Below are 72,089 nucleotides of genomic sequence, written 5' to 3'. Positions count from 1 at the left end.
ATTTGTTCTAAGCCTATTCTTTCCTTTCGCCGCTGCGCCCCCACCAGGGAGGAGAGCCTGCCGCACCTCAAGAAGGAGGGCAGAGGGAGGGATATAGACATTTGTCCCAAATTCCAGTGGATACTGTCAACATGTTCCCGCGTCCCTCCCACTGGAGATGCATCCCCATCTCGCACGGCTTCATTCCCAAACCCTCGCCGGCATCCGCCCCCCACCCCCCCACACTGGGACCACTTTCTTCCCAGTTCCCCTGTCAGCTCTGCCCTCCAAGGCCTGGACGGGGCGTGTCACTCCCCAGGACTTCTACCTCGGCCTCTTCCTCCCGGACGGCTTTCGTGCCCATCCCCTTACACGCAGCCAGATAAAGTCCCCTCCGTCACCTGTCCCCTCACTAGCCCACTTCTCCCCTGTCTGACTTCCAGCGCGGGCCAAGGTTCGGGTGGAGAACAGGGGATAAGCGAGAGGGACGGGAGGGCGCGGATGACCCTGACCAGGGCCCTTAGAGGACAAGGAGGGGTTGCCGGCTAGAGGCGGAGAGTCATGGAGAGTCATGGAGAGAATTAAAGGCCTTGAGGAGACGCTGCTGGGGGAGACAGAGGCGTAGGATAGAAACCGAAAAGCAGGGGAAATGGCGAAGAAGATGGGGCTTGGCAAGAGGGAGAACTTGGGGAGAACAGGAAAGACGATGGGGATTCGGTCTATGAAAATAAAAAGCTGGAGAGAGGGACAGGGCTGGTCCCCGGGGTGAGCGGCGTGGAGGGGGGGACGCGCCCCCAGCCACGCGGGTCCGGCGGCCCCGCGCCCCTTACCCAGGACGCCCCGCAGTCGGCGCTTGTTCTCCTCGGCGAGAGCCTGGAAAGGGTTCCCGGTCCCCCCGGCCTTTCCACAGGCGAAGCTGAAGAAGTCGGCGCAGGGGGCCGCGCTGGCGTTCCTGGACGCCAGGGACTGGGCCAGGAGGCCCCTGCACACCGGCGAGTCGCAGAGGCCTGCGGGCAGAGAGCGGGCTGGAAAAGAGGGGCGAGGGCGCCCCCCAGGGGCCAGGCAGAGGAACGCCCGGCGGGGAAGGCCGAGGCCCGGCCGGAGGAGGGCGACGGCACTGGTCTGGCGCGCGTCCGGGGGAGAGCCCGGGAGGAAGGACGGGGAAGGGGACAGAGCATGGGGTCAGGGCGAGTGGCGAATTAGGTCGGTGGGCACGGAGCCTGGAGGCGAGGGACACACGGGGCCTGCGCCTGCGGGAGGGCTGTGTCCCAGGAGCCTGCTTACCAGGCCCACAGCTCCGGAGGAGGTAGACCAGAAGCACGGGGCAACCAAGGAGCAGGCCCAGAAGCAGCACGGCCGCCAGCAGCTGCTGGGCCACCACCCGGCACCTGCTCCCCGCGGCGGGCTGCCCCTCTTCCGGGGGTCTCCCTGCGCCGGGGAACTGGGAGGTGAGGGGATTGGGAGAAAGGAGTGCGGGAAAGGGAAAGGGAGGGGAGAGGAGAGAGAACAGACAAGTCAGTGCCAGGGCCCCTTGGACAGAGGCCATGCTCCTCATCCCTCCTAACCCAGCCCTACTTGGACCCTCGGAGATGCGCAGACGAGGGATGCTGACTGTCCCGGGTGAGGACACGCAGGCTGTGAGGGGCGGGAGGCTGGAGCTGGAAGGCGCTCATGACTCTGCTCAGGCAGGTAGAGGTCGTCACTCACCTCCTGGCTTGAGAGAGTCTCCATTGCGCCGGCCCGGCCCGGTCCCCCGTGGTTCTCCCGTCTTGTCTCCACCCTCTCAAACTGAGTGAGCAGAAGGGAGGAGAGAGGAGCTGGCTCTGGAAAGGGGTACGTTACAGAGAATTACAGCGAGCCATTTTGACACACACGTCTAGTCTCATGCCAGGGCAGTGTCTCCGGACGAGCTTCAGGGAGAGCCTGTCCCCTGGGTGCAGCACGACATCCCTCCCTCTCTCATCACCTCCCTTTCCTTTCTCATTTCTACTCTCCAAGCCTCTCACACCCTCCTCTGTAGTGGGGGGCAGGGCATTCTCACACAGCAGCCACCCTACTCCCCACCCAAGGCATCTGACTCCAACAAGAAATGGTTTTCTCCAGGGGACTTGCCGTCTGTCCGTCAGCCTGCGCTCTCTGGCCCCCAGAATCCTTCCTGGTTCTGGTCTAGGTGCTGAGTCTGCCGACAGGGATTCAGGAAATAGCTTTCCTCCTATCCCCACCCAGCTCTTCCGTCCTGGAGAAGGGGCACTTCTGCCACTGGACGCCCTGTCTCCACACACGTGCTCTTGGCCTCTGGGCGGAGCCTGTTTATCAGTCAGGGGACACCCAGGCCTCTCCTTTATCTTGGCTTCTCAGGGGAGGCAGAGGGAGAGCCTTCCTTCCCCAAGCAATCCCTCTGTGGTTGGCTCCTCTGGCCTTCGCTGTGCCTCTGCTCGTGGAGTGTCTTTATTTCTGGAATAGTCTTCTCTCCTTTTTCCTATGATCGAAATCTCTTGGGTCCTTCAATTCTCAGATCAAACGCCATCTTCCCCAGGATGTCTCACAACTCCGTGCCCATTCACCCTGCTCCGAAGCAGGCCTGAGAGCTTCTCAGGGTGAATCTTAGCCCTGCTGGTTGCAGGCGGAACAGTACATGAAAAAGACCAACCAACTAGGAGACCCTAATCTGTTCATTATTAGTTCCGAGGGAATAATGAGCCACTTGAAAACTCTCAGGCAAGTAAGCAAGCTGGGTTATCATGAAAACAAGAACAATTGCCTTTTCCTACCTCACAGGGTCTCATACCTTCTACCAAGGACTGAGGCATCACTGAGCCTCTCCTTCCTTCATTCTGCATTCTGTCACGCAGGGGGCTTGCACTGCCTTTGCCTTACAGATTGCAAACTCTTTGGTGACAGGGAGAGTATCCCTTTTTCCTTCACATCCACCTCAGACGCTTCGTAAATATTAGTAGGGATGAAGGGCCTGCCAATCCAGAAAAGTCCTTTCGTACATCATACTGGGCCCTCACCTGGGGTCTCGGTGCACATGTTCCTGAGAGAAAGTATTTCACCTGTGTCTTGTTTCCTATCCCAGGCAAAATGGGGCTTATTGGAATAGTCACAGTAATGTGCCTTGGCGACATTTCCGGGTCCCATCAGCACTGTGGTGCATATGCTGGGATAGGCGTGAGAACAGCTCGACGGTTGGAAGAGAATAAATGTGCTACGTCGATGGGGGCCAGATCGCAGAGAACCGAAAGAGTCAGGAAGAAAAGTCCAGACTTCACACATCAGAGAAGAAGGGATTGAAGGCTTTTGAGGAAGGGTTTGACATGATTAAAAAAATATATCTAGAAAAGTCTGGTGTGTTACTGGGGACATGGATTGATTAGACAGCAGACAAGAGACACGGTAGCTAGTTTTGGGATTCCGGAATGGAGCGAGGGCCTGGCCTAGGGTGAGAGCAGAAGGGAAGGAAATACTTGGAAAGAAAAATTCTAAGGAAGAAAATAAAGTCATGGGAATGAATGGAATGGGGAGGTGGATGTAACAGAGTCACAGACGAGCTTCGGGTTTTATTTCTGGATAATTAGGAGAATAGTGATGCCAGTGATAGAAAAAGTAAAGTTTGGGTTAAGGGTTGGAATAGGGATCTTCTTGAGAGCAAAATGATTCAGGATTTTAGAGGTTCGGGGTCTTTTCCAGGAAGTCCAAGACCCTGACTAGCCTCCTTCGCACATAATTCCTTCTCTACTCCTCTACCAGCGAAATCCTCCGGGCTGACGTTTCTCTAGGAAAATAACAAGAGGGACAATTCTGATTAGATAAGAGCAAGCGGAGGTACAGTGTGCCATGTGACATTAGCCCCGTAAACAGCTACTGTGCCTTTGGCGTGGGAGAAGCTGCCAGTCCACCCCTCCCTACCCTGCTGCCTCCTGAAGGCAAAGTAACCTCTGTTCTGGGAGCTGCCTCGGCAGTACGGCTCCCCTTATCTCCCAAGTCCTACCCTCAGCGAGTCATCGCCACCCCGGCTGTGCCCAGTCATACCAGGCACCTCCAGCGCAGCAAAGACGCTCCCGTTAACAGCCACGGGCTCACGGAACAGGCACACATTTATTTTTGCAGACACTGCCTCCTGGTTGCTTTAATTCTTCTTTCCGGGCTATTCTAATTCCAGGATCCTTCATTTGAAATCATAATAATATTAAAATGAACATAATAACAATAGTATCTACTTTTTACTGAGCACTTTCTACAAGCCAGTGAGAACAATAAATGCTTTGCTTATATATAGTTTTCCATTCAGTCTTCATAGTAATTCTAAGAGTTATTATTTCCCCCTTTTTACAGTTGAGAAAACATAGAAGTACAATAACCATGCCCAAAGTTATCAAGTCAATAGTTATCAGAGCTGGGAGTCAAACCAAAGCCTTAACCATTGACCATCTATCTCCGTCATTAAGATTCTGTTTTGGGAAGTCTCTTCCTGGTCAGAATCTTCTTTCATCTAAACTCTTTAAACTGTCCTTCACTGGTTGACCATGTTATGTGACTGCCTTGGTGGCTGCAGTTCTCCAAACTCTTAAACATCCAATTTCACCTTTTGAAGATTGTGGCCTTTGTTGTCTGTCCATCTACAATGGTTAAGGTAGCAAAGTCAAGGATGGGACATTTATCTACATATTGCGGCACTCTCTGGCAATTCACTCCTAGGATCACTGATTTTAGCGACGGCAGCTAAGGAGCAACAAACCCCGTTCTGAATGGACCAGAGTGAGCCTTGCTGTCCCAGGTAATGCTGGGGAGTTTGACAAGAGCAGGTAGAGATGGATCACTAGGGCAGATCTGAGGACATATCAATTGCTTTTTCAAAGGAAGCCATATTAAGAGTTGGGGATCACCTTTGCACAGGAAGAATTATGGTTTTTGAAAGAAAATTAGTAAGTAAAAGAATTGTGTTTAATATTTTTTTTATCACATAAACCTTTTATAAATATAAGATGCAAACAAGAATATGTAATCTCTGTTTAATTAAATTAGTAAGGCCATCAAAAAATATTAAATGGATAATAATTGGATTGGCAAAAACTTGAAGGTAATGCCCCAAAGACTGAAGTTTAAATGTGTTCACGTTGACACATCTCGGAAGAAGAATCGCTGCCCTTTATTTTTCGTGATGTTTTTTCCATGCTGCTACTCCCTTCTCCCCGATCTAACAGGCATCCAGGGCGACACTCTGGACACAGGAAACTTCCATCGACACAGGTGTCAATTCGATGTATGTATCCTCAAAAGGAATTTGCATAAGGTCTTGCTAAGCCTACGGTCTTAGTCAACCACTGCCATAATAATGCTTTATAATAAACTGCTCAAAACTCAGTGGTTACAGAATAAGTATTTATTCTCATGTCCAAAGATCTGTCTGTTGACTGCTGTCCAGCTGACGCAGACTGTGTTCATTTGTGCTTCAGGATGCATTTGGATGGCTTGAATCTAGTGCATAGGTTTATGCAGGTCTGCTCTATATGTGTTTGTTCAGGGACTCAGGCTGGAGGAGCAGAGGCTAAGAAAATCACATTTTCCCATAAAGGGCCACCTGAGAGCAAGATTCGAGCCAAATGGTGAAAGCAATTTTTTAAGACTCAAGTTTTCATTTTTATCATGTTTAGTAATGTTCCATTGGCCAAAGTAAGTCACATGGCCAAGCTCAACATCAAAGGACAAGAAGTGTTTGCTCATAGTGGGAGGGGAAGGGTAGTGAATAGTTAGTTGCTAAATAATAAACCCAAACCAGTCACACCCACTTTATTGAAAACCTCATACACTCTCTAGCTAGAGTGAGAGTTTGGTCCACCTGTGTGGCGGCAGACATACTGGCATCCTATATGAGACCAGCAGAAGTAGACATAAGAAAGAAATGGCAGAAACCCAACCGGGTCAGCCTTCTTCATGAGGAACGCCCACAAATAGTTACGTGACATAAACGGTGGCCCTTGTTTCATGTGCCCTCAGGCATTGCAGGGCATCTCAGGCTACGTGACAATGTGGTATTCCCTTATCTATGAACCTTAAACCAGCATTTCCACTCATGTAAATGGTCATAATGCCACCCTACTTTTGCAGGAAAAGTAGTTCCAAAACCCTAATCGTTTTAACATTGACTTTGACCACTTAATTTCATTCTGGTTATGCTCGGACTCTTGGCTCTACCCACTCTCTCTGGCCTCTTCTTTCTCCTTCAGAGTTGGTACCTGAGCTTGCATACACGGATTTAGGCTTATATACACTCTAAGGGTTTTTCCTTAAATTCATACCTTGGGTCTTTAAATCCTGGTAGACTCAGGTAACTGAGCCTATATTCCAGCTCCATAATGATAGATCTTTATTCTCAATCTCCAACACTAGCTGGCTAATACCCTAGGGGGACCATAAATAGAGATTACAGGAGGTAGATATCATTTTGGTATATGAACAGAAAAATTTAAAACTCAGAGCTGAGTTTAGATACTAAGTCATCGGCAAGATGTATGGAGTTCAAGAACTAGATATAAAATGAAGATATCAGGGGTTGGCAAGAAAACAAGGCCCAGGAAGAAGATACCTAATAATAGAGCTTGGAGAAATTTGCATAGTTGGTTATTAACTGTATCCGGTTTCTTAGGAGTCCAAAGATTTATACCTTTGGCTGGCCTATTGCCCTGATTCTTAAGTTAGGGCATCTGCTAGCATTTATCAGTTACTGATTGGCTGTGTTGTCACACAACAGGGCAAGCTCACTCTAAATCGAAATTGAGAATCAGAGTCATATCTCCTACCTGGGAAGCTATTCTCTTTACTTCTTCTCTTCCTGCCCAAATTCAATTCTTTAATTCCCTTACTGCTACTCAAACACACACACACACACACACACACACACACACACACACACACACACACACACAGCCTCATCTAGAAAATATTGCTTCCTTAGTTGTAATTTTCTCTCTCCTTTATTTTGAAATGTCTGCCTTTTCCTGGGACTGTTAAGACAGTTTCGGCTTTTGCTCCCTGTCCCCTTCGCAACGGCAGGGCAGTCAGGGGTGTTCACATCTCATGGGCCACATGTCCCCTGAGGTCAAACCTCTCCAGCCCTCTGCGTTGGTCTTGATTCCACCACTCCTCACCTTAGTAAAGACACTCAGTGTATTTCACAGATAGAAATCTGTGCTCTAGTGTAAGGCGGGGATTTTAGATCTAGACAGCCTGGACGTGATTTGAATCTGGGTTCTACCAGTTACTAATCATACGATCTTGGGAAAGTCTGTTAATCAATTTGTACCCTCGATTTCTTCATCTGTAAAAACGAATAATCATACCTTCTTTGACAGATTAGCGTATGGACTAAATAAGGTAATGCATGTTTCCTATATCACCTTGCATATGGTAGGCCAACGACAAATGACAGGTATCATCACTTGCATGCGTTTATTTATGCTGTTCTAGAGATTCCAAGAGCAACACAATAGAATCGGATCATCCATGAAGTAAAGGATAAGAGATTGTGAACCTGGTTTTCCCACTTTCTTGGTTTGCTTCGCATCTCAGTGGGATACGAGAGAAGGTTAAGAATTTGCAAAAAGGTTGAAGACATGGAGAACAGGAACTCCTTTAAAGAGAGTTTAGGGGTACTGTGGTTTCCTTTCTCGCACTGTGAACTGCATTTACTACTCACTTTGAGCCAAGCGAGGAGAGTAATTTGGGAAGCCTATGTATCAGGAAGTAGTACATGACTTATGTCTGAAAATTATAAAGACAAGAGACTCCGGCTTGGCGCCTGCCCGGAGGTAGTGCAGCATTGGACTCAAGATGCACCACGATAGGTGTGCCCCTTCCATGCATTTCCTGTAGTCTATGGATCCTGTGGAGGGAGCTACCATGAGCCGACTTGAAACATACATGCTGCAGGGCTTCCCGCCAGAGAGAGGTGACCCAGAAGGAAGAGGCTGAGCACACACCCTTGGAAGAAAAAACTAAGGCCAAATTCAAAATGGTAAGCCAGGTGAAGAAATAGCCAGTTGTAAGTTAGAAAGGAGATGAGTAAAGAAAGAGAGAAGATTCTGACCATGACCTGCATGAGACAGACGCAAACTGAGGAAGAAAAGAAATCTTGAAAAAGTCAATGACCCAAAGCGTTGGTGGTAGACTGCCCTTCTACCACGCGCGACTGACTGGAGGACCTGTTTTTATCTAAAGTAACTGGAAATGCTCGTGGATAGACTCGCCCAAGATCTCACTCAGAGATGGTGAACGAGCTGATAGAGCAGGTTTTGCAGGGAAAGTTGTAAGAAAGAATAAAGACAAATCTGCACCTTGCTGAGTCTAGCTCCATTATTAAACCTTTATGACCAGGGACAAGGAACTTCACCTGTTTCATCATATGAAAAATGAAAGGCTAATACTTAAACATGATTTCAATTAAATCTAGCTTATTAATACAAATGTTATAAAACGGTGAGCGCTGGATGGTCCTCTTTAATGTTCAGCAGGTAATCTACATTACGTAAAGGACTGGCGAACCATGATTTTCCCACTTGGAACAACAAGAAACAAAGAATGGGACAAGTTGTGTGGCTTCCTCTGTGGAGCTTTAAAAAACACAAGAAATATAATCGACTTGTTTGGAAGTGTACCTACCAGTCATTTATTGCTCCATAATAAACAACCCCCAAATTTAGTGTCTTAAAAAATAATTTTTTGGCTCTCCATTCTATGGCTGGACAAATTAAACACACCTTAAGTGTCAGCTGGGCTCATTGACGTGCTTGGTTTCAAATGGCATGCCAACTCAGGGCTGCCTCCTCCAGCGTGGTCTCACCTGTTTGGTGGCTGGCTGGAACTGTGGGCCAAGGTGCCTCAGATCTCCTCCATGGGGGCCCCTCCAGAGGCTAGCTCAGGCTTGTTCCCATGGCAGCTTCATTCCAAGAGAGCAAGAGTGGAAGACACAAGGCTCTAAAGATGTGGGCCTGAGATATGTACAACACTTCTGCTATATTCTGCTGGTCAGTGCGAGTCTCGCGGCCAGCCCAGATTCAAGGAATAGAAAAATAAACTCCACCACTTGAGGAGTGGAACCGCCAAGGATTTGCAGCTATGTTCATTCGACATGCCTCAGGGAGAAGGACGACCTTCCCTGAGAGGCAACCTGTCATGAAGAGATCACTGAACTAGGAATCAGAAAAAATGGTTTTCAATCTCACGACCTTAATAAACTAGCTGTGTGATTTTTTTTTTTTAATCTAAGTGTTCATATCTGTAAAATCTAGTACTCAAAGCCTCTGATTCTAAGCTTTTGATTTAGTCTCCATTTTTTCCTTCTCTGGGGCCTTAGAAGTTTCTATACATTTAAGGCCAAAACGTCAACATCAACTTATGGGAACTGCTTCTCTCTCCCCGTTGAAGACAACTATAGACTAGAGACAGAACGACCCAAGCTTACCACCCCCACTCCTGAAAGTTCTAGCAAAAGCGATAGAAGTAGAGGTGTCAGGTAGTAGCTACTTGGAATCTCTTAGGAGATAGTTGGCATTTTCCCACTGCCTCTCCATTTTTCTTATCCCTTGCTCCACTCCGCTGCCCGGAAGGCGTGCGCTTCTTGGTTGATAAGGATGAGGTTCGCACTGGAGGGATGGCAAACTGGTGATCTGGAAGGAATCCAGGGTCTGTGTGGCTGTGGACTTTATGGAAACGAGTGGCCATGCCAGCTCTGAACTGCATCCCTACAGATTTCTTTTCTATGAGAAAATTACTGTTTTCTTTAGGCTACATTAGTTTTTGGTTTTTGTTCTTTTTTTTTTTCTGTCTTTCAGAGTTGATTCCAGCCTTACTAAATGAAGAGATATCATTGTCCAAAAAAAAAATGAGGTTAACATCTACTCGCCCAGGGTTGTTAGATACAGATGACCGCGTTGCGAGCTGCACAACGCTAGGGACTGCCAATTACATGGACCAGGATGTGAACGACTTTCTATACGTTGCGACATATGGCAACCCTACACCTAATAACTAGCATGATGTGAAAAGAAGTAGATCTCACACTGCTATGTTGTTCTATAATGCTTGCTCGTTCACCCAGAGACCTGGATATCCTTGTTCGAACTGTCCAACTTGGCATTATTTTTTGAGAGAGTGTTTAACAATTAGAGTTCTCCCAGGAAGATAGAAACGACTCTAGGTATTTCTAACAGAGGACGTTTAATACATGTAATCGGATATACAGATAGAAGAATTGAGAAGCCATATGGGTGGGGGGACAATGAGGCAATCCCCAAATCATCAGCAGCAAAAAGCTACTAACTACAACCCTTTAGGCTGCAGAGGAGCGGGTGTTGCCGGAGCCCTGGAGCTGGGGCCGCCCAGCAGAAGATGGAATCACACTGGGCCTGACCAGCAAACCGGGGCAGCAGGAGGAAGAGCTGTCCGGTAGGAGCTGCAGCCACAGAGGAGGCACAGCTGCCACTGGAGGTGGCACTTGAAGCAGAGACAGAAGGAGAAACGCCCCGGCTTCCCTTCCATTTCCACCCTCTTCCCTTTGGCTGAATCTTCATACAAGTCAGAAGGGAAGGGGCCTTGAAAAACTAGTTCCTTACGACACAGAGTATGACAAAAGAAATCAAGTAATTGATCTGCAAACAGACAAATGACTATAAGAGTATTTGGCTCATTTATAAAGCTCTGGGCACATGCACTGCGGCTTCAAGGCCCAGATGATTCAGGGTGCCTAAAAGCTAGGAAGAGCACACTTATCTTCTCTTATATGGAACTCATCAATATCTGGAGAATAAGATGTTTTCCATCACCTAGAAACAGTATCCTCAGAATGGACATAGATATTCTCACGATAGGCTGGAATCTACAGATTCAATACAATCTCTATCAAAACGCCAACGGCATTTTTTATAGATAAAATAATCCTAAAATTCATATGGAATGACAAAAGACCCAGAATATCCAAACAAATCTTGAGAAAGAATAACTAAACTATAGGCCTCATACTTCCTGATTTCAAAAATCATTACAAAGCTACAGTAAACAAAACAGTAGGTACTCCATCAATGAACAAGTAAAATTTGGAATTAAAAATACAATAACATTTACACTAGCAACCAAAAAATTAGACACTTAGGTATATCTATCAGAATATGTATAAGACCTATATGGAGAAAACCACAAAACTCTGATGAATGAAATAATGGATAGGAAAACTCAATATTGTCAAGATGTCGGTTTTTTCCAACTGCTCTATAGATTTAATGCAATTCTAATCAGAACCCCAGCAAGTTATATTTTATGCATACTGACAATCCGATTTTAAAGTTGATGTGGAGAAGCAAAAGATTGAGAAGAGCCAATACCATATTGAAGGACAACAAAACCAGGAGGACTGACATTATTCAACTGACTCTAATGCTACATGAATCAATACCGTGTGGTGCTGATTAAGGAAGAGATGAAGAGATCAATGGACAAGAACAGAGAGGCCAGAAATAGACTCCCATAAATACAGTCAATTGATCTTTGACGAAAAAAGGCAAGGCAGTATAAGGGAGCAAAGATAGTTTCATCAACAAACGATGCTGGAACCACTAGACATTCATATGAAAAAAAAAGAAAAAGAAAAAAAAGAAAAGAATCTAGATACAGACCTTTATACCCTTCACAAAAGTTAACCCAAAATGGATTACAGATGTAAATACAAAACTCAAAGCTGTAAAACTCCTAGAAAGTAACATAGGAGAAAACCTAGAGGACCTTGAGTATGTTGATGACTTTTTAGATAAAACACCAACGACACAATCTATGAAAGAAATAATTGATAATCTGGACTTCATTAAAACTAAAACATCTACTCTGTGAAGTACAATGTCAAGAGAATGGGAAGAAAAGCCAGAGACTGGGAGAAAATATTTGCAAAAGACACATCTGATAAAAGACTGTTATCCAAAATACACAAAAACTCTTTAAAACTCAGCAACAAGAGAACAAACAACCCAATTAAAAAATGGCTCAAAAATCTTAACAGATATCATATCAAGGAAGATTATACAGATGGCAAATAAGCATAGGAAAAGATGCTCCACATCATATGTTATTAGGACAATGCAAATTAAAACAGTGAGACACCACTACACACCTATTAGAATGGCCAAAATCCAGAACACTGACCACACCAAATGCGGGTGAGGACGTGAAGTGACAGAAACTCTCTCACTCACTACTGAGGGGAATGCGACACGGTGCAGCCACCGTGGAAAACAGTTTGGTAGTTTCTAACAACGTTAAACATATTCTTACTATATGACCCAGTAATCATACACCTTAGTATTTACCCAAAGGAGTTGAAAACTTATGTCCACACAAAAACCTGTACACAGATGTTGATAACAGCTTTATTCACAATGACCAAAACATAGAAGCAACCCAGATGTCTTTCAGTAGGAGAATGGATAAACCGTGGCACATCCAGACAACGGGACATTATCCAGTGCCATAAAAAAGTGAGCTATCAAGCCATGGAAAGACATAGAGGAACCTTAAATGAATATTACTAAGTACAAGAAGCCAATCTGTAAAGACTACTTTCTGTATGATTCCATTAACATGACATTCTGGAAAAAGCAAAACTCTGGAGATAGTAAAAAGATCAGTGGTTGCCAGGGGTTGTGGGGGAGGGGAGAGAGGGATTAATAAGTGAAGCACAGAGGAATTTTAGGGCAGTGAAACTGTATGATGCGAATATGATGGATACATGTCATTATACATTTGTCCAAGCCCACAGAATGTAGAACAACAAGAGTGAATCCTGATGTAAACTACTACTTTGGGAGATTATGATGTGTCAGTGTAGGTTCATCTATTGTAACAAATGTACCATTCTGGTGGCGGATGTTGAAAGTACAGAAGGCTACATATGCATGTGTAGGAGTGGAAAGTATGAGAAATCTCTGTACCATCATCTTAATTTTGCTGTAAACCTAAAACTACTCTAAAAATAAAAAAGCCTTTAAAGAAAACTAAACAGCATGGTACTGGCATAAAGACAGACACAGAGACCAATGGAACAGAACAGAGAGCCCAGAAACAAACAAACATATATAGTCAACCGTCATAAATAAGGGGGCCAAGAATACACAATGGGAAAAGAATAGTCTCTTCAACAAATGGTGTTGGAGAATTGGATATCCACATGCAAAAGAATAAAATTGTACCTCTATCTCGCACCATGCACAAAAATCAACTCAAAATGGATTAAAAACTTAAATATAAGACCTGAAACTGTGGAACCCTCAGAAGAAAACATAGGGGAAAAGCTTCCTGACATGGATATTAAAAATAATTTTTTGGATGTTTCACCAAAAGCGTAGGCAACAAAAGCAAAAATAAACAAGTAGGACTACATCAAACTAAAATGCTTCTGCACAGCAAAAGAAACGATTAACTAAGTGAAAAGGAAATCTATAGAATGAGAGAAAATATTTGCAAACAATACATCGGATAAAGGGTTAAATCCAAAATACATAAGGAACTCATACGACTCAGTACGATAGATAGATTAGATGCCAGATAGATAGATAGATAGATAGATAGATAGATAGATAGATAGATAGATAGATAGATAGATAGATAGATAGATGATAGAATAATCTGATTAAAAAATGGGCAGAGGAACTGAATAGACATTTTTTTCCAAAGACATACAAAAGGGCCACAATTACATGAAAACATGCTCTACATCACTAATCATCAGGGAAATGCAAATCAAAACCACAATGAGATATCTCCTCACACCTGTTAGAAGGGCTGCTATCAAAGACAAGAGGTAACTGCTGGTGAGGATGTGCAGAAAAGGAAAACCCTCATACACTGCTGGTGGGAATGTAAAGTGGTATAGTCACTATGGAAAACAGCATGGAGGTTCCTCAAAAAAATTAAAAATAGAACTACCATATGACCCAGCAATCCCACCTCACTTCTGGATATTTATACGAAGGAAATGAAATCAGGATTTCGAAGTGATATCTGCACCCATGTTCATTGTGTGGTGTTATTCACAATAGCCAAGTTTGGAAACAGTGGATAAATGGATAAAGAAAATGTGATATATACATAATATTACTCATGAAGGTATTACGCTATGTAAAATAAGTCATACAGAAAAATACAAACACTGTAGGATATCACTATACGTAGATTCTTATAAAAACTGAACTCGCAGAAACAGAATAGCATGGTGGTTTGCCAAGGATGGGGGCGGGGTTGGAGAAATGGGAGATGTTGGTCAAGCTACACACTTCCAATTATAAACTGAATAAATCTGGGGGATCTAATAAAGAGCATAGTGACTACAGTTCACAATACCATATTATACTTGAAAGTTGCTTTGAGGGTAAATCTGAAACATTCTCACTACAAAAAAAAAAAAATACTAGGTAAATGAGGTAATGGGTGTATTAACCAAACTTATTGAAGTAATCATTTTGCTTTTATATATGGGATTCAAATAATCACATTGAATACCTTAAACTTAGACAATGTTATATCTCAATAAAGCTGGGGTAAAAAAAAAGAAATCAGCCTCACCGGTATGTGTGGCCGTCATCCAACCTTCTGTGTGCCCGACGGCATGAAGGTGGAGGAAAGGCAAATATGCTGTCTTTGCTTGAGCGGGACATCCATCCTCTCCTGCCCTTGGACATCGGTGCTCCTAGTTCTTAGGCCTGCAGACCAAAAGCGCAGTCCGTAAAAGGGAGAATGAATAAATTAGACTTCATCAAAATTAAAAATTTTGTACTGTGCAACGAGGATGAAAAGAGAGACTACAGACTGGGAAAAATGCTTGCAAACCGCATATCCAACAAAGAACTAGCATCTCAAATACGTACTTAAGAAAACCTCAAAAGTCAGCATTAAACCAAGAATCCAATTATCAAGTAGACACGGAGACATTTCTCAGAAGAGGCTAGAAAGATGACAAATCTACCTAACCCCAGATTCTCCTAAGGATAGTCCCGGGTTGTTTTCACTTCTTAATCGAATAAAATAAGATTTGTCATATGACAAGAAAATGTGTGTATTTTGCCTCTGTCCCTGCTCTGGATCTGCTTGTGTGGCTGTCAGGGTAAGGGGTCTCCAGGGCAATTCTCTTTTGGGGACCTGGATTCTCCCAAGAAAATCCTATTTTGGAATGAAATTTTCTTACTTTGCTTTCCAGATTGTCCTCTAAATTTTCTAAAGCCTGTGGTCTGTAAATATAGAACTGGCGGATGTAACTTGATTTTAGTACAGCAGTTTGGGTTTGGGTGCCAATGCTATGTTTGAAATGTAAGAGTGTTGTTATTGGATTTGTACTATCTATATTTAAAAGACTGGTGGGTTTCTTGAGCTTGGAATGCTTAACCACTCTTGATAAGGGTCAGAACCGCACCTGTGGTTCTCCAGAAGGGATGATCCAGGGTCTGTCTGTCCGTGAGAGTCCGAAGCTTCAGGACATGCAGCCCTGTCTGGGCTACTACTCCTGAACTTATAAAGCCCACTTAAAAGTGCTGCCTCCACTGACTAACCGTGAATACAGCCAACTACCCTGAGGGCTCGCGGACTGTCAAGACACCCCCTCCCCCCAACTTCTCTCTCAACGCTTCCACATACACCGCACCTGGACTAGTAAGAAGCCGTAAAATAACTCTTTAATCCTTTCTTTGATTTAAGTTTCTCCCCTGTGACTAGAGGTGGATTAGAGCTGGCATGCTCTGTTAATACTTTGAGATTCACTGTAAGAAATAAAGAGTCCGTTCTAGCTCTGCCCTAGAACTAGAAAGATTGTCCAAGTAAAGTGATCTTCAGTGCCCATTCTCTTATTTATGGGTGGTGGGTAGCACTTCAAGTCCTTGTCTATATCGCTAGCAGGTGGTCATTAGTATTACTGTTCTCCACAGAGGTCAGAGCTTCCCGGTTCTGTGTGAGAACTTGAAACCCTAGCATATATTGAAACGATTGTGCTCATTGTCACTGCCTCTGACCATGACGTATGGGGGCCTCCCATAGCCTCAGACAATTCATTACCTTTTCCAGGCCTCCAGTCCACCTTCCTGCCTAGGTATTTTTGGGAATTGCTGTTTCGAAGTAGATTTTTCAAAAAGGCAATAGGAAATAGGGTGCATAGGGGTGCTTAGGGGTACGACAGGACAAGAGCACCCAGAAGGGAGAGATGGGTGGACGATAAAGAAGCATACAAATAAATACTCTAATCTGAAGCAGCGAAAACTGCCGTGAGGAGAAATAAAGTAGGAACAGGGAGAGAGATGAGGGTGGTGGTAATGAAGCCCCATTTCTGAGCATGCAATCTGGCATTCGGGCAGGAGCAAAGGAGTTAGCCATGTGATCCGAGGGAAGGCTTTGCGCTTTCCTTTATGGGTGGTGGGAAGTCACTGGACACTTTCTGAGGGATCACCCAGTGTCCTGGGGGAGGGGGTAATGAGTAGAAGTAGAAAGGCTGGTTAGGAGGCCATAAGAATCATCGCGAAATCCAGGCAAGAGAAGAGGAAGATATTTAAAGTGATGGCAGCGGAGGTGGTAAGAAGCAGCTGAAATGTAGATAAGTTCTAGATAGTGCCAATAGGACTAGCTGATGTATTCTGTGTGAGGGCGGATGAGGGAGAGGGATATCAAGCAGGGTGTCTGGGTTTGAGACTGGAAGTGCTGGAGGAATTGTGGTACCATTTCCTAAGGGAAAGAACGCTGAGGGGGAACGGGCTGTGAGTGGGTACAGGTAGAGAGAGGGCTCTGATTGAGGTGTTTATAGGATGCTTACTAGACAGTGAGGTAGAGATGTTGAGTAGGAAATTAAATATAAACATCTGGAGCTCAAGGGAAAGGTCAAGAATACAGATAACAAATTGGAAGTTTGAATTTAAGTCTATCATCTTTAAAGTCAAGGGACCAGAGGAGATCACCTAGGGATGAATCTAATCCACCAATTAAAAGAGTTATCATGGGAGATGCACCCACACATCTCTTTATGCATTATTACATGTCTTTTTACCTGTATTTATCAATTTTCTTCTCTTCAAATAACCAGCTCTTGATTTTATGTATAATTTCTACCACTTATTTTCCATGTTATTAACGTATGCTTTTATATTATTTTCCTATTTTGCTTTAGACTAATACTTTGTTCTATTCTAGAAATTTACAGTATAATTGTTTTTTCATTAATATCCCTTTTTTAAATTTCTTCTTATTAAAGACCTGTGAGTACATTTTCTTCTAAACACTGTTTTGGCCATATCCCAACACATTTTGATACGCAGAGCTTTAAAACAGATTTGTATTAAATTCTTAATTTCTTTCCTAAGCCAATTTTTACTAATAAAAACATATTTTAATATCCCTAAAAATGAAGGAATTTGTAAACGAAGGAATTCCTGCTATCAGGAAATTTTCCTGTCTAATTTTACAATGTGTTAAAATTGCCTGAATAATTGAATTGTCCAAGTCTTTGATATTTTCATTAGTTTTATCTTGTTGGTAAAAACCCCAAAGAATCACCACTCTTTTGGAGGTAATCCTGGCCAACAAGAATTATACTACAGTCTTAATACTATGAATATGAGAAGTTTGCGATGAGTGATGTTGCTCCTTAAAGATTATTTGTGGCGGCTGAGTGAGCCTCTTGGGTCATCACTTTCCTACCGTGACCTCTACGCTGACTGATGCCATAGACCTTCTGTGTCCTTTCTGGTTGTAATCTCCACTAGGCCTGGGTCTCAGCTTCACCCCAATCATCGCTGTTCCCTGGGAGGCTTGATTCTCCCCGCTGAAACCTCGGCACTAGATGAATAGATGAGCCAACGACAGTTATGTATCCCCAGATACTGCCTGATGCTAATGCTTCTTGCATTTGAAGCCCTATTTGGGACCTTTTCAAAGTGCTGAATTCTGCCAAAAAGAAGTCCATGTTTGCCCCTGGGATCTACCTACCTGGGGAAGTCACCATGTTGTTCAGGCTAACTCTGACTTCCTTGTCCTGCCACATCTGAAACGGTAGGGTTCTAGCACGCCCGCTGCCTGAACCTGCCGAGGTAGCTCGCGTTCTGATACCGAGCAGCTCTCACCACAAATGCATCATTTGTCGCTCTCTCCGGGATGCTCTGGGTCATCGGAGGACCAGATGCCAAGACCAGATTAACTGTGCAACTGTTTATTAGGGAAATGCCTGGGAGAGAATATGGGGAGGGAACCAGAGCAGCCTGGGAGAGTCGTCAAGCACAAAGCCAGTCTGACCTGGAGGGCAGGAAAGAGGGAGCCCTCAAGATGACGTTTCAGTCAGAGGAATCCCTTGTCTCCAGGAATGGGTGACCCTCAGATCCCACGGAAGCAGGCTGTGGGTGGCACAGCCTCTCATGCAATGGGCTGCACAGCCCGGCAGCGGGAGCTCTCCTCAGGGCGGCCATGCACTCGGAGGTCTGCACGGAGACTGCTGATGGCTGCCACATTCTATTCCATTTAAACATGTTTTCATTGATAAGTTTTAGTGCTATATTATTTGGTCAAATATAAAACTGTTAAAATATTCTCTTTTTATTGTGCCTTTTCATTATCTTTTGTAGTGACTATTGCGATTAATAATTTATGCACTGACATCTATCATAGTGAATATCATTTATACTTTCTCCATAATATTATAGTAGTGTCTTAGTTCATCTACTATTTTTAACCTTTATACATTGGCTTTGTTTTTAAATATAGAATGAGACTTTTCTTAAGAGGTGAATTTTATCTTTTGAGAAATAGTTATGGCTGGAATCCACTCCACTGAATTGTTCTTCCTCTTATACTTCTGATTCTGTTTTGCTTTAAGAATTATGCCTTTTTATACATAGGCTGCATTTACATGTACTATTTTCTAAAATGAGTTGAAGATAGTCTTATTTAACTCAATTCTACAAGGTTAACTAACAAAAACATTCTTATCTCTATTTATATTAAGCACTGAAAATAGAAATTTTGGACTCGTTTCTCTGACATGAAGTTTTGCACTAATTGTTTCTTGTCTAAATGCGTGTTTCTTCCGTTCTCGTTTTCAATCTCATATATGGTTTTGAGTTCAGCGTTATTCTTATAATGACATCCACCTACTAACTGCTCTCAGAGTTTTGAATTAAATCTTTTCAACATGATTTTTCGACATAGTAAGCTGCTAAAAATAACTTTTAAATGTTATTTACAGATGAGATATGTGGTCAGAAAACCTCTGGCTTTTGAACCTGTGAAAAATCATTCTATTTTTTTTTTTTTTCCGAATGGTTGATCACTCGGCCAGAAAGATGATCTTTGGGGGAATAGTTTTCCTTAAGGACTTAAAAATACTGCTTTTTTACATAGTGCAGGAGCAAACCTTGGAGAGTTTTGCTCTCTGAGTAAAAAAAAATACTTGCTTTTTTATTATTTTAAAGTACTCAGTTTGATACATCAGTATATGTAGTATTCCCTCCACCTATTTAATAACTGCATAGTATTCCACAGTATAGATATGATATAATTTATTTAAGTAGATATGATATTAGATATGATATTAATTTATTTACTTTTCGAGTGGGCATATAAATTGCTTCCAGTTTCATTATTTCAAAGCAAAGGTATGTCTGTTTCCAACCAGGGTAAACGCATCCCTGTGTGTACATATCTACACTCTCGTGTAAGTGTATCTAGAAGAACGATCCCTGCCAGTGGATGGCTGGATCCATGTGAATACCAGCAGTGCTCTTAATTGCTCTATTATGATCGTTACATTACTGTCTCTTTTATTCTAATCTGTCTTAGATTATGGCTGTTATAATTCCTCGTTTCTTTGCTAATAGATATTTTTCATTCTTTAGATTTTGATCATGAGTTTTGGAGTCATTCCATTACAGAAAAGTCAGAAATTTCTTCCGGGCTCTTATGTAGTATAAAATTGCTTTATTGTGCTAGAATGTCTTTCTTGCCTCATTTTTGCATATCGATGGTCAGTTTTAGATACTGGTATTTTTATTTGTTGAGTGTTTTTCTTTGTTGAGTGAAATTTTATCATGTTCCTTAGAAAAAAGAATCTCTGACCAGTTGTTCTGTCATTTTTGATGATGTCTCCAGTTAAGCATTTAAAAAATATATACTACAAAACATCACCTATCTGAAGTATATTGTTCTATTTTCCAGAGAGCCTAGGTTTTATACTTTTTATCATCGAACGTTTTTCTATTCCATTTAATCATGAGGGATGAACACCAGCCTCGGCAGATCCTATCTGGCCACTGAAGACCAGTCATACAGATGTGGTCTCCGAGGTTTGCTCCTGTGCTACGGAAATCTGCACGCTGCACGTGAGCTAACACACTGCTTGCTCGGCGCTTTCAGTCACCCTGCCCCTTCCTATCTACTTTCTACGAGTAAACCATTTTATCAAGCTTGATATAACTGTCTCCAATACACAAATAAAATAAACAGATCAAAGGAAGTCTAACAGACTTCCTGAAGTGAAGTGCCTACGTTTTATTTTATCCATGGACTTTAGATATCTTTTATGCCATTTCCTTAACTTAGCCAGTTTCTGGAAAGGTGTATGTGTTGGGTGGGGCGGAGGTTCTGTAGTTGAATTTTAGATGAATAAGATCTTACTCAGAATATTAACTAGCACACCTAGGGAATTAGGATTATAGATTTTCCCAAATACAAAATATCAGGGGAAGATACAGCCATACTCAAATATTAGTGTCAAAGCATAATATGTTCACGTGGTTTAAAATTCAAAGAATGCGTTGAAACATTTTTCTCCCCATCTATCCCCCAATATCTGATTCCCTTCCACCCTCCACCGTAGGAAACCAATATTATCAGTGTCCCGGTGTATGTTTATAGAGGTATGTTAAGCATATAAGCAAATGCACACAAATTTTTTTTTTTTTTTTTTTTTGCACAATTGGCAGTTCATGTCCTCCGTCTGGCAAAATATCTTTCAGATGACTACATATCCATACGTAAGGGGTCCCTCTTTTTCCTTTTCCTTTTTCAGTGGCTCCAGATTATTTTACCATATGGATGTGAAATTGTTTATTTTAGCTGTTTCCCTACTGATCAATATTTAAGTTGTTTTCAATCTGTTGCTTTTACAGCCAGTGATGCATTTATTAACCAAATACATACATCGCGTCCCTATGCCAGGATATCTGAATGACAATTCCTTAGAAGAGTCAAAGTGTATAAGCATTTGTAACTTTGAAAGATGCTATGAAATTGTCTTTTATGCAGGCTATTTCATTTTATGCTACCTATTTTCTCAGTGCGTTATGAATTTACTTATATTTGTCAATGTAATAAGTAGAATGGTATCACAATGTAGTTTCAATTTGCATTGGTCTCCTTGTGAGTGAAGATGAGGATATTTTCATATAGTCTTATCTTTTGCCCATCTTTCCTACCAGGTTATTATCCTTTTTCTTATTGATTTGCAGGAGCTCTTTATACATTGGTCAAATTAACCTTTTAGGATATGGGTTGCAGATATGTTTCTCAGTTTGTCTTTTGTCTATTTACTTTGTCTTGGGTGGTATTAACCATACTGATTTTTTTAAAAAATCTTAATAAAGTCAGATTTATCACTTTTTGACTTTTATGTTTATGTTATACTTAGAAAGATCCTATCCATTCCTATATGCATCCTTTTATTTCTTACATTAAATTTATTGTGTATTTTTTACATTTAAATCTTTCACTCATTTGAAATTTATCCTGGGATAATAAAGGCAAGTCGTTTCACCATTTATGGAATAATCTATTTTTTTTCCAGCTATAATAGGTATAGTTCTTCCTCTTTACCCTTTTTTTGTGACAACTTTTTTAAAATTAAAATACAGTTGGCATTTTTTTAATGAAATTTTTATTAAAGTATAGTTCTCATTACTCTTATTTCAGATATTTTTGGTTATTTTTGCTTATATTTTCATGTAAAAATTTCAACCAGTTGGTCTAGCTTAAAAAAAAAGCTGTCGATATTTCTAATTGGGATTGTATAATTTTAAATGGATAAACTTACGGGAGAATTGATATCTGTATTGTCGAGTTCACCTTTCCATTTGTTCGTGATTTCTTTTGTGTTTCTCAGGAGCATTCTGAAGTTTTTAAAATGTAAATCTTGAATATTACTTCTTAAGTTTGTCCCTAGCGATGTTTTACTTCTTTGTTGTTGCTTTTGTAAACAGGATCCTGTCCTTTCATTATTCTTTCTATGGATTTTTTTTTTTTTTTTTTTATACGTGAAGGCTTTTGATTTCTGAATATAAATTTTGTCCCCAGGCACATTACTCATAGCACTGTTTTTTATTTTTCTGAGTTTTCCAGGTATACAATCAAATTATTTGAAAGCAAGTTTAATTTTGTCTTCTCCTCCTTTCTAATATTTTATATCTGAATTTTTTTTTCTCGTCTGCCAGAAGTTTTAATGAATTTACTCAGACTTAGAGCGGAAGTATATAAATTTAAATCGAAGGTTTGTCATTTCGTGAGACACAGACTCTGTGCTCCTGGTGAAGCGCAGGCCCCAGGAGCACAGGCAGCTGAGGAACTCTGGGAAGAGGGCCTGAGAAAGACAGGAGGCTGGAAAATGGAAGTGCTATGTCAGCTCGCGGCAGAGGCAAAAAGTCATTTCCTAACCAACCACTTGGCCTGTAGACAGGGCGAGGACTGATGCTGACGTCTTTGCTGACCCCTTCTGGCAAATCTGAAATCAGCCAGAAGATGGCAGATCTGATTATTTTTTCCGAGTCCTTGGATTTTCCCGGGCTGCCTGCCTGAAAAGATTTTTCGATATCTTGAAAGTTATTTTTTTAATTCCACACTTTTCTTTATCCTCTCTGCCTCTTTCTTTTCTTCTTTTTTTTAATAAAATTTCCAAATATTTATTCCCCCCGCCACCACCTCTTTCTCCTTCAGAGTTTTGGCTGTTCCCACATCGTCGTATCCATGACTTTTATCCTGACTGACTTGATTTCTGAGCTCCAAACTCACGCACTCTTTGGAACAGGGCAACTGGGAAGTCAATGGCTGCCTTGGCTGGAGCAGTTTCTGTGGGCAATGGCAGGGAGAAGTCATCTGGCTGAGGGTGAAGAGATGAATTAGAAGTATGGGAGTCATAACAGTGGGAGTGTACTTCTCTATCAGGAAACTCGGCCAGGAGGGGAAGCTAAGATTGGATGGTCACTTAACGGTTAAGCGAGAATGAGGAACGTTTACTCGTTCATTCTCATTCATTGTTTAGGGTGTGCAGCGATCATGCACAGATACCTCTCACAGCTCCAGTGGCCCAGTGCAATTGAGGGGCAGCCTGGCCGCTGTGCTCCGAAACCCTACGTGTGGCTTCACTGGGACACGCTTCCACAGGTTGCTCCCAGCTGATGACTGTGAGTGGCACGGGCACCGAGAGAGGTCTGTTCCCAGGAGATGTGGGGCAGCTCAGATGGCGACATAGGCTCAGGAGCAACTCGATGGCCTTGTTGAACTTCACTAGGACTGAGCTGCAGTGCCAGACTCTTTCGCCCCAGCTTCCCACCCGCCCTCTCTCAGGGTGGCCATCCGACAGCTCTCCCTGACAGCCTGACCCCAGGATTCCTCCTCTTTCTCCCTCGTAGGCATTTTCCTTGAGAAATTTCTTGAACTTCTGATCCTGCTGGGTGTCTGCTTCTTGGAGGACCCAGTCTGGCACAGAGTGGGATCGCTTTGAATAAGAGCAGGGGTGCAGACCCCGTTCCAGGCTTTCTAGTTTTCATCCTTCTGCCGGCCGCACGGGCCCTGCTTCTCAGCACAGCCCTCCTCTCAACATCTTCATTCTCCTGATATGATCCCTGACCTTGTGCCAACTCTGAACTTCCCATCTAGCTTTCAACCTAAGAAAACCAAAGTCAAAATCAATTGATCATGAGGTGGGCAGCTATCATATCCTCCCAAGGCTTTGTTTTATTGTGGAAAAGTTGCACATTTTCCGATTGCCTGGATAATGACATGTTGAAATGGACATTTTCGTTGTCATAGAATTTCAAAGGACAGAGCTCAGGAAATAGGTGTTAAGTAACACAAATTCTAAAGAACACAACTCTGAAAGACTTATTAAAAAATGGAATGATATTTCATGGAAGGAGATTTGACTTTGGGTAGTGAACACACAATGCAATATACAGATGATGTATTATTATAGAATTGTACACTTGAAACATATAATTTTATTAACCAATGTCACCTCAATAAATTTAAATTAAAGAAAAAGAGAATGATAGTCCATTGACCTTCATTTCACCATCCGCCCAGTCTGTAAAGACAAAAGACTATGGTTACTAGAGCTATGAGCCATCTTGAAAGCCCTCTTGGACCACCTTGGATGATGAGATCCCAGCACTTCAAGAGGCTATAAATTGAATAAGCAGCGTAGGAACTGGAGGATGATCACTAGACCATATGAAATGTAGATGTCCTTTCAGGATATCTGAAGAATCCACAAATAGGCTCAATGAGAAAGAGATTATTTGAGCTACTGTCCCACAAAGGGCATCGGCAGCTAAGGAAAAGATAAAGAGTTCCAGACAAGTAAAAAGACGTCGGCGCCCTTTCCCCTCACCTCCTCTTCCCTGTCCTGACACCAGAAGACTCAGGGCAGAGATGGAAGACTGGAGTAGACCAGGAAGGAGGAGTAAAGGGGCAAACCATTCCTGCTCCTCACCTGCAAGGCTCCAAGTTGCAGGTCAGACATGACCAGGAAAGAAGAAACCCTTTAAATGAGATGTGACATGGAGGTTCTAACATAGACTGGTATGTACAGTTTAACACCTGGGTTTGAAGTTGTGTTTGTAAACTGTGTTTGACTGGGAAATGACAGGATCTGCCCTAAATGTCTGATGGAGCATGTTGGAAGCAAAGGTTAACAGAAAAATAGAGCCATTCCCTAATTCTATTCCATTAAATTTATTAGCTCATTGAATAAACTGGGTACGTAACGCCCTTCCATTAAAAAGCCTGGATTAAAAGGCCCAGCCTCATCAAGTTAATGGAAGTGTTGCCAGGGCCCTTCATGGGAGCCTTGTATCTTGTTCCTAGTTCATGTCATTCTCCCTCAGGGACAAGGATCTTCCAGTGCCCGGGCTTCCTCCAGCTTTGTGGACAATCAGATCGTACCGCCCCGCACACCACTCTCACTGGGCTCATACAGGGAGCAGGCAAAGTCTCTCTTCTCTTAATCTCAAGAAGCGATCCTTGTCGTTTGTTTTTGATACTGCAAGACCAACCATACTCGCTCTGCTATGTACATTCAGGAACAGGAAAAGCATACTGTTCTATTTAATCATCCCATATAATTTTTAATATTAGCTAGTTATAATAAATTAATGGTTGCTTGGCAACCAAAGAGCTGAGACTTTTGAAAGGAAGCACTCTATTACTGTTCACATCAGAACAGCAAGATCTGTCAGCCCATTCTGAGCTCCGCTGAATTCTTTATGAAGGAACCAAACCCTGAGGCCAACAAAGGGAGAAACAGGGGAAACGCACACGTTCTACAGCTTAGTTAATTTTAGGAGAGCAGAGAGGAAGTAAATTGCATCTCATCTCCTAGTTTGGGTTAGAACTGCCCAATTTGAGAACAAGTACTAATTAGCTGAAAGGAAAGCTCAGCTGTGACTTAGCTAAAAATGGGATCTCTTGCAAAAACGTATTGCAAAACTGAGTATGGTGGATCTGATTCACTTTGCATGTGAAAACCGGACTCATCCTGACAAAACAACATGTGGGGAAGAGTTACAGAGCATTTTGGAAACTTTAAGGCATTTGGTTAGAGAAACGACCAGCCAGCTTGCCCACAATACATCCAGAAATAAAATCCAGACTGGCATTTTTGGCTCCGACGCTTTTCATGAGAGCGTCTCTAGCCAACACTGACTTGACTGGCTAAGGGTCGATCTAATGACCAAAGAAAGGATCTGGGAATAAGAATGAAGTTTTTAATAAAAGAAAGGGAAGGGAGACAGACTCTGAGTAACTTGGAAGCTTTTCAAGAGGGTTTTGAGAATGCACATAAGCTTCGGAGAAAATTTAAGCAATCATTTTAAAGCCTTACATTACTAGTCATTCAAAACTATTCAGATGACTGAATGGCGAATTAACACATATTTTATTTTAAATTCCTCTATACTTAACTTTTGGTTGACTCTAAAACTGTATTGGAGCAAGCGGGGTGGTTTTGATTTTGATGTGTAAATGAATTAACCTCTGTGGCTTTCCGCGTTAGTCATATAAATAAAGTTTCTTACAACGGTGGAGATGTCACCCTTTTGATGTTACCATTTCTTAATCATACACGTGGATAACACACTCTGGGAAGAGGCACGAGATGCTGGCGGGAGGGATGGGTGCCCGAGGGAGGAGCGGGAAACGGCGGGCTGGGGCGGAGGCAGCCCGCTCTCACGTGTCCTTTTTGTTTTCACTGGGTTTTCGCTTGCTCTTGCACTTTTGTACTTTTTGAACCTTATACCGTACGAATTTATTAATCATTCAACAAAGAAACACGAAAATTAAATTTTAAACGCACGCGATGCAAGGAGAAGCGACATGATGTCGTGGGAAGGACGCATCCGGAATGACAGACCTGAATGCAAACCTTGGCCTTCGGGCGTCTCGGCGTCTCCACGTCCCTTGTCCCCAACGCGAGGCAGAACACTTCGCCTACGTGGTTGTGGCGAAGACGAGGCAGTAAAATCCCTACGACCGGCCTGCTCCCCGGCGCGGGCTCCACAGACTGAGGTTTTATTATTAATAGCAGTCAACAGATTCAGCGAAATCGGTCTAATGTACACCACCCATAATCCCCACAGAGACAACAAACATGTTTAGAATAAACCCGGGTGAATATTTGTCTGGGAACTTGGTTTCGCCAGACATGACGATCTGGGGTTTACGGCTCTAACCATTGCGCTGACCTTTGCCCCCAGCTCCTCGGCTCTTCTGGAAGGAATCAATACAGGATCGAATCCCTTTCAGTTACGCTGCTTTCTTAGGGCCCTAGTTCAATCCAGCTCTTAACAAGCTGTTCAGTCGTGTTTTCCTATTCTTGAAAATAAACTGTTATAATCCTCAGGTACTGAGTCTCTCTGTGGGTCCCCCTCAAACTGTTTTTGAAAATCCAACTTGCTTCAGAATTATCTACTATTTTCAAGTTTAAAAAAAAAAAATAAACTGTCCCTGGAATTTTCCAATGTTTTTACTCCTTTTCCCACTCCTAAATATGAACGGATGCTCGGGTTCTCTCTTCCTCCTGACACCACCTCTGAACACACCGCAGTTTGTGGCCTGAGCGCGCCCCGGGACCCGCTGCACCGTCCAGGGCCGCCGCTAGGTGGCGGTGTGTACACACCTCTGAAAAGGTACAGGCCTGCGAGACCCGGAAATCGTGGTTCCCGAAGGTTCTGGTTCTTACTTCGGAGGGTAGGCGGTAACGGTAATTGTTTGTTAACATTAATCATCTCGGAAGGTGAGATAAACATAATGAAGATACCTATAATCAAGCAGGAACTATCCCAAGAGAAAGATTTCTCATCTCTCCTCTGGTCACAGTGGTTAACAGCAGTCAGATTCTAAGTGCACCAGGCTCAGCCCATGTGCCTTTCCTTCCCCCCATTGATTCCATAACCTGCCCTCTGTGCCCCTCAGATTCACACACCTGTGTAAGGCACACGGCGCCTTTCTGCGATGCGCGAAGAACTCGGGGTGCTCAGCCTGCGAGGCTGCAGGTCTGCAGGTCCTACACAGCTGGGCGAGTATGACATCGGGCGTGGCCCTTTAAGTGGTAACAAATTATGAAAATCCCCCAACTGACACTAGAAGCTATAAAATGAATCATTTTAGTTGAGAAAAAATTCACACAGTACAAAATCAGCAACGTTTTTCAATGGATGGGCATTTCATTGATCAACCACATTCGTTTAAACACGGCCATTTGTCGGCTCAGCGGATGGCAACGCTGGGTGAGCCCACATATTTGTGAGCACCTCCCGATGGCCGCGGTAGCTCCTCTGTGAGGGAGAAATAAAATCATCTGGCAGAAGCCAGTTCTTTCTAGAATCCAAAGTCCTGAGGAGGAAGCTCCTGCTTATAAGAGAGCTTTCTGAACACTCTCAAGGCTGGTTGAACATCAGCTGCATCATCCATGAAATGTTTATTTAACACGACTTGGAAAACATGCCAAGAGATCAGCCTTGAGGGAAGCCGGGTCCCAGCTGAAAACAAGCTTAAGAACACAGGGGACTCCTCGCTTTCTGCCTAATATTTACTTCTTTTAAACATGAAATCAAACACGACCGATTCTGAGAAGCTTTCCTTCACTTCATCCCCTCCTGGCCGAGTCCGAAGTCTCCCCCTGTGCGTGACTCTTGGGGGCCCCTACTACAGTGTGCCGCTCGCCCACCGCCCTCTCCCGGTCTGCACTGTCAGCTCTCTGACGGAAGAGCCTGGATTGCATCTCTGAGATCTCAGCGCCTAGCACGGGACCTGGCGAAGAACGAGGGTTCATCTGCGCCGTGTGTATGAAAGAGAGGGAATGGGAGGAAGCCGGTGGGGTTTGGAGGATGGAAGAGGAGGGGAAAGGAGAAGAGAGAAAGAAGAAAAAGAGAGAGAAAAAGGGTTGAAAACAGATGGATCTGGATCGATACTCCATTACTTCCCTGGCTCCATGTTTCCTGAATGGGGCCATGGATGGTGCTTGAGATCCTTGAGTGTGGGCTTCAGCTCACACGCTATTCTCCACAGCTCTTAAAATAACGGGGACTCCCCTTTCCCCCGCGATGGTTACCCATGTAAACACTCGCAGGCCCTCTGGGGAAGGCAGTCTGCATACACCTGTCATGGGACCACAGAGACTTCTGGTGCCTCGGACTCTTCTCCATTTGATGATCCTGGGTCTGAGAACTGGTTCAAATCTGGAAACTGGACAAAGGGATCATGACTTCCTTGGGGTAGCTGATCTGAACCTCCTTCTCGTCCATTCTTGATGTCTTTTGATTATGTATGCTAAACACTACTCTTGTCGGTTGCCCATATATCTGGCCCCATGAACGCCATGTTCTAAATGCCATTTCCAAAGTCTCTTGCAGTACAGGCACCTCCTGGTTGCCCTTTTTGACCTTGCTGCCAACAGGGCAAGTATGCACACTTTGCATCTGACACTCAAATGTGTTTTAGTGTCACCTGTAACCTCTTGCCTCTAGGAAACCCAGTCTGTCACAGCATCTACTAACAAAATTCTCACTGATGTCCCTTTTAACCATACATTTTTATCACCACGCTCAGTGGAGTGTCTTCTAGGCCTCCCTCCCAAGAAACATGGCAGCTGGTGGAGTTTTCGGTCTCATATAATAGCCCCATTATAACACTGCCACTTTTTTAGGCCTTTCGATCTTCTCCTTCAGTCTTTCAAGGCAATTGTGGCATCTCTACTTAATTTGCCAGAGGCTGTCACTTTTTCCAAACTTCCACGAGTCAGCAAATAGCATATATTATGAGACCCCTTTCCAGGAATCTTGCCAAGGTGTTAATCCTGCATTATGGGGAAGTGGCTCAATACCGACAAACCCTCCCCTATTCAGCTATATGTTCCAACCACCCGTTGATGTACCGACATCCAGATGTACTGACATCCAGCTTTGCTCCCGGCGGGCTCTCCCAGTGCCTGCCTGTGCACGTTAGCCAGTTCTTACAGCAGCTTCCATATATACAGTCTCTCCCCTGTTAGCAGCTCTTCCCCAGTTTACGTGGAGATTTAACCTAATTTACGAATCCAGTGAAAGGAAAGAGATGAAGGCAGATCCTGGGGAAGACAAACATTGTCTTATAAGGCCTCCGCCTTCCTGCCTTCCCTGAACGCCCCTGAAGTCAGGGAGGGCGCAGGCTCCCCAGAAGGGGAGCGTGTGATTTTCACAGGCCAAGAGAGTTCAGGGGAATCCGGGTGGTCGAGGTCCCCGACTCCATCTCCCCATTACCACACCAAGACGACGGGTCCCGATTGTCCCCTCTCCGCGCCCTGTCTTTGGAATAGTAGACTCGGTTAGACCGAATGAACCGTCTTCGAAACGTCCATGGCTTTCATAATTAAATTCTGTGCCTGTTCCTCACCTTGTCCTCTGACCACAGAGAGTGTCTCCTTAAATGTTGCCGAAGGGGCCTGACTCTCGACTTCACTTTAGATAGGGCTGAGCCTGTCATTCGCTCTCCTCGACAATGGCACTTCACAAAATCTACCAAATTCCACAGTCCTCACGGTTACGATTGTCCTTGAATCTCTCAAATAATAGTCCACCAAGCAAAACATCTTAATGATTGCATTTGCTGTGTCATTCTAGGGTCTGTCTAAGCTGCCTGGACGTGCTCTTATGGGCATTTGACCAGCAGTTGATCCACCTCCAGACTCCCTTTCTTTGTTTCTGGTTCCAATACCGACTGATCTGGACTGGGCTCCTTGGGTTCCTTAGAGCCTAAGACAGGGATTCCTGAGGAAGCGATTTGCTGCGGAGTACTCTCTGTAAAGGGAGACTGAGGAGCGCAGAACAGGGCGAGGGAAGAAAGCTCATCAAGGATGTGGTCTCAGTGGGAGACAAGTTCAGCCTGGTCCCATAGGACCTCTGATGAAAGATCTGCTCCATAGAGATGGTCTCATGTTGAGACAAGTGGAATGAATGGCTTTTTTTGTATTTCTCTGTCACTCAGTCTTTCTCTGGAGGACCGCAGGTGGTAAAGCGCCTGTGTGAGGGAGCCCCTGGGCAGCCAGGGCGAGCCCCTGAAGGAGCGGTTGTAAGGCCTTAGCGGCCAACCCTCACAACAGCTGAGGGATGGTTTCAGGGGCCTGGGAGAGGGATGCTCCCATTTCCATGACAACTTACACAAAGTCACCTGAGAGAAAGACAGACTTTTTGATATCTAGCGAGAGATAGATCTCATATACAAATAAAATTGGCATAAAAAACTTAACAGAAGATCCCAACATCAAGCGAACCTCAAAGGAGGTGTAGATCGATTATTTAACTGCTGTGTGTGTGGTTAGAGCCCTGATTAAGCTTCGTAAAGTCAGAAGAGTTCTTGTTATTCTCAGCACAGCCGTTAATATCTTATTTTTAAAAAATAAATAAGAGGTAAAAGCAAAAGTTTTCAAAAAAAAAAAGCATAGTCCCCTCCCCCTTAATTTTAGAAGTAAAGAAGTCTTTATGTAGTGGTTAAGAAGAGTAATCAGATTTAAAACTTGGTCATTCTGCAGAGAATGGCATCTAGTGCTAACCACGTGGAATAGAATGCCTGAAAGTCCAGAAGAGAGCATCTGTGTACACGGGTGATTGCATGAAAAACTCTTAAACTCACATTCATAACCCTGAGAACAGAAAATCAATTTGGGAGAAAAGGTAGTGAAAAAATTGTTTCACCAAGACCAGCCTGTCTCAGTGTACTGAGAACAATGGCCAGGGGTAGGGGATCATCCCTCACACAAATATATCTATCTGGCTAAAGTAAGGGAGGACAATAATGTCAAAAACAGTTGTTATAACACTGTGCAGATTTTAAAACGCTTTGCATATTAGGATGATTATTGTTTTACGTTATATCCAATAATGCATATACTCAGTCTAGATACGGCCAAGACAACGGTAGCCCACCACTGAAGGTATGGCAAGCATGTGGTTCACTAAAGGCAACAGTATACCCCCAACTTCCTCATCAGATTAACTGAACCTGTCAGACTTACAATTAGTCCAAAGAAGAGGTTAGTCCATTTCCAGGCAAAAATATTCTTTACCACAGACTCAACTGTTCTACATACGATTCACAGCACATGATTTAAAAAACTCGCGACAACGTGGATAGACCTTGAGATCATCGTGCTAAGTGAAATAAGCCAGACAGAAAAAGTTGAAAACCACATGATATCACTTATATGTGGGATATAAACCTAAAAGCAACAAACAAACAGAACAAATAAACAGAGACTAATGGACATGGACTATAGACTAGTGGTTAACAGAGGGTTGGGGGTGGTGGGAAGAGGGAGGTAGACGGGCTAAAATGGGTCAAATATGTGGTGACAGAAAGAAATCTAACTATGAGCGGTGAACACACAGTGCAATATATACATGCCTAACTGTTAAATCGTACACCTGAAACTTGCTGGATTTCGTTAACCTATGTCACCATTAATAAAAAAAGAAGAAGAAACTTAATGAGTGAACGAGAGAGCCAGCGAGCAGGGAAAATTCATTTTTTCAAGAGAAAAAGCAACGGAATTAAACTCAGAGCAGATTCAAATATCGGAACTATCAGTAAGGGACTTCGAAACAACTATATTTGACAGGGGAGCTCTTCAGACTTCCTGGCTAATTAAACAAGCATAATTTGTGGAAATTATAATTTTAAAAAACACTTAAAGTTACTGGAAGTTGTTTTAAAAGCAAATAGCAAATGAAAAGACTTTCATTCAAGAAAATCTACTAAAACACTGCAAGAACAGCAAGAACCTGTGGCACTTGAACCACGGCCCCCACCTTCTTCTCCGCTCCCAGCTCAGTGTGGCAGAAATGCTACTCCAGGCAGGTACGGCCAGGAACAGTAGGCTCCCTCTCCCGCAGCTTCAAGTCAAGGGCTACAGTATCTTCCCAGAGGGGGCAGGTGGTCAGCATTCCTCATCTCTCCGGCATCACCCCCTACAACTACATGTTGCAGAAGCTAATTTCCAGGAGAGTGCAGACGAGGGCACTGGGACTCCCCGGCTTCTGCTCAGTCTCCATTCACAGAGTAGAGGCTTTAGCACAGGAGCAGCACATTGAGAATAGTAGGTCCCTAATGACCCTCCCTCAAGCTCACTTGCAGGGGAGAGGTTCCACACCAGGAGAGGCAAATCTAGAAGTTCAAAGGCAGCTACTACTGGCCCAGAACCCCACAACTAAAGCAGGGGTATCATGTACCACCTTCTTCACCCCTGGCTCCAGAGTTATGGCGCAGATATTTTACACAGGGGCAAAACCAGCTCTGAAACTCCCCAAAACTTTTATGCAGATTTTGGCGGTAAGCAAAGAAGGAGGCTGGTAACTTCATAAGAGATACAAGGCAAACTAGAGACCAGCGAGTTTAACAGAGAGAACCAGAGAAACAGAGAGCTAAGAAATGCCTTCTTGGGGTCAGAATAAACCTCAAACTGACAAAGGAGTCCATACTTAATTGGATCACACTATGAGCAATCTATATCCCGGGGCATTGTCAAAAACAATAAATCAATTAGTCAGCAATCACTGGTGTGATCAGGCAAAGGGACCATCAAAGAGAGCCTTGTTAAAACCACTGTCACTTTAGGGTGACTGTGTGCCTGCTAAGAATGGTCTCTGAATAGCGACACCAGGGGTTGCACACTGCCAGGAATACGGACGTCACTAAAATTGTTCAGCCGGAACACTAAGCAAAGCAGCAAGCAACTGATTATATGGTACCACTCTGGCTACTGGTACCCCACCCACTCTACGTGCCTGCTAGAGTGGGTGGGGTACCAGTAGCCAGAGTGGTTCCATATAATAGCTAAAATGTATCATTTTCAATAAAAAAAATTATAAGAGGAAAAGCACACAACAGAAACTGCTTATGAGAATGACCAGATGTCATATTTAATAGTCACAGACTTCAAAGTAGCCATTATAAATATGTTCAAAGAACTAAAGAAAACGATGCTTAAAGAAGTAAAGGAAGGTACGATAACAATGTTTTTTCAGATAGAAAGTATCAACAAAGAGATCGAAATTATAAACAGGACCTAATGGAAATTTTTAGAGTTGAAAAGTATAAGATGAAAACAAATCAGGAGAGGAGTTCGGCAATAGATTTTTAACTGACAGAAGAATGGATTAGTAAACTTGAAGACAGATCAATAGGAATTACGCAATACCAAGAACAGCGAGGGGGGAAAATGAAGAAAAATGAACAGAGCCTCAGAGAAATACAGGACTCCATTAAGTGCACCAACATATATGTAATGGGAGCACCAGAAGAACAGGAGAGATACAATGAAGCATAAAAAATATTCAAATAAATGATGGTTAAAAACTTTTTAAATTTAATGAAAATTTTTAATTTACACATCCAAGAAGGTCAATAAATTCCAATAGGATAAATGCAGATATCCATACACAAATATATAGTAAATAGTAAATAGTAAAATTGCTGAAAGACAAAATAAAAATCATTAAGGCATCAAATGAAAAACTTCTTATGCATAAAGTGACCTCAATAAGAGCTAACTTCTCACCAAATACAGTTAAGACCAGAAGGCTGTGGGATGATATATTCCAAGTGTGGAAAGAAAAAACATGGTCAGTCAACAATTCTATCTCTAGCAAGAGTACCTTTGAAAAATGGAGACAAAAGACATTCGCAGATACACTAAAACAAAATTTGTTGCTAGCAGAAACAACTTACAAGAAATACTACAGGAAGCTCTTCTGATTGAAAGCAAGAGACCCCAGATAGTAATTAGAATCCACACACATAAAACAAAAACCAACAAACAAAAAGTGGTAAAGGCAATTCTGTAATTATTAAAGACAGTATAAATTTACATTTCTTCTCCTGCCTTCTCTTAACTAATTTAAAACGCACTGGTATGAAACAATAAATATAAAATTGCATTGTTAAGTGAAGAACGTATAGAGATGTAAAATATTTGCCAATAACAGAACAAAAGAGGTAGATAGGAAGGAGCCTAGCTGTTTTGGAGTAAGGAAATTACACCAAATGGCAACTTGAATCTGAGAAACAAATGAAGAGAACCAGAAAGCCTCCTTAACAATTTTATAAAGTAATAATTGCAACAATGTTTTCTTGAGCTTGTAACTATATCTAATATGTATCTAGCATAAAGTGGGAGAGGGCATAGAGCTATATAGGAGCAGTATTTCTATATCTAATTGGTATCATTAGTGTACATTTGAAGTTAATTCTAAGTGAAGATATATATGGTAAGCCCTAGAGCCATCCACTAAAAAAATACTTAAAAATTTGAAAAAAAATCCATAAAGATTTATTTTATAATGTTACACTAGAAAATATTCACTTAATGCATAAGTAATAAAACTATAATTAACATGTTAAATGATGCAGTGGAAAAGGTGGATGACACGCATAAACGAGACAGGAATTTCATCACAGAAATAAAAACTGTAAGAGAAAATCAAATGAAAATATCATAAATAAAGAAACACTGTATAAGAGATGAAGAATTCCTTTCATGGGCTCGACACAGCTGAAGACAGAATCAGTAAACTTGAAAATTGGGCACAGTATATTCACAGTTCATGTTTACTAATTTTGCTACAGTCTAATTATTTGGGCCATAATAGTTTATATTCCCCTCAGAAATAGATAAAAGCTCCTCTTCTCCAGCATTCGCATCAACACTTAGCATTCCCATAGTTTTACCTTTTTCCAATCTGATGGATGTGGCATAGTTGATGGCTGAATAAACTTTGGCAAGTTATTCGATCTCTTTGAGTCTGTATTTTCTTATCTATTAAATGGACATAATACTACTTATCTTACAAGTTATCACCAGAATTGAATAAATATAGAGAGAATTATAAGGTAATTAGTATGCACTCAATAATTGTTCCCTCCTATATATGCTCCTAAAGCATTTAGCAAAGTTCCTTACACGCAGTAGGTAGCTGTTCCAATACATAAAAATCAATCAAATAATAAAAAAATTATATTCAATGTCTTTACTGAAAAAATTTGCTCATGTTCATGGAAGAAAATAACTGAGAGGTTAAGATCAAACTTTAAGGTCAAACAAACCTGAGTTGAATTGTATTTCTGTTCAGTTTTGATAATTATTATCAATATTAATGAAACATCGGAATACTTCAATTAGGCATAATAAAAATAAATATATGTGGTGGTATCCAAAAGGCTTTGGAGTTTTAATTACATACCACTCCCTTCTTATTCCTTATCTCTTAATAAGAAACATTAGTATAAAACAGAAGATTTAACATTTTAATTTGCATCATATACACCAATATTTATGCATCATTAAGTACGGATATAGAGGAACACCTGTAGGAAATAAGACAGAGAAAGTGAACGTCTTCTCAGAGATAGGTAACAGATACTATCTGGGTAAGCATTTTACTTTTATAAAGAAACTTTTCCTGAAGAGAGACTATTAAAAACTTTTCTGGCTGGGAGTAGTATTGTCTCTAGTTTTGTTTTTGTTTTTTTACTGTGAGCATATGACTAAGAATACAAAGCGTATGTTAACAGAGGCCAATGCTTAAACTAAGTAAAAATTACAGCACATTGGATCTGACATATCTCAAAGTATACACGAGACTTATTTTGCGGTGTGGTAATTTCATGTGAATAAGAAGCTCAAATAAGGGTCTATAATTAGTATTATGTTTAGATATCCGTATGGATTATGTCTGTGGTCAACTGTGAGGAGCAGAGAGAAAAAAACAGATAAAGAAGCTACTGAGGGTTCACGGTGTTTGTGCAGTAGAGGGTACATGCGTGTAAGAACCCCATTTTACTTTGTGTAGGAGACACCCACAGCTTGGGAAACTGGAGCCCCCAGTAGACAGTCGTACGTGTCTCCCAGCTCCCAGGGTGAAGATGAAGTGGGCGTTCTGGTTGAGGATAAGCTTGGTTTGCAGGGCGGGGGCAGAATGATAGGGTTATGAACCGAATGCCTGTGTCCCCTCAAAATTCATACTGAAGTCCTACACACCAGTGCAGCTGTATTTGGAGATAAGTCTTCTAAGGAAGTAATTAAGGTTAAATGAGGTCACAAGGGTGGGGCCCTGATTGGATAAGATTAGTGTCCTTATAAGAAGAGACACGAGCACTGGCTCTCTCTCTCTCCCAGTATGCGCACACCAAGGAAAGGCCACGTGAGAACAGAGAGAGAAGGTGGCCATCTAGAAGCCACAAAGAGAGCCCATGAGAAACTGAATTGGCCAGCAACTTGATCTTGAACTTCCCAGACTTCAGAACTGTGGGAAATAAACTTCCGTAGGTCAACCCATTTAGTCAATGGTGTTTTGTCACGGCAGCCCCAGCAAGCTAACACAGATAGTAACCTTCCTTCATTCGGAAGCAAACACCAAACAGAAAAACCTGGGCTTTGCCACGAGAGATGCCTGACGACCCAACACCAGTCCCTTGACTAAGAATTCTCCTCTCATGTCCTAGACTCAGTGCAGAGGAATTTCCTACTCTCTCTCCTTAGCAGAGTCACCTGAGAAAAGACACGAAGCGATGGGGGCATTAGAGAGGTGGTCAGAACGCTGCTCCGGCGGAGCTGCAGGGGGCGGATGGAGACGGTGGTGGTGGAGGAGACGGGGGCCAGGGATGCATCTAGCGGTGGAGGCCAGAGCCTGGTGAAATGTGGCGGAGCGGGTGGTGGGCGTGGGGGGCGGAGAAAGAGAAACATGAGAACCGGAGAACAAAGCGGGAAAGGAAAATGACACAGGAAAGTTGGTGGATGAAAGAAGCAAGGGCAAGAAAGGCAGAGAGCAAGAGGCCTGGGTGAGCCCGGGAAACTGCGCGTGAGGGCAGTGAGCGCTCTCCTCTGTCCTTCTTTGCCGTCACCAGCCCGGGAACGACTTAGACCCCACAAAGCCGTGGTGAAAATTAGAAAAAGGCCTCTTCTCTGGGTTAGTGAATTAGGAAAATGGTCTTCCTCTGGTGAGAATAGACCTCACCGAATGAGAAAAAGGGGCTCCTTTCTGCCAGCCTTCACTGGCCAACGTGGTCCCACCAAGCCTTGTTGGTTGGCTAGCAGAGAGTGGGGCTGGACGTAAGGCCCGCTAGCCACTCATCTGGTGCCTGCAGGCAGTGCGAACCGCCCGGTCACACGGGGTGTCCTCACCTCCCCCCATCGGCTGGGAAGGCACCCTCACACAGCGCTCTTTGGAACCCTAAGTAACGCCGAGAGGCCACTGCTGGGCAGCTCACTTGCCCGCCCACGCCAGAGCTGGCAGGATGTGCAGACTGCTGCCATTGAAGCAAACTCCTGTCTTCAAAGCCCATCTGCCAACATTATTTGAAATGCCCACAACTGCACTGCCAAACGGCCACAGCCTGGACCTGCTGGGGAACTGGGAGTGAAGAGGACAGCCAGCCTCTCGTTTTTTAAATTCTCCCCAAACAGTAGATCTAAGAAAAAGTACTGAGGCACTTGGACTTGGGAGACAAAGAATCGGAAAGCATATAAAACCTGAAGTCTGGATGTGGGAGTACTCTGAGCAGAAACGGTTGCTTTAATCAGCTGTAAAGCACAGCATCTCTCTCAGGAATTAGTCATTTTCTCTATTCCCATACATGCCACAAAAGGGAGATGTTTAAGAAATAGCCTGAAGTTTAGCAAAATTAACTTTTCCCCCATTCCTATCCCCAAATATTTTCATCTTCTTTATATCACCAAGATTTGCAGAACGGGAAGCATTCCAATCTCCCTGTCACTATTCTAGATTGGTTCTGTGGCACAGTGTATTCAACGCTATATTAATTTGCGATAGCAACGGGGCCGGGAGAATACAGTCAACAACCAGAGAAAAAGAGAACCTTAAAATACGTATGGCTTTCTTGTCAAGAAGTTGCACAAAAATGTAGGAAAGGACCTAGCGACAGCGGACGAAACAAAGCAAGCGTCTTCCTTTGTACTCTGATTATGTCATTGATCTCACCGCGGCCTCCACCCCACGTCCGACCTCCCCCAGGAAATACATTTTCAGAAATGGATTATAAGCAGATTAATTGGGCTAACAGAACTTTACAAAAAAATATATATATATCATGCATTTCCTTTCTCTAGTTCCTTCGACACCACAAGGATGTGCTTCCTTGAGTTCATCCGTGGCAGCAAGCAGAAACTCAGGCTATGAGACTCTAGCGGGCAGAGAATGGGTTTCGTTTTTACCTGCCTCGTCTTCTCCCATGGCATGATCGGGAGTGGTACCCGCTGTTTGATTTTTGTAACGATGTTAAAGGTGATAGAGTAGGCAGGACGTCCTAGGTTACAGTAGGGACCATACCGCCTAAGGGTGGCGAAGAGAAGAGTTAATCGTTGAGGAGCTGACAGCAGCGTTTCACGCTGTCTCGAAGGGCCTCTTTGACTTTCTCGTTCCGCAGAGTGAAGATGAAAGGGTTCAGGAAAGGGGTTAACACGGAAATCAGCAGGGAAACGATCTTATTGTACTCGGCGGCCTGCGTTTGCTTGGGTTTCACGTACAGAAAGAAGCAGCTGCCGTAGCCAATGACGACAAAGGTGAAGTGGGAGGCGCAGGTAGAGAAGGCTTTCCTCCGGCCCGAGGCGGAGGGGATCTTGAGGATGGTGGAGATGATGTAGGTGTAGGAGACGACTGTTGGTGTCAGGGAACCAATGATAATGAAAATGGCCATTAAAAAGAGAACAAACTCTGTGAAAAGAGTGTCATCACAGGATAGTTTGAGCAGTTGCCCTCGGTCACAGTAAAAATGGTCTAGCAGATTTGATTTGCAGAAGGTAAGCTGAAATGTGGCATAGACTGGCCAGATTTCAGAAAGGAACCCAAACGCCCACGATGTGATTACCACCCAGATGCAGGTGCGGCTGTTCATGATGACGTCGTACCTCAGAGGGTTGCAGACGGCCACGTAACGGTCCACGGCCATGGCCCCCAGTAAGGCAAACTCTGTGGTCCCCACGGCAAGGTACAGGAAGAGCTGGGCGACACATGCAGCCAGAGAGATTGTCTGCGTCCCGGGGAGCAGCAACCCCCAAAGCATGACGGGGGCGATGATGGATGTGGTCAGGATCTCCAAGGTGGAGAGATGAACGAGGAAGAAGTACATGGGGGACTGGAGACGTTTGTCAACACAGACCACCACGATGATGACCGTGTTCCCCATTAAGGTCACCGAGTAGAAGAAGAAGAATATAGCAAAAAGGATATGATGTAGTTCTTGAGACCCAGGAAAGCCTAAAAGGCAGAATTCGGTGGCACTAGAGTGATTGCTCATCATTTAGTCCTTGTTTCTGCTCCTTGTGAAACATAGATATCAAAAGAGAGGTAACACTGCTCCACGTGGTCCTGCTCTCAAGACAGAAGGAAGACAGGAGGATGAGGAACTATGTTCTACCGGATGATCAGGCGACATGCCCCTAGTACTGTGCTCTGCACAAAGCCAGACCTCGAATCTAGCTCAAAGCCAGCTGTCTGAAATGGGTGAAGACACCTTCTTCTCTATTGGTGTTAAGAAAACCGTCCTTGTCTTTTTACCCCACTGGATGTGCCTTCTCACAGGAGACAGAGGCTAAGACATTTTAAACGGCTTCGTTTTGAAGCTGAGTTGATTAGCCCCTAAGAGTGCTGGGATTGTCCTACTTTCTCTTAGGTTAAGTGTATCTATCAGATGATATGATGGCATTCCAGATGATGTTCAAAGCACGGAACTTGGAACCCCAGCACTCATCCATACTGGTTCTACATGGACCCACTTTGGAAACAGCAGGAAAGAAGCAAAGGGCCTAAGACCAACATCTCTGCTTTTCTCCAGGTCCTAAAACCTCCATATTACAGAGCATCAAGGTTTCCAAGTGGGAACTCTGGAGCCTGGGAGAATTTCCCAGAGCCGATTCATTCTTCTCTAATTCCATTTTCTTTCCAAAGTCTTAGGAGGAATGAAAGATGGCACTGTCACTGACAAACACAGATCGAAAGCCACGAGCTTCTTAGGATGCCTGGATCTGTACCCCTCACTTCATCCATCCCATTGCTCAAACGTCATCTCCTCACGGGATTCTTCCAATTCCTCTACCCAAAATAGGGAGGACATGATCAATCCGGGAGTCAGTTTTCCTCACAGCACTTGTTATTACCTGATATGATGTTCTATGTTTAACTGTTTATTTCACTCCTTCGTTTACCATGAAACCAATGCAGCAGTGCACAGAACAATCAAAAATCTTTGCCCCGTGGAGCTTATGTTCATGTGGGGCGTGGCGGTTACACGATAACAAAGTAAGTAAAATATACTTGGAAGATGTTAGCTTATTAATCATGTCATTAAAAAAAACTAAGCAATGAAGAGGGACAGAAAATTTACCTTTATTTATTTATTGTTCCTATGACATTAGCATATAGCTCCATGAGGTCAAGGACATGTCATTATATATATTATATATACATATATAATATGTATACATGCCAAGTATTTCACATTCTTGAGCCAAATTAGTGACCAAACTTTTCTGTAGATGATGGGTATATGGTTACATGATCTGTGACTAAACAGCATGTGGTCCTGGCCAGGGCTGATGAGGCCATATCCCCTCAGTCCCTCTCTTCTTGGTCCCTTCCTGCCTCACACCACCATGCTCCCTTCCTCTCCTCCCTCTGATGAAACCTCCCCAATATCTCTGTGGCCCTTTTACTGACGGGCAAACAGCCTTCCAGGACAGAACTCCTGGGACAGCTCCGTGGTCTGCTTTTCCACAATCTCTGCAACCAGCACAAGATGAAAAATGCAAAAGGAGGAACCTGACTGACATCGGGGGGCTGCGTCTGTCCATAGCATCGGGTCGGAGAGGAACTGAACCTGCTCTCTGCTCTGCTGGGGGGACTGGGAGGTGGCCCCGTCTGCTCTGCTGCTCCGCCAGCCCACCTTCAGGCTCCAGGTGTGCTCGTTGTTCTAGACAGCGGCCAGACCCTGATGCTCTCCTACCCTGTGCTTCACGGAAGAGAAACCTCAGAAGACACTCACCTCTACGGAAGGGCTTCGCCACCACTCACAGGGCTCTGCGGGGCTTGGCCAAGGCCAGCTCCTGTCTGGCTACTGCTGAGCCTCGCACAGAGGCCAGGGCAACTTGCTGCTGTCTCCGCTCATGATGAAAAAGACTGTCCTCAGGGAAGGGCTTAGGAAAAAGCCCCCAAATAGTAGTGTTGTGGGGAGCCAAGGGTCCCTCTCTCCTTCCCTCCCACTTCCCTCCCTCCCAAGGGGACTCAGTCACTGAGATACCTGTTTTTAATTAGCCCAGGGTAATGTTGTCCCTAAACAATAAGTCTGGGGAGAGCAGAACAAACTTTTAGTTAGTCCTATTTCTGACCAATTAAATTTCAGAACTTCTTAAAGTTTTTGTTCAATGGGAAAACATGAAATCTCACCAATCAGAGGCTTCTCGATACTTCTCCAAAGGCCTCAACTCTAGTTTCCAGAAGATGTCTCAAACTCTAAGCAGATCCCCCCTCTGCCCTTCATCCCAGGCTGTCCTTGGATTCTCTTAGCTATTCAGAGCCAAAACCAGCCCCTCCTCCCAATAAAAGACATCACAGTTGACCTCTACGACACACCGATACCCAAAAAGGCCTGCACAGTGGTCTCAGGCAAAGCCTTGACTTCATAAAAAAAATCCCCCGAGAGCCTGATTTCTCCTCCAATCATTTAGCAGAGGCTCCTGCTCCTAGCCCTGTGGACGCTCCACAACAAGGTGGTGAGGTCCGAGCCCCACATCCAACTCCTCTCTCTAGAACCGTCTCAGGTGTCCCCTCTCTGAACATACGTGCATCTCCATGCGTTCAAGCAAGATGCATCCGGCCATTTATTCCTACAGCATGTCCCTGAGTACCAGCCCGGCATATCAGTTATATCTACAGCCTGCAACAACCGACAAAATGTAAATCGGAAATCTGCCTGGTACTGGAGGGGGACAGAAAAAGTGAGTTACAAAACGTGTATCTGGATTTTGGATTTCATTTCATATACCTGTCAAATCTGAGAATGTCAGTTGGTATAGAAGGGTATAAATTAGGAATAATCTTCCTTCTAGTTCCTCAAATTATCTAAGCCCAACCCGATCGCCATATAATCTTGGGAGAATTTCCGAAGTATGTATCTGCACGTTCTTTTCAATAAAAAAATGGTTTCTATACTTTTGTCTCACTTAATAGTATATAAAAGATACTCTCTTATCAACACATAGTGCCCTACTTCTTTTTTTGCACAGTAGTCCATTTATGGATGTTCCATTCTTTATCAGCTAGCCCTCTATTGATCGGTTTTTGTCATTTCCATTTTTATTATGAAAAATGATGCTATAAATATTCTTAGACATCTATAAGTCCATACATATCTTTATTTCTGGAATAAATCTGTAGAGTGGGAATTTCTAGGTCGAAAGGTAGATATATTGTAGCTGTCACTTTTCATTGGCACTACTTGATACTCTAAAGATTCTGGACTGATTCACATAACCACAAAGACTGTAATGGGAGCTCTCTTGATTTCCTGATCCACTACCAACCAAAGATACAATCAAATTTTTATTTTAATTTTAAAGTGAAGAGAACAAACATAAAATATCTTCAAAATCAATTGAAAAACCCAATAAAATGAAAAAAAAAACTTCTGAAAAATAAAAACTACCAAAACTGATTCAAAAATTGAACTGAAATCCGAAATATGTTAAATAAATTTATTCATAATTACAAACCTTCCCACACAGAAAATCACAGGTTCAGATGGGTTTACCAGTATATCCTACCAAGTATTTAAGGAAGAAATAATATAAATCCTACACAAAATCTTCTAGAAGATTGAGGAGGAGACACTGTCCAATTCACTTTAAAAGGTCAGAATTATCTTGATACCAATGACATCAAAAGAAAATAAACTGACAAGCCAATATTCCCTATGAACGGAGATGCAAAAATCCTTAATAAATAGAAATCAAATTCAGCAATATGTAAAGAGAATAATATGCCATAACAAGTAATAATTTTATTCCAGATATGCAAAGTTGGTTCGACATGAGAAGATTGATCCATACAATTCATCACGTTAGCAGAATTCAAGATAAAAAGACACATGATCACGTCAATAGGGAAAAAAAGCCATCTGACAAAAATCAATATCCACTGATTAAAAACTCTGACCAAACCGAGAACTAAAGTGATCTTCCTCAAACTGATAAATAGCATCTATCAAAAATTCTAGTACTAACATAAAATCTAATGATGAAAGACTCAATCTTTCCCTCTAAGATAAGGAACAAAGTAAGGATAACTGTTCTCACCATTTCTATTCAACACAGTGTTAGCTAATGCAATAAAGCAAGAAAATTAAAAGCATACAGTCGGGAAATAAAGAAATAAAATTATTTCTTTGCAGATACATAATCGTATGTACAGAAAATACGAGAAGTCCACACAAAAAGTTGCTAGAACTAATGAGTGATTATAGAGGTCACAAGATAAAAGTTCAATATACAAAAATCTATTGTATTACTATACGCTAATAATGAACATTGGAAATAGAAATAAAATATATAATTCACAACAACATTCGAAAACATGAAAAACTAAGGGATATATTTAACAAACTATGTGCAAGTCCTATACACTTGAAACTATAAAACATTCCTGAGAGAATCTAAAGGCTTATGTAGATAAAGAAATAGTCTATTTTCATGAATCAGAGGCTCAATTTTGTTAGAATGTCAATTCTCTCCAAATTCATCTATAGATTCAATGTGACTTCAACAAAAATCCCAGGGAATTTTTGTTAACACTGAAAAGCTGACTCTAAGATTTCTGTGCAAATGTGAAAGACCTAGAATAGCAGAAATAATTTTAAAACAGAAGACAAAGCTGGGGAACTCACAATACCTTATTTAAAGATTCTACAGATACAGCAGTCAAGACAGTATGTTATTGATATGTCATGAAGATCGACAGACCTACAGACCAATCAAATAGAATAGAAAATTCAAAAGCAGACCCAAACATGTATCTCTGATTGACGTTAAGCACACTAAGCGTTGGCACAACGTGTGGTGAAAGTTAAAGCAACTGGTCTCCTCACGTACCCCTGCTGGGAATGGACAATGTACAAACAACAGCGATTGAACACACACCTTACAAACCTACGATTCCGATTCCACTCTTAGATATTTTCTCAAATGGAAACATCTATCCACACGAAATACATGTCTATGAATGTCGATGCAGTTTTAGTCAAAATAAACTGCAAACGACCCAAAGGACAATCAATAGGTGAATGAATAAATAACTGATGGAATGTCCACACGAGTGAAATACTACTCGGCCATGAAAAGGAATGAGCTATTGTTAAATGCATCACCGCGAATAAGTCTCTACAGGATTATATGGAGCAAAAGCATCCAGACATAAAGTCGATACTTTGCTATTCCATTAATAAACTCAAGAAATGAAAAATCTGCTCCGTAGTAACAGAAGGTAGCCCGAGGCTGGAGTTGGGGATGGAGATTGACTTGAAAGGGGCACAAAAAATCTTTTGGGTGATAAACATATTTTCTAATTTGGTTGTGGTGGTGTTTGGATGTGTGTATAAATTTGTTAACACACATTGCAACTTAACACTTAACATGATTGCATTCATTGATACAAATTAATTTTAATAAAGTTGAAAATATATAGCAGTCTATAGTTCATCACTGAGGGGTGACAGAAAGGGAGATGAGGTAAGGTCAGGCGAAGGATGAAGATAACATTGGATCAGAAGGAAGAGAAAGCAGACAAAGTGAGATAAGTAGAATCTGGCTTCGGGTGGGTGTAGGGATGGGGAAACTAAAAAGAATGCAGCAGAAGAGGCCTTAAGTGCCCTAAAGGATGTCGGAGTGTGACAAGTAACTCCCAGACCTTTCCCCAAATAGATGTCTCTTTGATATCTAAGTGGACATCTAACAACTTTTTGAGCAACTTTTTCCAAACACTTCTTAAGGGGATAGAAATGTTTCTTTGTAAAAAGACCGATATCTCCCATCAGCAGAGCTTGTACCATTAAGAGAATATTTTAAAGTGTACATCTTTGGTGAAAGTGAAAAAAAATCTCAAGATCGTGTAAGGTCATGGATGAACCACTGACATTCCTTTCCACACTTCTTAGCTGTTCCATTCAGAGAGCCTTCGCTCTCTGGGCTTGGTTTTCTCATCTGAAATAGCAGGGCATTGATGTGCATGCTCGTCTCATTTTTTTTTCATCTTTACCTTACTCAGAGTGAAGGAGCAAAGAGCAAAATTGCAGCTAGTCTTTGATTCTTAATGGTGCGCTGAGCCTCGCAGCCTCCCGCCAAGCTGTCCACTCATCACCTTCCGTCACAGAACCCCCCTGAGAAGCTAACCTTTTCTTGTCAAAATAAACTCTTTCCAGATAACAGCACGAGCAGTTGTAGGCCACAGCAGACCCGGTACCTAAACTTAGCCTAGATTACTGGATTTTATAGGTGAGTAAAACTGGCAAATGTCCAAAATCCAACTTGGCCCAACCAAGCTCAAGGCCATCCTACGTCTATATCTGACTTTCCCATAGAAGCACAATGGGGACACAGGCGGGAGGAGAAGTCATCATGGCCCAGAGAAAGAAAAAGCCATGTTGATGACCTAGTAGGTAGCAGGGTTATTATCCCGTTCTGAATCCCTATCCACGAAAGAGGGAGTGAGAGAGAATAATCCTCCCTTGCTTGTCACAAAGCCTCCCAACTGAACCTCGTGTCCGCCCTTGCTTTTCTCTTTCTCCTCGATTCTCCCCATAGCAGCCTCAGTGATCTTCCGAAACACAGATGACATCAGGTCTCTCCCCTGATCAAAACCTTCTCACTGCTCTCTGAATAAAGCCCCAAGTCCTGGGAGGCCTGCGTGAATTCTGGAAATGCTTTTCCCTAATGTCATCTTGTGTGACTCATCCTTCGCACCACACTGTCCAGAAACGCTGACATTCTTCCAGTTCTTTCACGGCCGTCCGAGCCTGCTGCTCCGTCTCTGAGGGTGCGCATTCCACGTTCCTCCCAGATGCACCTACTTAGTGCCAGCTCCCCGTGAACGGTCACTCGCGTCGAGGCTCTCCCTAACCTTCGCAGACACGCTCAGGTTCCCAAACGCCCTTCTGGAGGATGCCGTGTGCACTGCCCAGACCCCTGCATGACCCAAGTCCCCACCCCCAGGCCACATCTGAGCCCAGCTACAGAAAGCGCCCTCAGGCAAGCCCAGTGGAAATGCCGACGCAGGATGGCCAACTCCCAGCCCGGGTTTTAATATGGCGCCCAGGCTGCCATCATCTTAGTCCAGCTGGGAGATTCCTCTGTGCCTTTTTCATCTCGTTTTCCTTCGACGATCCTAGGAGGAAAAAGGGCGGAGGAGGCAGGCACGGCACTGCCGTGGAAGCGATCCCAAGCCATCGGCTGCTTAGATGAACCTTGGTCTCCATCCCTTTCTCCATTCAGATCTTCTTCTCAAGTCTTAATTCTTAGAACGGAGGACTTCTCATTAATCTAAGGAGTAACACCAGTGTCACAGAATCCCCTGAGGGTCCCCTCGCGTTCCCCGTCATTCCCACGGAGATCACTCTGCTGGAGTCTAAGTTTCTCATCCAGCATAAACTCAGCTCCGAACCACATCATGGTGGTTAGCGAGAACCAAGAAAGAACACTTCCTCTCGGGAGAGAAGAAACAAAACGCGCCTTTCCCCGGTGAGTCTCCAGAAGGATGTCCTTTCCCACGCCCCAGGCCCGCGTCTGCGCTGCTGCCCGGGGCTTCACGGTGGCACAGGGCAAGACTTTATTTCAGATATCAGCGTAAGGCCTGGAGACGGCATAGCTTGTGGAGCCACCCACCCCATTCCAGCTGTGCAGAAGCCCCTGTCCAGCTCGGGCAGCTGTAACACAAACCAGGGGCGATGGACCACATCTCCGATGTGACTCATGTCAAAGAGTGCACCCGTCAGGCAGGGATCTTTAGTCATGGGTTCCTTAAGGTGAGCAGCTCCAGGAGAAGGTACTGTGCTTAGTGGCTAAGGTGAGTGGCTCAGATTTGCACGTGGGTCGGGCTCAGACACAACTGGATTTGAACTGAATCAGTGCTGGGTGTAGATTTCAGACCTACTGTTAAGGTTTGTCAGTGGGATGGGCACAAAGCTGTTGGAGGGACAAATCCTCTTCTTTAAATTGGAATGTCGTTGCTGGTGACCAGGGCACAGCCTCAGATGCAGATTTTATGGGGCCAGAGAGAAGGTCAGAGGGTATCTATATCCAGCTTTGCTCTTTCCACTTCTGATAGTTTGTATCGTAGTATTGATTTTCTTTGACAATTGGAAATTTTTTTAAATATCCTTTTAGTGACCCAAAATTCCAAGGAACAGCATAAAACTGTATAAATATTCACACACACACGACACACACACACACACACACACACCACACCCTTTCACACACACACATTGGCCCTAAAGAAGGTGGAGATAATGGGCCAAGAAGATGCAAGTTCATTGCAGCCTGATAGACAGTGACGACTGTTGATGAGTGACCCTAGCACGGCTGTCACCCCAGACTCAAGTAGTTCACTCACTTCATCTTGTAGCAGCCCTCTAGTTAACACGATTATTATTTTCACCAGGCAACGAGGCCAGACAGGGACACTCCAATAGGGTGAGCAGGCTTTACAGTTCCACTGGCTGCCGCCAGACCAGAATTCCAAACTAGGTCCAAGGTCAGCCTCAAACCACTGGCCCGGGAGTGAGAAGGCCAAAGGTGCACGGGAGACGGGCAGCAGCAAAGCAGCGCCACGGGTGGGATGCTAAGGAGCTTCTCAGCAGCAGCAGAGCTGCCACTCCGGGTCTGAGGGGCATCCTCTGTGGCCCCATGTCCTACAAACACACACCAGGAAGGTCTCCGGAAAGAAAGTTGTTATGGGACTCCAGAACTCTCAACAGAGTATAGCCTGGAAGGTCTTGAAGGGACTTTTCCAAGGGTCTGCAGCCTGGCGGCGACACGGCTCAGCAGCACCTGTGCTTCTACTTTTTCTCTCTCCTTCCATAACCCCTCCCGCGACGCGCTTTGTCGTTTGGTGAGCGATCTGCTCGAGCGGAAAGTGTTTTGAGAGAGCGAGCGATTTGAAGCGCGAGCCTGAGCGATTGGCGATTTTGATCCCGCTGATCTTGTTTGATTGATGCCCCGACCTGTACGGGCCCCAAATGCTGTAGCCTTCGTGGAAACACCATCATCGGTCATGGTCAGAGTCGACGCCACTCATATCCATGTACTCTGGGCACTGCCCATGGAGGAATTCTGCACTGACTGTGCCTGACGCTTCTTGGACCTGCTGGTCCCCCACGGAGTCATTCCCTTCGCTGGCTGCATGGTCCAGTTCTACTTGTACATTTCCCTGGGTTCCACCTCCTCCCTCAACCTGTCAGACATGGCCCTTGACTACTCTGTGGCCATCTGCCACCCCCTGCGCTACGGCACTTTGATGAGCTGGGCTGTGTGTGTCCAGCTGGCAGGGGCTGCCTGGGCAGCTCCCTTCCTGGCCATGGTGCCCACTGTCCTCTCCTGGGCTCACTTCAATTATTGCCATGGCAATGTCATTAACCACTTCTGTGACAATACACCTCTGCTGCAGCTGTCCTGTTCAGACACTAGCCTGCTGGAATTCTGGGGCTTTGTGCTGGCGCTGGCCTTTGTCCTCAGCTCCTTTCTGGTGACCCTCATCTCCTACGGCTACACTGTGACCACTGTGCTGTGGCTCCCCTCTGCCAGCGGCTGCCGGAAGGCTTCCTCCACATGTGAGTCCCACCTCACCCTGGTCTTCAGTGGCTACAGCACCACCATCTTCCTATATGGCAGGCCCGGCAAAGCACACTCTGCAGAAGTCAACAAGACCGTAGCCTTGGTGACATCATTCCTCACCCCCTTTCTAAACCCCTTTATCCTTACGCTCCGCAATGAGACATTCAAGGCAGAGATACAGGGACAGGTAAAGAGGCTGAAAGGCCTGCACCAGGCACTACAGTCAGCCCGAGGGACCCAGCCAGGCTCCGTCAGTTAGTGCTGTGAGGAGGCAGCGTACCAGCTGGGTAGGAGGAACACTGCCAAGTTCCTTTAGGTTTTTCCCTGTATGCCTCTCATAACCACAGTGAGAGCCTGTCTGGCCCAAAGCACCATGGAAGTGTTCACCATACCCACTGGCAGGTGCAAGAACTCTGAAAGGAGCCCAGAGCTTTCGATAAAAGAAAGTACATGGGCTTTCCATCCAAGGTATAGATGCCAGGTCACGTTTTCTGATCGTGTGTGTGTGTGTGTGTGTGTGTAAAATTCCTGAAAGCCTATTAGGTCCCTTATTCCCTTTGGAATGAAATATCAGTTCCACTGCCCTCCCCCATCCCAACTAAAATTTTAAAAATCCTCAGAATCATGGTATTCTCTTAGCTTTCACGTATCCTGGATTTCCTAACATCGTCCCAATTTAAAATATTCTGCCAAATTCTTTCTGTAAATACACTTGAATTTACCAAACTACATTTCCCAATAAAGTACAATAACTCCACTCATCAAGAGAGTACTCCCAGTGCCACTTACTTCGAAACAACGAAAACTACTAATTTACCACAAATGTCAAGCTTTTTAAAAGTCTACTCTGTGGAGACAGATAAGGCGGGGAACCAGGGTCATTTGGTGCATACAGAGTGTCTAGCTTTGGAGACATGGCTTGCTCGGTGGTCCGCTGGTTCTCACCGTGTGCTTCCGGTGACACCCCAGGCTAACCGCTTCCTAATCGAGGTGCCCCTTCCTCGGAATTTCTGAGAAGTTTGCTTCCTTCTTGCGGAGACGCCCTTCACTCTAAACAGAGGGTCTCTTCAGGTTCCCAATTTCAGTTTCTGGTCGAAAATCTTATCTTTTCCAATTACACATCAGAGCAATGACTGGTGTTTGCTGTTGCTATTGCACCTATTGGTTTATTTTCTCTAATTCGTCTCCGCTCACCACCTCACATAGTAAATATTTATAGAATAAATGAAAGGATAATGAAGATATTAAAAATGATTCTACCGGTACTACTTTAGCTTTGTGTGTGTGTGTGTGTGTCTGTGTGTCTGTGTGTATCTACACTTTACAAACCACTCTTACATATATTTTTCCATTTGGTTTAACCCTATAGTAATTCAAGAAAATAAAGATTCACTGGTCACTTGTCACGAGCAATAATGCGCTCTGCTCAGCACTGGCTGTTAAAGATCAAAAAAAAGAAAAAGAAAAAAAAGTGGATTCTAGCCTCGGAGATTTCTCCAGGTGTTAGAGAGAGAAATTAATTCTCACACATTTGATAAGGGTTTTCCTACTTACGAGGAGGGCCGTGAGAGCCCGGGAGGGAAAGGCTGACTCGGGCTGGAGCTGCGCTGTCTTTCTGACCCACTAATGGCTAAGTTTCAGAAGAAACAGAGGAAAAAAGAATTGGTCAAAGCAATGGCAGAACTGACAGTTGAACCTAGTTCTTCAAACTTCTTTTTACGTCTCCATCCTCAGAAATTCTTCTTCCGTCTGGATCCAAATTAGATTAACTAAAAGTTGAATGGCCAGAGTCCGGGCCGCTAGACGCTTCCAGCCCCATATTCAGCGTGTGCCCATCGAGTCCCATCTAGTTACGGACTCGTAATGGCAATAATTCTAGCAACTCCTGCATAACGGTAATCATGTGTTTCATATCCTCCCTTAAAAGAAACGCACACTGTCAGAGAGCAACTCGAGATTCAGGTTCACTTTTAAAGATTTGTATTTTACCACGATAAAACCCACAAACACACGAAGGACAACAAATACCACTATACATGCAAGAAATAGTTTTATTCGATCCATGCACAATGTTAATGGCATGGCAGAGGCACACTTCCCTGTAACAGCATTGTTCCCAGCGTGAGGCGATGTGCTATAAGGTCAACGGCCTTCCCCGGAAGTAACTTACACGCCCAGACATAATCACAGGGGCGCAAGATGAGAGTGTTTGTAATACCCAGAACTAATTTAACATGGGTAGAATCAGTGGTGGGATTTCGTGACTCTGAAATGCCTGTCCCGTCTTTCCCACCCACCCTCCGTTTGCCTGGCATTCTAACCCCAGAGATGCAGCCTTCTGCTGAGCAAGCATTAGAAACACAGAGTTCTGACTAGTTGACGCAAGACTCCATCGCCGCCATGTAAACCCCAATGGGAAACCAAATGGTGGACTTATTCCTTCCAGCCGGGAGGACTAAGGAGTATGAAACCATGGGAATAGAGTTTTGATGTGGGGAAATAAAGGAACCAAACCATTTTTCAAATAATAGTCGGGTCTGGGTCCTGCAATGGCCAGGAGTGGCATGCAGGCCCTTCACACACAGGGTTTTTAGGAGTCTGAGGAAGAATAGAACCCCCTAAGGCCAAGCTGGAAAATTTCAGCATTTCCTACAGAGGACCATGTTCCTATCGATCTAGGTCACCAATTCTTCAAACTTTAAGTTTCCTGATGTAAGCATAACCCTGGCAATAATGCCCCGCAGACGCCCAAAAGGCTGAGTGACAGTGATACAGAGTTCTGCGGTGAATGCTTAAGCGCTGGCTCTCTGGTCGTGGCCCTGGCTGACCTCTGGCATTTGCTAATTCTCATGGTGTCAATATTCCCATCCTGTCCCATCCAGCTGCCAACACGGTATCACGGAACTTGGCATTGGGAAGAGAAGCTCGAAGCACACCATCACACAGGCTTTCATGCCCTGATGCGCGTGACACCAACTACGCCATGGCACAGAGGAAAGTAAAATGTGGTAAAATAATTAGGAGCTTCCAGTCTTCATTGCCTGTTTTTAACCTGATCTATTTGATTGCAAGCTTCTGTTGCTTATTTTAACAATGGTCTGTGTTTAATTCCTAAAAATCTAACAATCAGTTCTCAAGAGGGTTCCAGGACATCATGGTAGCATCCGGCCTCTGGGTGTTCCCTTAGGTGCTACTCCCCACTCAAGCTAGCATCTTTGTCATTCTCCTTCCCTTGAGTGAGATATGGGTCAAGTCTAAGGATGCAAACCTCGCAGAACTGCCCTTCGACGGAACAACTCCTAAGCTCTTTCTGAATGTGCTTAGGTCATTTTCAAAACTGAAGGCAATGAAATTCCAGCCCTGAAGGTAAACAGCACCTTTGCGAAGACGGTATTATTGCCCTAGTGGGCAAAAGTGTCCACGTCAATGCCCACTGTGCTCACTACGAGGCGTGTTGGACTCCGATGGGCTCTATGATTTCAGCGGGCGAAGCGTCTCTCAGAGGACACTTACACGTCACCGAGACTTGGGTGTGCATAGGGAAGACTTCCGCGCCCACTCGGCAGAGCCCCCTCATTAAGTCCATCTCCCCGGCCTCGCACGGCCTATACGATACATCGTTTTTATTGTCCGTGTTATTTTACATGTTTAGTCGCCTCTCGCTGGGATCCACTTTTCCCCTTCTCGGCCTGTGAAGCTGCTCTTCGTACTTCGAAGCTCAACTCAAACGACTCTCTGTTTGAGACTTGCAATTGAACCAAAGAGAATTAGGCACGCCCTTCCTACACCTCCAGAGCACAGGTCTGATAGCAACCGACACAGCTTTGTCTTCCTACAGGAAATTCTGAGCTCCGCAAGTCGGACGCCGTACCTTACACATCTTTGTAACTCCTGTGCCTAGAACCCAGATGGTCAACAAATGCCGGCTAGCCGTAGTAATGAGGTCTGTAGCCGAACTGGAACGTGAGTGAACACTGTAACCTGAAACGCGGGATGCCGTCTTCGTGGACAGCAACGGAATGGAGACGACAAAGCGCAGACAGACGTCGCCCCACTGCGCGGCGTCTCCATCGTGGTCTAACAGCAGCGCAGTAGGTCTGGGGTGGGGCCTGAGAGTCTGCATTTCCAACTAGCTCTCAGGAGACGCCAGTGCTGTTCCGAGGGCCACATGCTGAGCAGCAAGGGACCACAAGTACGTTTGTTGAGAACGTCAGATGCTGGTTGTGAGGGAGAGATTATTGTGGAGGCCCAAGGCCAGCCATATTGTCCCGGAAGTGACCAGCGATTCCACTCCAGAGAGAACATTGTGAAAAACAGGCCACGGACTGCTCTAGGCTGTTGATTATTTTTAATTTTTAAGAAGGGAATGCGCAGAGTTGAGTAGCAGGAGGGAGTCTCCCTGGGGAAAATCCGAGTGGATTTATGAGCTGATTATTTTAGGAAGAGTAGCTGAAAGAAAGTGTTTGCATATCAGAAGGAGATAATTGCTTCCCATTTAGTACTTCAGGTTCTCACAAAGTTTGCAAGGAGAGTAAGTAATTAGTCCCTTGGGAGGTGGAGGAGAGAAAGTTCCCAGGATGAAAAACTGTTTTACCTGCTGGCCTTTACTGAAGAATCACTTTTGGAGAGACCCACAAACAGAAACACATCCCGTGGTATCATTTTATTTGTTTTGTTTTTAAAAAAAAAAAAAAGCTTTGAATAGTAGATCAATCATTCTGGTACTTAACATTAAGACTACACCCCCAGGTTGTGGACTCTGGGGCGTTTTCCCCTCCTACCACCCCCTCTACTCTCAGCCGTGGCTGTAAGGAGTGGCCCCGACACAGTGACTCCGCACTGCCAGTTAAGGACCGGGACCTCTCCTCCCGACACTCTGGGAACGGAGCTGGCCTCGGGGGCCGAGGAAGCTTGCGTCGACTCCGCCTTCTTTACTCTTCCAGCCCTGTCCCGATTCAATCTGCTCTAAGTGACCAGACACCAGAGTTGGTCCTGCTCCCGCTGTCTTCCCATGACTTCCCTAACCGTCCCCAGTTTTCCACGGAACACCTTCCCGCATCCTCCCTCCCACCCTGTCACCCTCAACGCCAGCCTCGTCCCACTTTCCCCTGAGCTGGCTACTACCATCTTTGCTCTACTGCTCAGGCCCCTGGGAAATCTCCCGGCTCGGATGCCCAGGAGACCCGACCTCAGACGGCCCCCCTCTGGGACACGGACCTAAGGTCCTGTGGGAGAAGAGAAACGCGAGCCCATGTGAAGGGGAGGCAGCCAGTCGGGGAGCAGTGATCCAGCCTTCCCTTCTTTCTTGAGTTCATGAGGACAAAGTCTGGACCTTGGGGCTTCTGTGTAAGGGGCCTGGGAAAGTGACCCTCAGAGAGTCATTTCTATCTGAAGGAAAGAGGTTCCGAGGGGCCAGAAGGGAGAAGTGGGCAGCCTGGGTGTGAGCGGTGCCTCTACTGGGGAGCGATCCCAGAAAGGGGGTCCCAGCAGGTGGCACACAGTTTCTTCAGTTTGGGGGATGCCCACCCTCTCTGCTCTTCTCAGAGAACCGCCCCCCACTTTCAGAACCCCCACCTAGACTCTGAAGCCAGTACCTGAGAGAGAAACACACCCCCAGAAAGTCACACACAAAGAAATGTAAAGGAACGTAAACTAAACCACGGAGCAGGACTGGGAGGAGAGACTGTTAATAGCACATTTTTTACGACAATAGCTACATTTGCTGAGCTCTTACTACGCGCCAGACCCCAGACTAAGCTTCACCTGCATTCTCTCCTCTAGTTGATATGTTTGCACCGTTTTCGCTCCACAGCTCCCTCAACCCCATCCGTCCCTCACTAGCTGAGGCTCACAGACACTTGCCTTTGAGACATCCAGACGGGGGAGTTCATTAGCTGTCTGCAGTGAGTGGCAGAGACTTCTGTGGGGTGGCGGGGCGGGAGAGACTAAGAGGAAGGAGGGTGAGGAGCTCCGCCAGGCACCTGGGTGCCCGCCTGCAGCAGGGTCCTTACTCCTGTCACCTGACAGGTGCCCTCCGGCCTCTCATCTGTGGGAGCCTCTGAGGAGCATCCTTTCGGTCATATCTTCAGTGACCTCTTTGACCTTCTCATTCTGGAAGGTGCCGATGAAGGGATTGAGGAAAGGGGTCACCGCTGCAGTCATCAGGGCCACCACCTTGTTGAGGTGTTGGCGTGGCCCTTGCCTGGCCTCACATAAAGACGGTGCCGCTGTAGCCTGAAACCACCGTGGTGAGGTGGGCGGCGCAGGTGGAGAAGGCCCTCTGGCGCCCAGAGGCCGAGGGGACGTGCAGCGCTGCGGCCGCTATGAGGACGTAGGAGACCACGATAAGCAGCACGGTGGCCGGCACAAAGAGCAAGGACAAGAAGAAGTCCACGTGCTGGAAGCAGCTGGTGTCAGAGCAGGAAAGCTTGACAAGTGGGCAGAGTCACAGACGTCGTGGTCGATGACGTCAGGGCCGCGGAACCAGAACCGTGTTTTCTGCAGGGTGAGAAGACAGCAGAAGGAAGCTGACCGCCCGCAGACCACCGCCAGCTTCACACGCACCGGACCGTTCGTGACGGTCGGAAGCGCAGGGTCAGCAGATGGCCGCAGAGAGGTTGAAGGCTGTGACTGTGAGGATCAGGAAGCTGGTGGAGCCCAAGGAGAAGTAAAAGACTGGGCCCGACCTTCGGCCAGGGACAAGGTCTTGTGAGTGGACAGCAGGTCTGCCAGCACCCTAGGAACCACCGTGGAGGTGACCATGAGGGAGAAGTCACAGAGGAAAAAGTACATAGGCGCGTGGAGGCGGGAGACGAGGCATGTGAGTGTGGGGGTCCCCAGCCCTGTCAGCACACAGAGCAACAGGACCAGAGCAAACAGGACGACCCGGGAGCTGTGCTAGGCACCTTATATGTTACTTTCCAAGTGCCGGGAGCTGTGCTAGGCGCCTTATATGTTACTTCTTTTTATCTTTTGTGCTCAATCCTCATCCTCCTTGTCTTCTCTGCGACATATCAGGCTATAAACAACCCCTTTTTGAAACTGCGCGGCAGTCCACTCTAAGTTCTCCAAGTCGGACTTTTCCTTATCTGGTTTCTTGTCTTTCTCAATATGGATGTCCCCAAATATCTCTTCTCGTTCTTCTTCTCTCTCTCTATCCTCTACTTCGGAAATCTCACCATCTTCCTTGAAAGGACCAGAGTAATCTTCAAAATGTAAATTAATCTCAAATCTGCATTTTTGTTCTCAGCCCATGTTTCTAACTTCCTATTGACCAGCAACACATACTCGAGGTGTGTAAAAATATACACATCATCTTCCCCTCCCCCAAAGTCAATAGCATATTCACGATTCTCCAAACCCCGAATCGTCCAGGCTTGAAACCTGAAAGGTATCTCTAAATTTCTCTTCTTTCCTCTAAACAACTTGAATTACCATCCTTAGAAGTATATTTTTTCGCCCAGTCCCCATTTTTCCACAGCCACCACCCAAGTTCAAGGCTTTTGTTTGCTCTGAATCACTGCAACAACATCCTTAAGGGCTTTCCCTATATTTGACCTACCGACATACTGCTATTAAATTTATTTTTCGAAAGTATTAAGTCCACAGTCTGTTTTTCAAGTAATCTAAGGCTGTCTACGGTCATGTTACCCTGAACAAGCCCAATCCCGTCTGATCTCAGAAGCTAAGCAGGGTCGGGCCTGGTTAGTACATGGATGGGAGACCGGGAAGACCAGGTGCTGTAGGTATAAAGAATAAAAAAAATAAGAGATTGTAAGTTGACAAGGTCCTTGCAATCTGTGAGGTCAACCAAGGGTTGCCTCACCTAAAATAAATAAAAATAATAAATAAATAATCTGAGGCAATGTGATTTCAAATATATATGACCCTCAAAACCAATTGATCGAACTGTCTAGCCATCTACTTTCATACAGTAAAAGACTAGAAGGATGTATTTTAAAATATTAACAATGGCTATCTCAGGCATAGATTATAGGCATTCAAGTGTATACCTATATCTTCATCTATCTATTTATCTATCTATCTATCTATCTATCTATCTATCTATCCATCTACATCTTATTTGTTTTCCAAATGCTTTTTATTTGAATATACACTATTTTAGTCATCAGAAATTCAAAGCAACTGCAGCATCTCTTCCTTCTCTTGTCTGCTGAGTCAAGCACCGACTCCCCGGGGCCATCCCAGCTCTCGCCGCTCTGCCGCCTCCCCCTCCAGCCTTCCCTCGCCTCCTTCTCGCCGCGCATCGTGTGCTTCTGCTGCACTGCACGGCTTGCTGTTCTCCAAATGTGAATCCCATCTCGCCTCATGCCCTTTTGCTTGCTCTTCTCCGTCCTTGGAACACCCCATCCAGTAATTTCTGCCTGGCCAATTCCCACCGCCCTTCGGGGCCTGTCTCAAATGTCCCTCTTTGATGACGCTTCGGCCTCTGTTCGGACGTGAACCCGCCCTGCCTGGACGCCCCAGGCGGGGAAGTTAGCGTGTCTTCCCTGCAGTACAATTATTCCTGCTCCAGCCTCTTCCCAGTGGCAGGGCTTTCTCTCCATCTTTACAGCCCTCGCATTATCTAGCAATGTCTTACACAGTGTCAGGACTTCGTAAATCTTCAAACGCAGTGCCATATCGATCTCTGGACACAGGATCAAGGCCTATTGCTCAGGTCGGAAAATACAGAAAGTATTTAATAAATGGCAAGTTAGGGAATGTATTAAAGAGGAAATTCCTACGATCCACTGTCGACTGTCAATGACGGGTAGGAGACAGGAGGGCGGCCCTTTCCCCTCAGAAAGGATCTAACCTGGCTCTCTAACGTCACTGCAGGACCAGTTAGCGGCCCAGCCCTTCGGGAATCCAGGACAGCCAAGCCCTGGCGACTGCTGCTCCCCGACTTCCGACTGTGATCTCACCCTCTCCGGCCCCATTCTGACGCGGATCGTATTCTGAGGGTGTTATAAATTCGTGAGCGAGAATAAGGAATTCAGCTCGTAGGCCCCTTTTATGTTTTATTCACCATCACTGTCACCCAGAGAGCAACGTCTTTCTCGCCTGATAGGTTTCCATGACGGCGCGTTCTGAGGTTCTACAATCCAAACATTTCAAGTCCCGAAATCAGAGATTTAAGAGCTAATTCAGGATGACTTTGGAGTCAAGAATACTCCATTTAGTGCAGCGGGCTTTGCTCCACCCCACACTAGCTGGTGTCCTTTTCAAACTGGCCTCTAGCACGATCCCCATTTTTACACCCGTACCCCAACTCACCTCGCCGCCCTCCTCCCCACCTCTCTCCAGCCTACTGTACTTTTTACCTTTAGACTTTTCTCTTCCTGTTCACGATCTTGCCGCCCCTCTCAGCTTCGATGACTGGTGCCCCCTCCTTGTCCACGACGCATGCCGTCCTTTCATGTTGCTTCAAGACTCTGAGTCACCGTTCCCCCGACTCTGACTCAGCAATCTAGAGCCCAGAACTCAGGACGAGCTCCCTGCTATGTTTTAGGACCTGCTGTACTTGTTGAATAATTTTACATCCCAGGTTTTTATTTTACAAAACCGATTGTTTAAGATGAGCAAAATTAACATCGATCACGTTTAACTTGAATGCAGAACCGGCTGTTCTCTGCATCGGGATCTCGCATGGACCAGACGTCCCCCGGCACATTCCCTGCAGTCACCCCTGCCACGGGACAGATCCTCTCTCAGGCCTGGGAGTCCTGCACCCCCACGACAGAGACAAACTCGACTTCTCCCAACAGGAGACGACGTTGTGCCCCGTCCAAGCAGGCCTTAGCTATCACAGGGTAGACGGGCTGAGGCTCTGGCCGTGCGTGCTTTGCGTGAGGCCACACGTTCTCTGTACCTGAGTCTGAGCTCCCCGGTGTGTCCTCGGTTTCCCTCACTCACTCTTGCAGAGACCCTCGCCAGTGAGAGAGCCCGCTCCCCTCTACCCACATCCTTCACATGCGGGTTTCACAGGCCGGATCTTTGTTAAGATGTCAAGCGGCAGATGCAGTAAGCTGCTGTCTCCACGATGACCCGCCAGAGACGGGGGAACCAGTCACAAGGCCCTCTTTCTACTCATCTTTCTCTCTCCCCGCATCAACCCTCTCAATTCTCCAGGCTGAACGATCCCAATGTTTTTTGACTTCCGAAACAAACTTCTTACCCCAGAAAATGACTCTTTTTAAATAACGGGATGCAGAGTGGGGAGCAGTATTACCACCACGGTTGTTTGTGGGAGTGATTTTGGTCATCAGTGTCCTCCTGGGACAGGCCAAGCTTCGCAAGTGACTGAAAGAGTGAGAGTAGGGAATGGGGCAAGGGAGTGGGCAGGAAAAGTACCCGAATGTCCCTTTATGATTCACAGGCCTCTGCAAGGGCCAGGTGACAGGGAGGAACAGATAGACGGCAAGCTGGGGCAAGCAGACCTGCTGGCGGCAAGAATTAGAGGCAAAGAATGATGCGGGGGGACCACGTACTAGGCAGCCGAGGGTCTGTGAGGGCTCAAAAACACAGAGACGCGTCGGGAAGGAGCCTAGGCTGAGCTTCCCCTGAACCCAGGTCTCTGTGGAAGGAGCAGACAGAGTGGGGTGGGACAGAAGACCCCTAGCTTCTCCCCGAGAGGGAGGGCAAGATAAGACCAGTGCGGGGAGTGGAGGCCCGTCACAACGAGACTCACCGCTACACCCCAAATCAGCAACAACATGGTGAGCAAGAGGACGCAGGCAACCAGATCGATCACTCGTTCGTTCAGAAAAATGTAATCGACTGCGCCAAATCCTCTTGGTTCTCTAGGAATAGAGTGGTGAACAAAACAGTCTGTTTTCCCTACTGGGCTTTCCAGCCAAGTAGGGAAAACAGACAGCAAATAAGTTTTAAAATGGCGAACTGCAAGTACGACGAAGGCAAAGGGGTGCGATGGAGACTGCGGAGAAGTTAGGGGACTCGCCAGAACGAGGTCCCTTCTTACACCAGGTCCAGGTGCAGGACTTGGTGGTGGCCGCCGGCACCCAGGGGACAGCAGCACAAGTACGAGCGGCTGAATGGAGCAAGGAGGCTGCTCTGATCTCCCCACGGGCACAGTTCTGGGACCTCTGGAGCAGCCCACAGTAAACGGAGACAACACAACACCAGGATGGGGCCACTCCGCCTTCCCTGGGCCCCTCTCTCTGTGCCCTTCCTCCTGGTAGAAGGCCCGGAACTAAGAGCAGTGGGAAGGGGGCCCTCCAGCCCTCCTCGGCCCTGACGGTGGGCTCCAGCAGGGCTGAAGGGGGGGCGTGACAGTGGGTCCCGGCGGGCAGCCCACTCCACTGGGGACTCGCGCGCATTCCAGCCCCATCCTCAGTTTGGGAAATGTGAGCTCCAGGGAGCAGGCAGGTGACTGAGTCCATGGGGCCTCCTGGGAAACCATGACTGCTCTCTCTCACTCCCTCCTGTCTCCTGTAGGCACGGAGCTCAGTGCAGCCCTGACAGGCCTGGGATCTGGGCTCCGGGGTGAGGAGGAGAGGCAAGAATATGGGCACCAGCTGCGTTAGACAGACGATTCCGGAGCAAAGATGGTGTGCTAAGAGTCCTTATCTCTGGTTACCCTGGAGGGAAAAGACTGGTCCACCTGTCTCATTTTCTTATAAACTAAGAATAAGAGAGAAGATGTAGTGAGAAGAAGAAGAGGAAGAAGAAGAGGAAGAAGAGGAAGAGGAGGAAGAGGAAGAAAGAAGAGTGAGAGAAGAAAGAAGAGGAAGAGAAGAAGAGGGAAGGAAGTGAAGAGGAAGAGGAGAAGAGGAGAGTGTTGTCTTAAGAAGAAGAATATGAAAGAAGGAAGGAAGGAATGGTAGGAAGGAAGAAGGAAGGAAGAAGGAAGGAAAGTTTCAAATGAAAGGAGAAACCAGGACCTGAGCATCGAGATACTGGGTGGGGTTCACTCTCCTGCCGAAGCATCACCCCTCTGACGGTAGAGGAAGATCTTCAGGGCATCTTCCTTCAAGGCCTCAGTTTACCCATTTACCGCAGGGAGCTTGAATCCTAAATGCACATTCCTTAGCTGATAATAAGGGTGGAGGAGAGGATGCCACTGAAGAAGGAACCATGGCCATGGTTACCGAAAAATGTTAACTAAAACCAAATGAGAAACCGAGGACCTGTTTACAATTATGAAACGGTAATGACGCGCACATACACGAACACACATACTATTTGTAATTTTGTATATTACATAAGCTTATGAAGAAATGAAAAAATATGGCAATGAAGCCCTTTAATAGAAGTAGAATATTCCAAAATGGTGAATATCAAAACCAAAGGGATTTTGTATCTCTTCATCAGCTCCCCTGACTTCTCTACCAGCCCAAGGATGCACATCACCTCCGGCGCCTAGGGACTCAGGAGATTACACAGTCCTTCCCCCTTGGCCCCTGCTCTCTCTCATAGCCATGACCTTGCATTGCATGCTTCCCACTGTTTGCTTCTCCCAAGAACCCCGTGCAGTGGCCGTTACTGGCGTCTCCATTTCCCTCTGACAGAACACGGGCGCCTGGCTCTAGGGCACACACCCACTTAGCGGCGCCTGGGTTTCACCCAGGGAACAGGTGATCTTTTATTTGTACTTTAGACTTTTGCAGTACATGACCCTGCACACACACTTCGCTGACATTCCAAATTCACCTTTCACTTTGCCAAGTTCGTAGAGCTCCTCTCTGTGAACATTTCAAGTATGACATGTAGCATCCTTTGCCACCTAACAGTTCCGTTTCGTCCATGTAGTTATTGAAGTATTGTGACGGAAAACATTAAAAAGTGAAAACGGAAAACTGAAAAGTGATGATGCCTGCGATACAAAAGTATAACTCTCATAAATGTAATCGAAGAAAACAAAGTCGGGAGTCACTGGCAGAGGAAGCGTGGGCGTCCGAGCGCACTGAACTTAGCTGATCGGCTGCATGTTCAAATATAAGAGAAAAAACAACAACAGTACATAACATTTTTGAAATCCTGGAATGCACGACCTAACCAGAGGCAGGCCAGCTAGAACAGGTGGAGAGCAGAGAGAGTCTTTTTCCAAAGCATTCGTCATCAAGGGCAGAAAGAAAAGCCATCACACGGGGGTATGCAGAGGGGAACGCGGGAAAAGCCAAAACCGTGGGGTTTACTGGAGATATGTATCTTAATATATTTTAACCTGAAGTCAAAGCTTACAACTAGACATATGCAGTGGGCAAAAGGGTCTCCTGGAACCACGGTGAAGGGTAATCGGGTGCACTCCTTCCTTTAACAAGGAGCTAGCTAACCCTGACCGTGCGCGGGTGCTACTCTGGGTGCCAGACACAGCAGTGAGCGAGACGACAACTTCCTGCCTGCGTGGAGCTAGGAAGCTAGTGAGCGTGCCAGCTGATAGACCAGTAATCAAATATAAATCCAGAGAGTGATAAGAGATGGAAGGAAAACAAAGCCAAGAAAGGCTTTGTGGTGCGGAGAGCGCGAAGGACAGTAACGGGGGTGGCTGGGGAGCGGGCGACTCCGCAGCCGAAGCCAGCGCATCTTGGGAAGACGGGGGCGAAGAGGCTGGAACCGCTGAATTCTAGGCAAGTTTAACTGGAGTCGGTGACTAAGCTACCCTTTGTCCCCAGATCTCTCACATTCAGCTGAAGTCCTTCTGTCATCTTAGCAGTTTGCGCTAACTGTTACGCAGATGCAGCCCAACAGGAAGAAACAGGTGCCAGGAGTTGCGTATTTTAAATTTATTCTTGACTTAGAGTTGACATACACTATTATATTAGTTCCAGGTGTACGACACAGTGATTCAACATTTGCATGCCTTACAAAGCGATGACCCCGACTGGACCAGTGCCCCCCTGGCACCACACGTAGTTATGACGGTATGATCGACTACAGTCCCGGCGCTGTGCGTTACATCCCTGTGACTATTTTCATAATTGGCAATTTGTACTTCTTAATCCCCTTCACATTTCTGCCCATCTCCCCAACCCCCCTTCCATCGGACAACCCTCAAAACGTTCTCTGTATCTATGAGTTTGTTTCCGCGTTGTTTTATCTATGTTGTTTCTCGGATTCCACATGTAGGTGAAAGCACGCTGTGTTTGTCTTTCTCTTTCTGACTTATTTCACTTACCGTAACGCCCTCAGCTTTTGAAAAGAGTGTTCTACCTACTCCTTAACCTCCCGAGTTAGAAATTAGTGGCATAACTGAGGAGAAGCGGGAGTACACTGTCCGGAGCCCGTGCGGCAAAAGGAGAGTCTAGCGACATTTTTTGAAAGGAAATATGTGGACCTGGCGGCTGTTGAGGCCACGATGGAAAGACGACGTGTCGGGTGGAGTGAGGGCGAGAGCATGAGGCACGGCCACTGAAGGGCTTCTCTGTGCTCGCGACCCTCCAACCGGAGGCTGGAGAACTGGATAACCACCGAGAAGTCATTTCGGGATGTCCGACTCCATCTCACCGTAAACACAGGTTTTCAGTCCTGGTACTCAGCCTCCACTCTACTTCGCATTTCCTCTTTCTCCAACTTTCCTCAGACATCCCTGTTGATAACGCTTCTCTCATTCCAGGACTCCCTGAGCTTTCCTGGTAGAACCAGAGAGGAACCTCCTGCTTTTCCGAAAGAGACACGCGGTTACACCTAGGCATCATGTCCTATGTACAGACAATGAGATGGCTTTGAGTTGCCGGTAATAATGAACTTGTTGATTTTTCACTAGAAATCATACTTTGGCGTTTAGTGTTTATAATTAGAATTCCCTGCCAGGCTCCCCATTCTCCTCACCTTTTCTTCTGTATTCCTCATCCTCTTTTTAAAACGCTCTCCTCTCTTGGTCCCCTAAGCATCCTTTCTGCTCTTTTAACTCCCCATCACCTGATATGGAATAGATCTTCCCATTCGAAGATCTGGTTTACAGAGTATGTTCCCCATATATCTGTGATACCCCATGCTTGGTGAACTCCTACTTGCATAATAAATCTATATAAGAATTTTTTTGGAGAAAAAAAGCACAGTACATTTGTCTCAAAAGTTGGTCCCAGGAAATAGTTCCATGAACTTGTATCTAAGCTCTGGAAGAAAATCTCGGAAGTCAGAACTTAAAGGAAATATGGCTGTCAGACTTCTGAGACTAGCACAGCCGAGCCCTGGATCATTGCCCACAATGGTTGGTTTGAGCCCAAGGCTGGGACATCGGACGTCCTTCCTCTAGAGTCCTCTGGGTAACCTAAGGTACACAGCGGCAGCATCGCCGGCTCACGACTGACTTGGGTTCCTTATTAATCCGCACATCAAACTCACAACCTCACTCTGGTAAAAGTCCCATGACAACTGCCTCCTCGTCAGCCCCGGATCCGACAGCAGCCCTCGGCCACGCTCCCGTTCCACGTACCGACAGAATCTCTCTGTTCCCAGTCAAGCAAACCGGCCCACACCCTTTGTCAGGCCAGCTCCTCTCTCCTTGGCATTGCTGCCTCGTCGTTCCTTCCTCCCAGAAATGCCGCATCGTCCTCCCTGACCTCGCATCCTACATCTATAAAAACTTGGCAGTCTCTTTCCACTATCATGAAAAACCAACTGCTAATGTCATTCCATTTTGGTCTTCCAGGGACTTAGATTACACCAGAGTCAAACCCACTTTAAAATCTTATAGAGGTTGGGAGGAAAGAAAATGCCATTAGCAGGAATATATAAATTGATAAAAATTAACATAGGAGCGAGTATACTGTTGCTCTTAGATATCCAGTAAGTTCAATCACCCTGTAATGAGAGTAAGATGCTCATTAGGAATTTCCTCCATCCCAAGCAACCCACAGAAGCTCCTGAAGAAGCAGGCCCTTGCGGCTGCTCCCTCAGCTCTCGGCTGTCAGCCCACGGTGCTCTCCGCGAAGGAGGGCAGCATCGTTATCACCGTGAATTACATGTCCTGACAGTGAGAGCGCGTGGAGGAGCCGCCCTTTCCCCAAAGGCTGCTAAACACTCATTACAGCAAAATTCTGTGGGTCTGATTGTAGCTTCCTGGCAAATAATTTTACATTATTTAGAAATACACTTAGAAATAAATAGAAAGTTCAAGAATTTAAGGCAATAAGCTTTGGTGCAGAAAATTCAGGTCCGGACAATGAAAATACGAGTTATAGGATACGAAGACTGTGACTGTGAACACAGTTCACAAACGTCTTATCAACATTAAGAGCTTGCTGATTCCCACCCCTCCCTAACACGCCGCCCATCCCGTGTAGGAGCTGAAGTTAAGAATGAGGGGATAAACATCTTTCCGGGTACCTACTTTGTCCTTCCACTGAGGAACTATGCAGAAACCACTGCCTCCCACCTTCTCTCTCACCTTTCCGTCCTTAGGCATCCTTGTCGCTCACATTTAAGTCTTCCTTTGCCCCAAACTTCTGAGCTCAGCGAGCACTTCCCGCTCTCTACTTCCTTACTATTGGTCTAAAACCACGTGCCAAGACCAAGATGTGTAAGAGTGTTGGTATGAAAAAGGATAACGATTTCTTTTAGAAGTAAGTTGTGCTTTTTCTGATTACCATAAAATAGGAATAAAAATCATCTGTCATCCATTTACCGCCCCCCCCCAAAATGACAGTTGCCATTTTGGAAACTCATAGATTTTGAATCAAACTGGAAATGACAAAGAATCCGAGAAATCGTCCCACAGGCCCTTGGACACGTGCAGAAGAGGCTGGCAGAAGACCAGGAAACTCCCCATCTCTGTCCTCATTCTCTAGTTATTAATCTGCTTTTTCCAAAGCATTGACTTTCAACCAGAACACTTTTTTCAAAGTTATATTATTCGGTTTTGTTTAAAAGTGTTGTATTAAAAAACAGAAGACTATGTTTTCAGTTCGGTTTTAGGTTTATTTAGCCCTAAGACATTTGGGGAAACTTCACCGCATTCTCCTCTGGGAGGTGTGGTACTTAAACACACACACACACAAACATAAACACACGTACATTTTTTTTAAAGCAAAAATGTTTTCCTTTCGTGAAATTTGGACTGCCCGTTTATTATTTCTCATTCTTTGCTAATTTATTTCATATTCCTTTGCCATTTCACCTAGCCAAAGCAAGAATCATGTAAGGTCAGACTAGAAAAGCAACTTGGAAGATGTTACAATAAAGAAGTGAAGTTGAAACTCTGCCGCGGGTACTATAGGTTCTTTTAAGTGAGAAATTACTTGGAGGGAAATCACTTGCAAGCTTAAGATTAAATTCTAGAAAGATTTTACATTTATCAACCCTTTCCCGAGCATATGAGAAAACAGAAAGTTCAACAAACTCAGGCCCAATTATCTTTAAGAATGTACTCAATTAACAAGCCAAGAATTGCATTAGATACTGGCGAAAGTATAAATCAGACATAATCTCTGTCTTCAGGAGCTCAGAATCAGGTAGAGGAGACGAGTACGCGGAAAGTTACCATTTAACATGAAAAGGAATAAATAGAGACATGAGCAAAATCTTGTGCGCGTAAAGAGTGAGCAAAGAGGGGGTTGTAGCTTGTTCTGGGGCGCCGAGTAGGAAAAGGAGGTGCATTCCAGACAGGGAGACAGGCATGCGCCAGGCCTGAAGACGAGAGAGCAAACGGCATCTGCCTCACTTCCGGTTCTCACTCGGAGCTCTAGTTAGGCTCCTTCCGGTCGCAATGCAGCGCAGGGGAAGACCCAGCAAGGCGAGAGATCGAGGCATCTCTGAGGACGGACCATCCCCACCGGCCCCTGCCCCCATGTCACACTCTCACTTCTCCAGCTGCTCCTTCATCTTCTTCCCTCTCCGGACCAACTTCCTCTGAGTCTCTCCCACCTGATAAATTTGTTGATTTATCTATTCACCACAGACCCAATGACCACGGTACCCCAACTTATCCTGAACTCTTGGGTCAGGCATCCACCATTGCCTTTATGTCTCCTTTCAAGTTCCTAAGAGAGAAAATCTGGTTGGCCCAGTTGTTTTCAGACGTGTCCACTGAATGTCATAAAAGTGTTACACAGCGAGCAGTGAACCCGGCATCTCGACCGGACAAGGACACGAAGCCGCCCCTTCTGTTTCTCTCTCAATATCTAGCTGCCTAGTTGAATATTCCGGGTTCATGTTTCCAGACTGAGGGGTGCCATAATTTTGGTGTTTCACAGCCCTGGCTGCACATTATAACCACTTCTAAGATGTATTTACCTGTATTTAGACCATCCCTAGAAATTCTGATATAATTCACTGGTCTGGGGTGAGGCTCCCCGGGTGATTTTGTTGTACACACACATCAAGAACCATGGAGACTCTTAGCGCGTCACAGGACAAGAGATGACCGGCTTCCTGAGCCAGTGACTAACGAAGGCTTCTCAGCTTTGGTCATCAGCATCAGCCACACACCCAGGTCCTCTCTGACAATGCTGAGCTGATCTTCCTTCCATACCTTACCCATCTATTGCCAAGACCAGACAGTATCACCTCCAAGGAAGGAAGCAGCTTGTTCCCGCATAGCTATATCCCTCCCTTCAGGAACGCAGACGTCCCAGACCATAGAATGGGGAGTGAGCTAATGGAGAAAGTAGGATGGTGCATGTATGACAGGCTAAATTCTCACTGGAATTTTTGGATGCTACGAACCGGTGATGACATTAGCCATAGGGCTTACTTGATGGTCCTGGTGCTGCTGACCTTGACAGACAGCACCCTTCTTCGCTACCGCCTCTCGTCCGTTTGTATTTCTCCTCTTTGGTTTGGAGCCAGTTCCCTCTGTGCTCAGTGAGGGGCATCTGATCTCACTCTGTCTCAGCCCCTAACGTGGCCGTAAGTGTCAAAGGACAGGTCGTCATCTCTCCATCTGGATCATCTGCCTGGTCGGAAAAACGCTAGGGGGGATATATGTCTCGGGGTTCCCCCCCTCGGGAGTTTAGAGAAACAGCTCCTCCTTTTCTGATAGCAAGTGGGGTGACTCGGTCCTTCCCAGGTGATTCCATGACTAGCAGTCACAGGTTAATTTTCTGTCCCAAGGATCTATGTCTCCCGAATCATCCAAAAACAACATGGGAGACTAGCCCAGTGTCATAAGTGACTTAGCCCAAGGACTTTCTGGCGTGGACGGGAGCCGGATGTTTATTCTGGCCTTGGACTTCAAGAGACACTATGTGAAATGAGGCAAAGAAGACACCCAGCTCTGGGGAGGCACATGTTCGGCACCCCCAGATGGGAACTCACAGACCCATGTGCAGAAAGACACTGGCTTTTTTAGACACCAAAACGCAGACACATGAGCTGGCACATCAGACTGCAGTCCCCGGCACCCGGCTAACGCGTGAGGTCACACGCATATGTACTTGAACGTCATTCCCCATCCCTTGCCCCAGAACCCATTATCCACACTTAACACAGTTCACGTCAGAGGGGACCATGGTGAACGGCTAAAGCTGTCTGCTTCTCCTTTCTCGCCTCCTTCATTATTATCCTCTATATCCGGGGTATGGTACCTTTGCCTATGGGAGAGAAGGAAGTTCACTTCCTTTAGTAGATGAGCTGGCTCTTCTCTACCTAGTGCAATAGGTAGAACTTCCTCCTGGCACAGGAGAAGCCCAAAGATCAACCTATACAGTAAAGGCAGGAAGCACAGCTCAAACATTTGATGATGAGAACGTTTTGTCACAAGGAGGGCTGAGAACCCTAATTCAGTACACTGCTCCTTTTCTCACTTCTCATATTTCTCTACTTGCCAGAGGTCACCTCAGTCATCCCTCTGCTTCCAAAGGTTGGTGGTTGCTGCAGAGAGGACCTCGCCTTCTCCAAGGCATCTTGGGAACCGAGGAAGTTCGCCCAGTGGATACCAGCCACATGCCCACGCCTGCAGGCTGCAGCAGACCCACTGCCGGGGTAACTCCAGAACTGCTCCTGGACAATATCCTCAGATGACCTTTCTATTCCCCAGAGCCCGACCGAGTAAGTGGTGCAGTCTGGGACAGGCTGCCTGTGGTGAGGACCCCCCTCTGTGTCTCCTATTTCCCATCTTCTATAGCTGGTCACCTACAGTTTGTCCTGAGGTCTGGGCTGGAAGGAGAGAGAATCAGGGCTCAGAACTCAGCACGATTCTTCACAGGTGGCCTGACAAGTGCTGACTGTAAGAAGTCGTGTCTTCCACGACTCAGGTCCCAAAGTTGTCAAAGTTAGAACACCTTTTGTCCGCTTGGATCTCCTGTTCGCATTCATATATTTCATAAAGAATACTGAGCTCTGCTTTGTGCCAGAAACTGGAGAGAAAGAGAAGACAGCACAGACCTAGACCTCGAGGAACTCGAAGAATATCATGAAGCTGTGTGTTCATCTTCTGATAAGCAGAGTCTGAATTGTTTTTCATCAGGAGCATTCATTTTCCTTTACCAAATCATATCAACCTCATCAGCTACTCTGCTTTCTATTCATTAATCTTAAAAACTGTTCTGGCATTTAATTACCCCCATCAACTTACCATTCACTATTTGGACAGAGCGGCCAGTTCAGCAGGAAGCAGGAAAACGCAGGACTCCAGGATGGGGTTCTCCATGGGCTCTATGACATGCAGAGGTAAGTAACAGGAATTAAAGACTGTTCACGCAAATGGAAGAAACATTGCTCTTATTTTGTAAAATGCAACATCTAAACCAGAAAGGAATAAAATCATACTTAACTCCATGATGAATGACATTTCCATAATAACGACATAGTCACTGATCACTGTTTCATTAAAACAGTAATAATTTGGGAGAGGATGAGAGGGAGAAGTGGATCTAAAGGAGTTAGATCCACATCTACCATAACAGGAAGTGAATAGAAAATACCTAAAATTGATAAAACACTCAGGAGCAGTGTAAGCTCATCATTAAGAGGTGTGGAACTAGTTACCAGAAAAGTTAAAAATGGCGATCTCTGCGAAATACGGCTGGATACGTGGAGGGAAAAGGACGGTGGCCTACAGTTTTTCAGTACAGGCCTGTTAGTATTATGTTTTTTAAAAAAACGTGTGTTACGTTTCATTTTGACTTTAAAAAATGTAGTTTAGTTATATTGCCTTTAGAAGACTATTCTCACTGCGCTTGACCCTGATGACATGCTGCGGAGGTGCGGGGCGTCTGTTAGCATCGGTAACTGAGCCATCGCTGTTGAGCTCCCGCAACTTATCAGTCTTGACCACAGAATCCAAGGTCACGGAAAGGACAGGTAACTACATATTGTTCCCACAAGTGACAGAACATAAAACAACAGTCCACAGTAGAATAACAGCTTCCGGCCACTCAGTAACCATCTGTTATTATTCTACGTTAGTATCCAATAACAACAGTCTATTCCTTACTTAATATATTGACCTGAGCCACCAGTTTTGGCAAATTTCAAATTTCATGGTAGATTGTTGCACTCATGAGTGACCTGTGTGAACCCAAATTAGCCTTTTACAATCTGACTCCGATTTACGTTTTTAACACTTATCTCCAATGTTTTTCTTCGGAAACCCTTTGCTCTAGCCACACTGGTCTTCTCACTATATTTAAGGTAAGTTGTCCTTTTTTCTGTCCCCACAACCTTCGGTCACATCTTTAAACATCTCACCCCCAGCTGTCCTGTTCTCTCCACCTTTCCGAATGCTCCCCATCTTCCAGCACTCAACAGGCGGACTTCTTCCTGCACACCTGTGACGTGCAAAGCTGCTAGGTGCTGCAGAAATTAGTTCCCCATGACCTTTATGTTTCATTAGAACAGGAACACAAGTAGGCAGGTAACTACGATGTAAGGTAAAGCGAAGTAGGTTCTCTAAGAAAGGTACGCTCAGAACGCTGAGTGTTTATAATGTGTATTATGACATTGATGGAGTAAGACTGGAACATATTTCATGCAGGAAGGAGTACAAGAGACGTGCTTCAAGGGAGGCAGGGGCACGCAGGTGGGATGCAGGTGGAAATGTGAGCTGTGCGAAGGCATCGTGAGAGCCGGGAGGGTGAGCAAAGCTCTAGTGGCAGGGTATCTTTAGGGATCAATGAAAGCCCACTGTGGCTAGGAGGCACAGGGGCTGTATAGAAGGATAGGAGGTGAACCCATAAGTGCAAGTTGGTGACATGGCAGGAGGCCTTGACTGCCAGATTGAGAAATTTTTACTTTCCTCAGTAGATAAGAGAGCTGTGTAGGTTTTTGAGCAATAAGGTGTACCAATCGGTGCATTATTTTAGTGGATTACTTAGTACTTCCGTGGCAGCACCCAATCCAAGCCAGCCAAGGCCCCTGGGGATTGTCCTGAGAGCGGGAGGACACGGTAAGAAGCTGAGGCAGACGGAGATAAGGTTTGCCTCAGTGTGCCCGGGACTCAGGGCCTTCCCAGGACACAAGACTTTCATGCTGAAACTGGGGAAGTTCTGGGCAAAGCAGCATGAGCTGGTCACCCTCAAAG

General features: G+C 45.1%; 3 protein-coding genes and 2 pseudogenes across 7 annotated transcripts in view; 2 read left to right on the top strand and 3 right to left on the bottom strand.

Annotated features, from left to right (window-relative positions):
* The window catches only part of KEL (Kell metallo-endopeptidase (Kell blood group)), an 18,065-nt gene extending 15,827 nt beyond the window's left edge, over positions 1-2,238 (bottom strand). For 3 of the 5 annotated variants that reach the window (XM_039860535.1, XM_039860536.1, XM_039860538.1), the window contains exons 1-4: positions 2,092-2,238; positions 1,687-1,802; positions 1,264-1,420; positions 810-986 (exon numbers count right to left, since the gene is read on the bottom strand). In XM_039860535.1, the coding sequence (XP_039716469.1) occupies positions 810-986; positions 1,264-1,420; positions 1,687-1,710 (358 nt within the window). In that variant the 5' untranslated portion in view covers positions 1,711-1,802; positions 2,092-2,238. Of the gene's footprint in view, positions 109-809; positions 987-1,263; positions 1,421-1,686; positions 1,803-2,091 lie in introns of those variants that run through there. The other 2 variants (XM_039860533.1, XM_039860537.1) reach the window with 2 other exon arrangements.
* Positions 2,239-39,144: 36,906 nt separating this feature from the next.
* On the bottom strand, positions 39,145-40,089 carry OR9A2 (olfactory receptor family 9 subfamily A member 2). The gene has a single exon (XM_039860543.1). It carries the CDS (start codon positions 40,087-40,089, stop codon positions 39,145-39,147), a length of 945 nt encoding a protein of 314 aa, XP_039716477.1.
* Positions 40,090-49,181: 9,092 nt separating this feature from the next.
* Positions 49,182-49,922, top strand: LOC120601036 (olfactory receptor 6V1; the record flags this gene model as incomplete). Its single annotated transcript, XM_039860653.1, has 1 exon — positions 49,182-49,922. A coding segment is annotated over one exon (741 nt), but the record flags the coding sequence as incomplete, so codon positions are not given.
* A 5,783-nt stretch (positions 49,923-55,705) lies between these two features.
* Positions 55,706-58,305, bottom strand: LOC120601035 (olfactory receptor 6V1-like; annotated as a pseudogene).
* On the top strand, positions 57,297-57,411 carry LOC120601369 (uncharacterized; annotated as a pseudogene).
* Positions 58,306-72,089: the final 13,784 nt, after the last annotated feature.

The sequence above is a fragment of the Pteropus medius genome, unplaced genomic scaffold, assembly GCF_902729225.1.
Source record: "Pteropus medius unplaced genomic scaffold, Ma_sr-lr_union100, whole genome shotgun sequence".
NCBI lineage: Eukaryota > Metazoa > Chordata > Mammalia > Chiroptera > Pteropodidae > Pteropus > Pteropus medius.
Note: the sequence above shows the minus strand (reverse complement) of the source record. Positions and strands in the feature narration are given on the sequence as shown.

Bases quoted from the DNA above. Each gene is read 5' to 3' on its own strand.
- OR9A2 (XM_039860543.1), bottom strand. From the start codon at position 40,089: ATGATGAGCAATCACTCTAGTGCCACCGAATTCTGCCTTTTAGGCTTT.